Genomic DNA, 60,948 nt, shown 5'->3' on the forward strand with positions numbered 1-60,948 from the left:
ATCAGGATTAGGGCTTTGGACACACAAAGTTGCCAACTAAACATCCAACTAGAGAGTTTGAGTCTATTGTTCATATAAGTCCAGAATTCACAGAGTAAATACTCAGGATTGGTATGTGACTAATGACTTTGAAAGCTGTGGGCCCGAATGGGACCGTCTCAAAAGTGTTAGAGTCCCTGCTCCAGCAACCCGGGGCGGGGGACCAGACGGAAGCTCGTTGGCCAGTGGATGCTATAATGGAGTTATGAACCTCTGTAAGGTGCACAGTTGCCTCAATGGGTAAAGGACCGGGTCTTACACGAAATCGTCAGTCTGGAGGCGGGTCAGGCAGAGGGATCAGCGTTTGCAAAGACATAGGACTCAGGACAAAATACGACGGGTATGGACTCTACCCGACGGGTATGGAAATGGTGAAGGCCACAGCTGAGGTCAACAGGGCCGCGCGCATCTACAGTGTCGGGGCGCCACGAAGCAATTCGCCTCTCCTTAAACTCTTCTTAGCCGGCTCAAGCAGGGACGCGCCAGACCAGGCCAAACGGCGCCCGACAGACTAACTAGTCGATGGAGAACGGCGGAGCCACCCGCAGCCGGCCGAGTCTCGCGAGAGCGCGGCCTCCCTGGCCCAGCATACCCCGCGCCGTCACCGCTGCCGCCGCCGCCGCCGCCGCGACGCGGCTTGAGGGCGGAAGGCTGGGGGAGGGTAGCGGAGCCGGCGCTGCCGCCATGTTGGGTCTGAGGCGGCTGCTGTAGGCACTGACGGAGCGAGCGGGCGTGCGGACCCGGGACCGCGGCGTGGTTCTGCCTCTCTGCGAGCAGCCCAGAGCGGCGGCGGCGCCATGAGTGGGGGCACCCCTTATATCGGCAGCAAGATCAGCCTTATCTCTAAGGCGGAGATCCGCTACGAGGGCATCCTCTACACCATCGACACGGAGAACTCCACCGTAGCCCTCGCCAAAGGTACTCCGGGGTGGGATGTTGGTGTGTGCGCTCTGCTCTCGGCTTGCAGCCTCCTCGCTCCCTCCCTGTTCCCTCCGTCTCCTCTGAGGCCGCTCCTTTCCCTCCCTCCCGGCCCTAGCTTCGTGGGCCGGGCCGCGGCCTCCCCCAGGGCTCTCCCTGGCTTCCACTGCCGAGGTCCGCGCCTTCCATCCGGGAACTACACCACCGAGAGCTGGGCGGGCGGGGCGACCCTGAAGTCCCAGAACCGGCCGGAGAACGCGGAGAGACGTGTCTTCCAACTCTGAAATTCGGTGGTCTGTCGTCTCACCACAAAACAAAGCTTGAGTAGTCAAAGAATTTTTCCGCTTCGGTTGAGTTTAATGCCGATTTCTTGATTCTGCAGCTCCATTTTCTCACGTTCTTAATTTCAGTTTGTTGTGATATTCCTCAGGTGAACTGTAAGTAATGTGCTAAAACTTTGGATTTGCTCTGCGATGCACATTACATCCCTCTTGTCTCCTATGTGGTATTTACCTGTTCAAGCCGAATCTTTCTCAAAGCCTGTTCAACCATCTCTTTAAAAATGCTTGCTGTACTCGCGTCAGCCTTGTTTCTGGAAACCCGGTGGGGAGGAGGGGTCAGGCTTGAACCAGGACCCTTGTTCCAGAGGCAGAACTGAGTGGTCCGTGGGCGCTGACTGGCCCTTGTGAAGGCTCCCTGGGACAGGGAGTTCTAGGTGTTGAGAAGGAAGATGTCGTACTATATAGTGTTTAGCATCGCCATAGTCTGTATATGGGTTTCGTTTCCTTCCCGCACGCGCTGGGCCTTCCTTCCGCCAGGAAACCAAGCGTAAATAAACTTTTTAGCTCCTGCGCTTGAAAGAATTCTCCCAAGTTTGGCGTAATTGTGAGAGGGAAGCACGCTAACTAAGATAATTTTCTCAGCATATCTGGTAGACTTATGGAATAAGTAGCTTGATAGGGACAGAAGTCCAGAGCGAGGAAGGAATTTTCTAATTCTGTTAAAAAAAATTTAACTGGTAAGAGACTCATTTCACAGTATAAAGCAAGTATTTAGTGACATTTTGGGGGTGCTCTGGTAGATCTTTTTCAATAGCACGTCTGTTGAGACAAATTTGACTTAGTTTTCTTTTCTGTTTTGTTTCCAAATGGATATTTAGCCATATAATGTTTTAGTTTTAATAACTATGAAATTATTAAAAAGGTTCTCTGAAGTTCTTGGTGAGAGTCACATACAGATTGAAAACACTTTTCCTTAGTAAAGTGGTTTAATAACTTTCTAAAAACCACTGTTTCACCTAATCTGAATTTTAAGGTATCTTGTTAGTTTAGTGACTTCTCAGTTAATTGCTGTCACCTTCTCTCAAAGAAAAAAATATATACATTTTAAAGATTTCTCATGTATTGACTCCAGTCTATTAAAAATCTAGGAATATACTCTTCTATGCAAGAAACTAAAGCGTCTATATCTTGTTAATGGCCCACATTTTTTAAAAATTTTCTTTTAAACAGCTTCTAGAGTCAATAGACATTTTATTAATCTGTAATAGTTAAATTCATATGCTGCCAAACATAATTTTTATCTTGTTATGACTTAGATTTTAAATATGTGATAGAAGGACAGCAATAAAATATTTTTATTTAATTTATATGGCTTTAATATTTAATCCCAAATACATAACATACACTTTTTGAACATTAGTATGAGTTATTTAATGTGTTTGGGGACTTATGTTTGCAAAAAATTAAAGTTATCAAATCTTGGCATATGTATTGTTCTACTTAGCAGTGTCTAATCTAAAACTGCTTTAAAACTCTCCAGTGAACACTGGACACTTCAGATTTCAAAAATAGAAGTGGGGTGTTTGGTATTTAGATTTTAGAATTTGCATGACTTCTTGAGTAATTTGATTACTGAAATCCCCCCTTTATTTGGATGAAGAATGACATTCTAATACTGAAGCTCAAAGTTTATTTATAGAATTTAGAATACAGTATGTATTTGGATTTAGAGGTCCTGATTAGTTTCTTCAAGTATAGATTGAGTTGATCTTTTGAATAACATTCTTAGAATTCTCTTTAGAATATTACTATTTTTTTAAATCCTCTCTGAGGAGAGTATTTTCCTTTTTTTATTGCAAAATATAACCACAGGTATTGAGAAGATACATAGCCTTGGCCAGGTGGCTGAGTTGATTAGATTGGCATTCCCTACACGAAAAGGTTGTGGGGGTGTGGGTTGCATCTCTGGTAAGGAGATACCTAGGTTGTGGGTTTGAGCCCCATTTGGGGCTAATGGGAGGCAACCAGTTTGTTCGTTTTTTCTCTCTCCCCCACCCCTTCCTCCCTCCTCCTCCCATTGTCTTTTTAAAAATCAATGAAAACATATCTTCAGGTGAGGATTTTTAAAAAAAAGAAGAAACAGATAAAAATGAAATATTTTAAAACAAAGATCCGTCTACATACCACCCAGGGCAAAACAGACAATGCCAGAATCCCAGAAGCCCATCACCTCACCCCCTGCATCTTCCCACATGACTACTACCCTTTTAGGCTAGATGTAAACATCATTCTGACATTTATAGTTTCATCACTGAAGTATACATCCCTAAATAATAGAGTTTAGTTTTGTCTACTTTTTAACTTTATGAAAATGGAATCATCTTGTATATAAAGGGGTGGGCACAAGCAGGTTTACAGTTATTCATATGGAAAATATATAACAAGAATAATGATGCAAGAATAAACTTGTGTTTCACATACAACTGTAAACTACTTTTTCACACCTCTGTATTTCATTCTGGGTTTCATCGTAGCATAGTGTTCCATCATAAATATAACAGGTTTATCTATTCTGCAGTTGTTTTGTATATTCTGCATTTTATGTTTAAATTGCTTACATGCTTTGGCTGTTAAGAACAGTGCTTTTATGAACATTGTATTTAAGTACACTGGTGCACATTTATGTAAATTTTTGAGGATATATACTTTTAATTGCAGGATCATGAAGAATGTATGTCTTTATAAGGTAATGTCAAGTTGTTTTCCAAAGTAGTTGTTTACTAGTTTTTGTTTCAGTTATTAGTACGTGAGAATTCTAATTGTTCCGCATCCTTCACCCACAGTAATGCTTAGTATCAGATATTTTAATTCTAGTCAATCTGGTGGGCAGGTAGTTGCACCTGGTTTTACTATCCCTTATTACTATTGAGGTGCACATCTTCTCATACCTTGGTCATTTAGATTTCATCTTTCATGAAATGCCTTTGAAATCTTTTGCCCCTTTTCCTGTTGAAATGTGTGTCTTTTTCTAGAGTTCGATCTTCTCACTATGAATCTTTTGCTGGATCTATCTGCTGCAAGTAAATTTTCTCATGTAATAGTTTCTTTTGGTGAATAGAGAAGTTCTTCATTTTGATGTAAGGGTGTTTATCACTCTTTATCTTTATGGCTAGTGTTTCTTTTCTTGTCTTCTTTTTTTTTTTTTAGGGATTTTTTTTCTACCCCAAGATCATGGAGTTATTTTGATGGTATTTTCAAAACTGTTTTGCTTTGTCTTTTCACATTTAGGTCTATAATGCATCTGAAATTGATTTTGTGTATGGTGTGAGGTATTTAACTCTTTAAATTAGGAAGGGATTTACTTGGTTTATATGGTCCAGATGAAAACTTAAATCCTATACTTGGATATTACTTATAATTTAAATTCACCTGAAACTCTAAAATACTCTTGAAATTTTGGGCTAGTCACATTTGTGGTGCCTAATAGGATGACCATATGGCCTTGTTTGCCCTAGTAGAAAAGTCCTTGTTTGCGCCTATGATCTGGCATAATTATTAGAACATCCCATTTCTCTCTTGAAAGTATTTTAGTTTGGGCAATAAATTGCATGGTCAAAAACCCTATCCCAAATGTATTGCTAAATAGGTGATGCCCTTTATTTTCTGTTAGAGATTTCACAGATTAGCTCTTAATTCTGTTAAAGTGAAATTGAGTTAAGTTTGATAGGTTTTGATGCTTAGAATCTTCTAAATGAATGTCAAGAAGTCTTACAAGAAAGACTTTGATGTGAGTCTGAATTATACGTTGTCATCACATCTCTGAGTTTCTTTTATTCCTAGATCATGACCTAAACACAATCTTCTTTGCTTATTTGCATGTGTGTATTTTCTGTCTTTGCCTTCCCTCCCACATAGAGTGAGCTCCTGGGATAAACAAATGTTTATTTAATGAATGTGTAAATGGAAATTATTTAGCATTTTAGTTTATTAATCTTGTAGAATTATCTTGGGCGTATCTCCAAATAATGCTTCTTTATATTCACAATTGTATTTCTCTTTAAAATTAAAATACCTAACATGTTTCTCCCTTCCCCCCAAAAAAGTAAGCAGTTTTGGAGGACTGGGATACAAGAGGGTAAAATCTTATGACAAAATTGATATTGTTGGGGACACAGTTTTATTTTATGGCTCAAGCTCAATTGTAATTTTCAAGAATCAGTTCAGGATATTTAAGAGAAAGCTAAAGTTGCGACATGCATGAATAGTTTGTAGAATATTTCCAATTATATATGTGGATATGATGCCCAAGCACATAGTAGATCCTGGATACCGAGAGATCCCCCACAGAGTGGAAGCTCAGTGAAGTCAGGATTTTTATCTCCTTCATTGCTCTATCTTTAGTGCCTAGAACAGTGCCTTGCAAGCACATAGCAGGGTCTTGGTAAATATTTGAATAAATTAAGGATATTTGTAGTTATTAAAGTTTTCTAACTATGGGAATTTCAAAGTTTGGGGAATACACATTTCTTATAAGCAATATATAGATTTTAACACTTTTTGGTTTCATTTCTCAAGTGAAAACCAGATTGCCATGGTATTAGGAAAAGAAATGTTGTGAAGAATGATTATATAAGCTGCTTTTAAAATGGTGTGGTGTGTCCTTAAAATCGAGATTAGTGGGAGAATATAAAAACGGGTAAATTGGTAATAGGGTATTTCCTTAATTATCTTCTAAGTGTTGCCAATTGGCATTGCTTATGCACTTTTTGATTGTTAATTAGCCACATAGTCATAAACTCCGGTGAGAGAGTGGGAAGGCTTTGTATGATGAATGAAATAACTGTAAAGTGCTGTAAGCAGTATTGATTTCTTGCATTCTCACACTAGTTAGGGATCTAAAGTTAGCAATTTACAAAATTACTACCTAGAATGTCAAAGATTTAGTGAAACTTTAAGTTGTAATTTCTTTTGGTTGCCCTATTTAATCAGGTTTTCAGAACTTGGGAGTGTCAGAAATAGTTTATTCTTTCTGTGTAGTCCACATAAATACTTGGTAATTATGGGAGTCTGAAGTCAGGTACCAAAAACTAACTGCATTTTCCAGTAGAGTAAGATGAGCTGTGATTTTCTGAATCAGAGTAGAGAAAACAGCAGAAAGCCTAAAGAAAATAATAGAAGGCTGGAAATAGGAAGAATAAAGAAATCTTAATCTTGGTATGTGCATGACATAACAGCAGTAAGTGCAGATGGTTTAATTTGGATTTATTACTCCATGATAGAAGATGCCCTCTACAGGGGTAATTTACCTTTCATTTTGTCTACGATGCTTTAAAGTAATATTTCAATTAACCATTTTTAAATCTGGATGTGATAGTAAAATTTTTAATGGGTAAAGTGTTAGTCTATAAAGTAATTTATTCTCAAGGTTCTTATTCTAATTTTGTAGGGTGTGTTTTTGTTTCTGGAAGAAAATGTGATCCCAGAGGTCATTTGAATATTTAGTGGTTCTTTGACATTGGACAAATTATTTAACCTTAGCTTTAATTTATGTCTTTTAAATAAATATATAAATAATAAGTAAGTATGTATAAACTGGTTTATTGTAGTTTCTCAGTAGCATAGCTATCTCATTGTTAATCATATCAACATAGGATGCTGACCAGTTTCTCTCTAAATTTATGTTCGCTAACACCATAGTCTCATATTTCCATAGTTTGTTCACTGTGTTTTTCTGCTTGACTCTTCCATTCCTTCTGTTTTCCTCAGACCTCCAACACTTCCTCCCTCAGCTTCACTTTTAGTCTGAGAACTTGCTTCCTATTTGATTGAGAAAAGAATAGCAAACAAAAGAGAATTTTAATCAACTCATCCTGTATGTACCCAGTTACCTGCATCTGTGCCCCAAACCTTAACCTTTTACTCAATATAAATTATTCTTTCTTCTAAGGCCCTTCACTTGTGCAGTAGGTTTTATCCTTTCTTGATAATTCAAGGCCACTGTTCCATCAGTTCCCTATTCTCTCTCCTGTGTATTCAGTTTTTCCTTCTCTACCAAATCTTTTCTGTTTAATTACAGATAGGCTCTTGTTTCACCCATCTTAAAAACAGCAGCAACAGCAAAATACTACTCTTAACTGCATTTCCTCTTTTCTGCCTTTTATTTCTATCTTTCCTGTATACCAAAACTCCTTGAAGGAGTTTTTTGCACCACCTGTTTCTATTTTTTGAACCCACTTTATTTATGTTTTTATTCCCACAGATGAGAAACTGTTCTTATCAAGGTTTAGCAAAGAGTTCTTTGTTACTAAATCCAGTGATTGCTTCTTATCCTCACTCAGAATGATCAACAATATACTGCACAATTGTTCTTTTCACCTTGAAACACTTTCTTCACTTGACATCATCCTGATTTTCGCCCATACCCTCACTGGTTGCATCTCAGCTCCTTTGTTGATTCTTGTGAACCTCTAAATGTTGAAGAGCTCCAAGGCTTAGTTCTCTCTCTCTGTCTTTTGAAAATTTACTTATTTTGTCATCTGTACTTTTCTCTTTATGATCCTATCTGATTCATGGTTTCAAATACTATCGATACATTACTGTTATCTATAACCTGGACCTCTTCTCTTCACTCCTGACTTGCACAGTAAGTCCTCACTTAAGTTTGTTAGTGAGTTCTGGGACTTTAAGTGAAACAACACATAATGAAACCAATTTTACCATAGGCTAGTTGATATAAAAAAGAGTTAAGTGCCTACAGCATCAGTGTTAAAATGAAAAGATGTTATTCTAGAACCCGCTATATATCCAACTGCCTTGCTAACATCACCTGGAGGAATGTCTATTGGGCATGTACCCTTCTATGTGTCTCAAACCTGCTTCTCCATCTCACTGAATGGCAGCTTATTCTTTTAGTTGGTAAGACCTCTGAGTTCTTAATTCCTTTATTTGTCTCACACCTCATGTGTTTCTGAACCTGTCAGCCAGCTCTACTTTCAAAATATATCCAGAATTTGACCTTTTATCACCTCTACAGCTCTACTTTGGTCCATTATCTCTCACCAGTCTATTTATACCCAAGGGTTCCTGTTTCTTGTTTACAGTGTTGACCTCTCACTTGATCCTCTTTTCCCCCCAAAATTGCCTGAGTGCATCTTTGTCATGGCAAAAACAGAAAACATAGAATGTGTGGGTCACAAATTTTCTTAATGAGCCCATAGTTTTCTTGATTACTTGATTGATTGGTTGGCTATATTCTAAATTCAGAACCTTTTTTTCCAGTGTAACTTTGAAGTTATTGATTTGTTATCTTCTAACATTTTAGTGTTGCTGATATGTGATTCACAGTCATTTTTCTCTCCAGAAGTTTTATTCTTAGATTTCAGAAGTTTTGCAACACTGGTGTGTTTGTTTGCTTGTTTGTTTGTTTGTTTGTTTTTAACTGTGAGTGGTTCTCTGGGACGTTGGAAATCTGAAGACTTAGTCTTTTTAACCTAATAAATTCATCCTCTCTATCTTTGTGACTCTCGGATTAGTTTCTTTCCCACTTAACCCCTGTATGTGTTTTGGTTTTTATTTCCTATTGATGCATTTACCTTATTCTCTTACGTCATATTTTCTCTCTGTGTCCCTTGGTTTTAATATAAAACCAACCAGAAGGAAGAATACCTAAATGAAAGCAGTTTAAGAATCAAGTTTAAATTTAGACTGCAGAGTGGGCATGCTTTTACTTTTCCTTCCTATTGATAAATCCTAGTAAAACTATATAAGAGGGACTTCCTTTTAAAAAGTATAACCCCATTAAGGGCACAGTCAGTTTTGAAAGGAGGCAATAGCAACAAAATTGTGGAGGCTGAACAGCAAATGGATGAGTGTAAATGACTTCTTAGCAGAATTGAGAGATATGAAATCTAAATAAGCTGTGGGTGAATCCAATAAATAACTTGATTTGCACCCAGTCTCCTAAAAGGTTTAGGAATTGGCATGACCAGGTGCTACACAAACTAGACGACTGGGAAGTAATTAGGGGTAAAGATGGAACTAAATGCTGGAAAATTAACTCAAATTTGAGTTAATTTTGTTTCCACAGTGGTGATGTTTCCAGTCCCCTTTTGCATTTCATACAGTTGGATACTTATTCTACAATTCTGGTACTCTGGAGAGGATGAGATAAAGGGCCCTCGTGGACTGCATATGGCTCCGGATGGCTCTGAATGTGGCCCAATACAAAATAGTAAATTTACTCAAACATTATATTTTTGTGTGTGTGATTGCATGTCAATGTATTTAATGTGTTAGCCCAAAATAACTTGTCGTCTTCCATTGTGACCCTGAGACACCAAAAGTTTGGACACCCCTGCAAGACAGCATGAAGCAAATGGGACAAATAGAGAAGCTTGTATCTGTCTGGTGCTTATTATTTGATAAGCTATTAATTCAGGAGAAGTATTGAGTGCCTGCTATGACTACATGCTAGACACAATGGTGTCTAGAAACAGAAGAGAGCAACACAGACAAGTTTTTTGATGACACAGCATCTAAGCTAGGGCCTGACAGATAAGTCACAATTAGCCACATGAAGGGGATATCTAGAGAGAACACTAGAGTGTTCAAGTCCCAGGTCACAGGGAGTCTGCAGTCTGTTGGGGAAGCAAACACACAGACAACCGCTAAGTCCAAAATTGTTATCCTGGCTCATGACACCTTTCAATTCATTTAAGGTGGGACTACACTAGCTGTCATTTAGGGAGGACTTCAAGTTAGTCAAATTCCTTCAGATCTGGGACCTTTTCACAAGGTTCCCTTGAATTGGATGTTCTTCCCCTACTCTTTACATGGCTGTGTTAAAGAACTGAACAGTGCAACATGTTGAGATAGGAGTCACAAGGGAAAGAGAAGAACTAACAGCTCTGGAAGGCTCCAGTGCCATTGAAAATATGTCAAATAACAGACTCAGGACCACACCCCTGCCTATTCCCTTTTACTTAACTTCCTTTGCTAAACTGATCTTAATTTACTCAGTTTATTATTTGAATGGCAGGCTAAGAAGTCTTCAGTTTTCTTGGTAGATTGTAGGGAGCCATTGAAAGTCTTAGCCAATAAAGTGGCATTCCACAGTCCAGCTTTAGGAAGTTTATGCTGACAACATTGTAGAAAAATTGACTGGGGGTGAGGGAAGAAACTGACAATAGTGAGGTCATTTGGAATCTTTTAAGAGTTTGGAAAAGATAAAAATACAGACCTGAACTAATCAAAATAGTGAGGAAGGAAAAGATACATGAGAAATTAGGAGAATGGGTTGGACTTGTAAAAATTGCCTGGACAAGGAACAGGGAGGAAATGAGCAATGGTCCATGTAGATTAGTTTCTATCAACCAAAATTGGATGTGGATCAGGAGGGAATGAGGTTTATCCTTTTGGATTTTGTTTGAGCATTAGCACTCCTGCAAAGCATTCCCTGATTATCCTAGATAGGACTTGTTAAGTGCACCTGTGTTCTCACTTTATCTTCTATTTTTTAGGGGTGTGCTTATCAAGCTTTTTTTATTGGTTCACTATTGGACTTCAGCATCTTTTCCTCCCTTGTATCCCTTGTACATAGCAAATTAACTATTTGTTGATCACATGAAGGGTTATTCTTTCTGGAAATTTATCTTGTTCAGAAAGATTCATAGTTGAATAACTATTTTATAGAAAAGGTGGGATAAATGAAGACAGTATTAAGGATGGTGTATTACAGGTTTGTAATAATAAACATAGATCAGTTTTATTTTGCCATCCTGTGACTTCCATGTCAAGACATTTCAAGATGTTACCTACAGTTTCAAAAAGGTTCTTGGAAATGGGTTTTGCATTATTAGTTTTGTTATTGTATTACCATCTAAATTTTTAAGTAGCTTTCTTAGTTTTACAAATTCTTTTCATGCCACACTCCCTAAATTTTTTTTAACTTTTATATATCTTTTAAGATTTTATTTTTTAGAGAGAGGGGAAGGGAGGGGAAGAGAGAGGGAGAGAAATACCAACGTTCAAGAGAAACACTGATTGGTTGCCTTTCACATGCCCCCCAACCAGGGATCTGCCAGGCCATCCAGGCATGTGCCCTGAGTGGAAATAGAACCTGTAGTCTTTGGGTTCACAAGCTGGTGCTCAACCCACTGAGCCACACTAGCCAGAGTGACTCTCCCTAAATTCTTATTCCCACTAATAATTTTCCCCTTGCATTCAGCCTGAAATTCTCATGGTCGAGGAAAGATATGTCTGAGTAAATCTACATATATTAGTAATCCAAGGGGAAGAATCTGGCATGGAGGAAGCAAGTGAAGTTGCAAATGAGAGGAGCTAATTAACTGAGCAAGTTCTCAGTCTGTAATTGTGGGAGATGACTTTGGGTGAAAAGAAATAAGGGTTCTGCTGGCAGCAGCTCGCAGTGGCGCAGGGAAGAGCTAGAGGCACTGACTCATCCCCAAGGCCATTCACCAGAACCTGGTGAGCCAGGAAGGGGGAGCCTTTTAAGCTCCTAGGAATCTTAGATGTCAGGAACATTCCCTGTTCCTGGCATGGAACATGGTATTATATATGGCTAATTAGGATCTGTTGTGGCTGGCCTTGGACATTTTTTGTTAGTAGAATTAGAAGATCATGTGATATTGGAGTAGGAGGATTTATCTTAGTAACTTTAGGATGGTGGTTCCATTGTAGGTATAACAATGCAAAGCTCAGAATCCAGGAAAGAATTGCCAGAGAAGAAATTAAAAATAAGATTTTATATGAAAATACCCACCTTGACCCTAAAAGAAAACAAACCATCAGCAACAGCAGCACTTTAGCATAGTCTCGAGCGTAGAAACCCAAATGCAACTCACTGAACTCAGTGTGAACAAAGTAGAGATCAACTACGTAAAACATTGTATGTACCATAGATGACTTTAAATCAAATAAATAATGTGTAACTTGTAAAAATAAAAAGAAAAGAAGGAAAGAAATGTAAGGGTCTTTCTTGCCCCCCAAGACTGTAAGAAAGCTTGAAGAACATGTTATTTCCACCTGGGAATATCACTTGTAGAGTAATGTGATGGTAAATTTGTGTCAGCTTAGCTGAGTCTCAGTGCCTAGATATTTGATCAGATTCTGGATGTTTCTGTTTTTTGGATGAGATTTAAGCCTGTGGGCTTTGAGTAAGCAGATTACCCTGCATGGTGAGGGTGGGCCTCATCCGGTCAGTTGAAGGCCTTACTAGAACAAAGACTGACTTTCTCAGAGTAAAAAAAATATTCTGCCTGCAGATCACCTTTGGATTCCAACTACAACTCTCTTAGGTCTCCCGCCTGCCAGCCTACTATGCATATTTAGGGGTTTCACTGCCAGTTCCTTAAAATGAATGTGTGTGTGTGTGTGTGTGTGTGTGTGTGTGTGTGTGCATTGCATCATGTTGGTTCTGTTTCTTTGGAGAACCCTGACAAGTACAAGTAGCAAAGTATATCTAAGCTGAAATTTAGGATAGGTTGGATGTGGGGAGGAGTTATATATAGCAGTGGAAAGAAAACCTGCTCTGCATATTGAAAATAATGAGCATGGTTGAAACTTAAGTTAGTATAAATGGGTTTGGACCAGATCTTACAATTAATACTTGACAGGAATTTTAAATTTAAAACTACATCATAGATCTTATTCTAATTTTTTATTTGAATTTAGCCTTAGTCTCCTTACTTTGGGGCATTTCTTCACTAATTCAGTCTTTTGTTTATTGCTGTCACATATTTGGACAAACTAGTTTTTCTTCTTTACCAGTTTATATTAGAGTCTAATTTATAATTTTTAATTTGTGTCAAAAAATGAAGGCCCTGGTGTGGCTTGGTTCATTGGAGTGTCATCCCATGCACCGAAGGGTTGCATGTTTGATTCCTGGTCAGGGCATATGCCTGGGTTGGGAGTTCAGTTGCTGGACAGTGTACATGCAGGAGGTGGCCAATAAATGTTTCTCACATTTATGTTTCTCACATCAATGCCTGTCTATCTGTCTCTCTCCTGCCCCTCTTCCCCCTACCAAAATGTATCTTCAAGCAAGGGTTTAAAAAAATAGGTTTGTGGAAAATATTAATGATGTCATTTGGGGGTACTGTATATACATAATTACATGTATGTTTATCATATTAAACTTAGAAAGTTTGGAGATTTTATGCTATAGATGCTGTATTGGAAAGTTGGTCACTACAGCTCTTCCCTCTAGCCATGCGCTGTGACTTTATATACAGGTGTTAAAACACTGGTAACCAGGTTTGATTACTCTGATGTTTGAACTTGCCTTGATCTGCAAATGAAGGTTTTTTGGATGAATGATTTTGTCAGAAGTTTGGCTCTATGAATTCAAACAAACAAACAAACATTTATCTGATGCATTTCTGTTAATAAAACTTTAGTATTTGTACCCATACCAGGGACTTCATTATATTCTTTAAGTCTAATAAAGAAAATTCTTTTCCCTGTTTCTCACTCCCTTTTATTAAAGTTTGGCCTAAATGTAGCCTTTTCTAGTTTGGGGAATAAGAAAAACTAGAATACCTATTGAAGCAGTATGGCAACTTTATGAAGGTTAGAATGTAGAGAACAACCACCCCTAGTTTCAACATTCTAACCTATTACCATTTTGTGTATTCTCTTCCAGGCTATATTTGTAAGGAGGGGCATACCTGTGTGGTTTGTTGAGGTAAAATTTATATGATGTACAGTAACTATTGTAAAATAAATGATATAAAGTACATGATTCAGGGGCATTTAGTCTAGGTACAGTGTTGTGCAACCATCACCTGTTCTTAGTTTCTATTTTTTTCCTCACTTTAGAATACCCCTACCCATTAAGTAATCCCTCCCCATGACCCCCCAGTAACCACTAATCTGCTTTCTTTCTGTATGACTTTTCCTATTCTGGATATACAGTCTCATAGTTAAGGGATCGTAAAATACGTGACATTTTGTGTCTGGCTTCTTTTACTTAGTATAATGACTTTTTAGCTTCATTCTAATTGTAACAGGTATCAGCATTTCATTCCTTTTTTTAGAATATATTTTATTGATTATGCTATTACAGTTGTCCCATTCTGCCCCCCCCCCTTTATTCCCCTCCACCCTGCACACCCCCTCCTACCCACTGCCCCCCCGCCTTTAGTTCAAGTCCATGGGTCATACATATAAGTTCTTTGGCTTCTACATTTCCTATACTGTTCTTGCCCTCCCCCTGTCCATTTTCTACCTACCATTTATGCTGCTTATTCTCTGTACCTTTTCCCCCTCTCTCCCCCTCTCTCCTCCTCCCTCCTCCTCCCACTCCCCTGCTGATAACCCTCCATGTGGTCTCCATTTCTGTGATTCTGTTCCTGTTCTAGTTGTTTGCTTAGTTTGTTTTTGTTTAGGTGTGGTTTTTAATAACTGTGAGTTTGTTGTCATTTTACTGTTCCTATTTTATATCTTCTTTTTCTTAGATAAAGCCCTGTAACTTTTCATATAATAAGGGCTTGGTGATAATGAACTCCTTTAACTTGACCTTATCTGGGAAGCACTTTATCTGCCCTTCCATTCTAAATGAAAACTTTGCTGGATAGAGCAATCTTGGATGTAGGTCCTTGCCTTTCAGGATTTGGAATACTTCTTTCCAGCCCCTTCTTGCCTGCAAGGTCTCTTTTGAGAAATCAGCTGATAGTCTGATGGGAACTCCTTTGTAGGTAACTGTCTCCTTATCTCTATATGATGTACCTTGGTGTGTTCCTCCTTGGGTCCAAATTCTTTGGGACTCCTGGACTTCCTGAAAGTCTATTTCCTTGGCCAGATTGGGGAAGTTCTCCTTCATCATTCGTTCAAGTAACTTTTCCACTTGTTCTTCCTCTTCTCCTTCTGGTATCCCTATGATTTGGATGTTGGAACGTTTAAAGATGTCTTGGATGTTCCTAAGCCTCTCCTTTTTTTGAATTATTTTTTCTTCATTCTTTTCTGGTTGAATGTTTGTTTCTTCCTTCTGTTCCACACCATTGATCTGAGTCCCAGTTTCCTTCCCATCACTTCCCTGTACATTTTCTTTTATTTCACTCAGTGTAGCCTTCATTTTTTTATCTAATTCGCGACCAAATTCAACCAATTCTGTGAGCATCCTGATTACCAGTATTTTGAACTGTGCATCTGATAGGCTGGCTATCACTTAGTTGTATTTGTTCTGAAACTTTGATTTGTTCTTCCATTTGGGCCATTTTTGTGTGTGTTGGCACACCTGAGCCACGAAAGGTTAAGTGCCTAAGGCAGGTTCTGCTGAAAGGACAGATCGCCTGACTGACTGGGAACATACAGGTAAAAATGCTGGAGTAATTTGTCCTAGTGTAAAAAGTTTACCCGCATCCACACAACATCAGCATGGTTCCTTGGAAGAAAGTACGTTCTCGGTGGAAGGGATGGATCACAGCTCCTTTCTTTCCAAGTTTTCCGCCTGCCGCATTCCTTCCCTCCAGCATGTCAGCCCATTTCATTCCTATTTATAGCTGGTGTGTGTGTGTAAATATTTTAAAAAATAATTTGTGTATCTACTCATTTGTTGATAGGAGTTTGGGTTATTTCCACCTTTTGGATACTATGAGTAATACTGGGGTTTTGGGTTTTTTGTTTATTTTTTTTTTCAAGATTTAATTTATTTATTTTTAGAGAGGGAAGGGAGGGAGAAAGAGAGAGAGAAACATCAATGTGTGGTTGCTGAGGGTCATGACCTGCAACCCAGGCATGTACCCTGACTTGGAATCGAACCTGCGACACTTTGATTCACAGCCCTATAGTTCAGTTCAATTCTGACACTATCCGACATCTTTTTGGTGTATGGGGTGACGCTCCAATCCACTGAGCAACCCAGCCAGGGCTAGATATTTTATCCTTTTGGATAATGTTATAAGTGGAATTGTTTTCTTAATTTCCTTTTTGGCTTTATCATTGTTAGTATGTAGAAACGCAGCTGATTTGTGTGTGTTGGTGTTGTGACTGGTTCTTTTTAATGAATTTTATGGGGGGTTTTTTTCTATATATGAAATCCTATCATCATCAAACACAGTTTCACTTCTTCCTCTGTAATTCAGATACATATTATTTCTCTTGCCTAATTGTGCCGTCTGGTACTTCTAATCCATGGTTGAATAGCACTGGTAAAAGTGGGCATCCTTATCTTGTTTCTGATCTTAGGGGAAAGCTTTCAGTTCTTCACTGTTGAATACATTAGCTGTAGGTTTTTCGTACATGCCCTTCATGTTAGGTTCCCTTCCATTCCAAGTTCACTAGGTATTTTTATCATGAAACGGTGTTAGGTTTTGTCAAAAAAAATTTTTCCTGCATCTTTTAAATGATCGTGTGGGGTTCCCCCTTTCTGTCTATTAATACGATATATTACACTGAATTTTTTTTATGTTGAACCACCCTCGCATACTTAGCATAAAATACTAATTGATCTTGGTATGTAACTTTTTTAATGTATTGTAGGATTCAGTTTGTTAGTATTTTGTTGAGGATTTTTGCATTCATATTCGTAAGAGAGATCAATCTGTAGAATGCATTAGAAAGTGTTTCCTTTTCCCTGTTTTTTGGAGACGTTTTGAGTAATTTTTTTTTTAATGCCCAAGTGGCAAGCGCAAGGCCCAAGGGCCAAATCCAGCCCTCCCCCTTGTTTTGACCTAGCAGCACTAAGCTCCTTGCCCCTAGTTAAGGAGTAGTTACATTTATACAGTCCTAAAATTACATTCGGCCCTTTGAAGACAACTGTGAGGCTGATGTGGCCCCCGGCGAAAATGAGTTTGATACCCCTGTTTTAATGGGAATTCACTAGGGAAACCGTCTGGTCCTAGTCCTTTTCTTTTTTCTCCTTTTTGAGTTGACTTTTTAAAATTAAATTTATTAGGGTGACATTGTTTAATAGGGTCATATAGGTTTCAAGTGTACGTTACTGTGCTACATGTTCTGTATATCCTTTTGTGTACCTACCACCCATAGTCAAATCATCTTCTGTCACCATATGTTTGGCCCCCTTTACCACCTCCCCACCCCCTTCCCACAGGTAACCACCATACTGTTGCCTGTCTGGTCTCTGAGTCTCCGTTTTATATCCCACATATGAGTGAAATTATATGGTTCTTAGCTTTTTCCGACTGACTTATTTAACTTAGCATAATATTCTCAAGGTCCATCCATGTTGTCGCAAATGGCAGTATTTCATCTTTTCTTACAGCTGAGTAGTATTGCACTATTTATATGTACCACATCATCTTTATCCAGTCCTCTATCAAAGGCTATCTTGGTTGTCTTCCTGTCTTGGCCACTGTGAATAATGCTGTAATTAACATAAGATGTATATACCTTTACAAATAAATGTTTTTGAGTTCTTTGGGTAGATACTCAGAAGAGGGGTTTCTGGGTTATATGATAACTCTATTTTTAGTTTTTTTTTTTTGAGGAACTGCCAAATTCTTTTCCATACTGGTTGAACCAGTTTACATTCCCACCAGCAGTGAATGACGGTTCCTTTTTTTCTCACCACAGTGTCTCCAACACTTGTTATTAACTGTTTTGTTGATAGTCATTATAACAGATGTGAGGTGGTATCTGGTAGTTTTGATTTGCATTTCCCTAATAGCTAGTGAAGTTGAACATTTTATATATCTGATGGCCGTTTCTGTGTCTTCTTGGGAGGGGCGTCTGTTCAGATCCTCTGCCCATTTTTTAATTGGATTGTTTCATTTGGTGTTGAGTTTTATGAGTTCTTCATAAATTTTAGATATCAGCCCCTTGTCTGAACTGTTGTTTGTAAATAACATCTCCCATTCAGTTGATTGTCTTTTTGTTTTTGTTGTTGGTTTCTTTTGCTGTGCAGAAGCTTTAAATGGTCCTGGTTTTTGGGAGGTTTTTGATTACTGGTCCAATCTCCTGTTGTAGATCTGTTGAGATTTTCTGTTTCTTCTTGAGTCACTTGTGGTTAGCTAGGAATTTTTCTCTTTCATCTGGATTATCTAGTTTGTTTTGGCATACAAATTATTATATCTTATAAGCCTTTTAATTTCCAGAAGGTTAGTAGTGAGTCCTTTTCTACATTTCTGATTTTAGTGATTTGCATCTGCTTACCTCTGTCCTTAGTTACTCTAGCTAAAAATTTGTCAATTTTGTTGAGCTTTTCAGAGAACCAACTTTTGGTTTTGTTGATTCTGTTTTTCTATTCTTTGTGTTGTTCAATCTCTGTTCTAATCTGTATTATTTCCTTCTGCTGGATTTGAGTTTAATTTCTTTTTCTGGTTTCTTAAAGTGTAAAGATTTATTTTTTTAAAGTGGCATTCACAAAGATGTGACATTCACAACTTTTCCTTCTTGAGTGTAGCATTCTGTGCATCTCATAATTTTGGCATGTTGTATTTTCTTTTTCATTTGCCTCAAAAAAATTTTCTATTTCCCTAGTGATTTCCTCTTTGACTCATTAGTTGTTTAAAAGTGTGTTGTTTAACTTCCATGTACTTGTGAATTTCCCAAAATTCTCTCTACTATTGATTTCTAACTTTATTCCATTTTGGTCAGAGAAGATACTTTGTAAAATTTCTTTTTCAATTTGTTGAGGGCTTTGGTGTAATATGGTCTGTCCTGAAGAATGTTCCATTAGAATAATGTATATTCTGCTGTTGTTGGGGGGGGGAGTATTCTATCTCTCTTAAATGCCTTCACCAAAAACATTCAGCAAAGTGGGAATAGAGGGAGCATTCCTCAACATAATAAAGGCCATCTATGAGAGACCTACAGCCAACATCATACTCAATAGGCAAAAACTAAAATCTTTTCCACTAAGATCAGGAAAAAGACAAGGTTATCCACTTTCACCACTTTTATTCAATATAGTATTGGAAGTTTTAGCCATAGCGATCAGACAAGAAAAGGGAATAAAAGGCATCCAAATTGGAAAGGAGGAAACAAAACTGTAGTGTACGTAGAAAATCCTATAGACTCTACCAAAAAACTGCTTGACCTAATAAACAAATTCGGCAAAACAGTGGGATACAAAGTCAATATCCAGAAATCAAGGGCATTATCAAAATAGCCATACTACCCAAAGCAATTTACAGATTCAATGCAATACCTATTAAAGTACCAATGGCCTATTTCACAGACATAGAACAAATATTTCAAAAATTTATATGGAACCCCAAATAGTTGCTGCAATTTTGAGAAAGAAAAGCAAAGTAGGAGGGATCACAGTATCTGATATCAACTGTATTACAAGGCCACTGTAATCAAAACAGCCTGGTACTGGCATAAGAACAGACATATGGACCAGTGGAACAGAACAGAGAGCCCAGAAATAAACCCAAGTCTCTACAGCCAAATAATATTTGACAAAGGGGACAGCAACATAAAATGGAGTAAAAACAGTCTCTTCAACAAATGGTGTTGGGAGAACTGGATAGCTACGTGCAAAAAAATGAAACTCGAGCACCAACTTACACCATACACAAAAATAAATTCAAGGTGGATAAAAGACTTAAATATAAACCATTACACCATTAAAGTCCTAGAGGAGAACATAGGCAGGAAAATCTCAGATATTTCACTCAGAAACATTTTTACTGATACATCCCCCAGAGCAAGGGACATAAAGAATAAACAAATGGGATCTCATCAAAATAAAAAGCTTCTGCACAGCTAAAGAAAACAGTATTAAAATAAAAAGAGAACCAACTTTATGGGAAAACATATTTGCCAATGATACCTCAGACAAGGGTTTAATCTCCAAAATATATAAAGAACTTACACGACTCCACTCTGAGAAGACAAGCAACCCAGTTAAAAAATGGGCAAAGGACCTGAACAGACACTTCTCCAGGGAGGACATACAGAGGATCCAGAGACACATGAAAAGATGCTCAATATTGCTAGCTATCAGAGAGATGCAAATTAAAACCAGAGAGATGAGATACCACTTCACACCAGTCAGAATGGCCATCATAAACAAAGCAACAAACAACAAGTATTGGAGAGGGTGTGGAGAAAAGGGGACCCTAGTGCACTGTTGGTGGGATTGCAGACTGATACAACCACTATGGAAAACAGTATGGAATTTTCTCAAAAAACTCAAAATGGATCTACCTTTTGACCCAGCAGTTCCACTGCTAGGATTATATCCTAAGAACCCTTGACACACCAATCCAAAAGAACCTGTGCGCTCCAATGTTCATAGCAGCACAATTTACAATAGCTAGATGCTGGAAGCAACCAAGATGCCCATCAGTAAATGAATGGATCAAAAAACTATGGTACATTTACACAATGGAATTCTATGCAGCAGAAAGAAAGAAGGAGCTCCTACCCTTTGCAACAACATGGATGCAACTGGAAAGCATTATGCTAAGTGAAATACGCCAGGCAGCGAGGGACAAATACCATATGATCTCACCTTTAACAGGAACCTAAACAACAAAACAAACAAGCAAGCAAAATACAACCAAAGGCACTGAAATAGAGAACAGTCTGACAGTGTTCAGAAGGGAGAGGAGAGGGAATTTCAGGGGGAAAGGGGAAGGGTTTACAGGAAGAAGTATAAAGGACACATGGATAAAAACTAGGGGTGGGTGGAAATGGGAGGGAGGAGGGGAGGGTTGGGTGGGTGGGTTGGGATGAGATGTGAGTAAAAGATAGAAAATTGTACTGCAACAACAATTAAAATAAAAGTTTTGTTTTTTGGTTTTTGTTTTATTTTAAAAAATGCCTTCACCAACACTAGGGGGGGGACCTGCTTTCGCCCTTGAGGGTTGAAAAAACAGCCATCCTCTGTGCTGGCCCCTTGGTGAATTGCCAAACAGGTCAAATCATGCAGCCCCAATTTTTGGAGGACAAGGTTTCTATTACTCACCTCTCACCAGTAATCTGTACCTAGGAACATGGACTACCATACCCATAACTGCCTGTATTGGGGATAGAAGGTGATGAATGGTAACAGCCATCCACTACGCAAAATGTCATTCTTAACCAAAAGTTAGCAGCCTCTCTCTTTATGAAATACTCCCATAGATTTTACAAGTATTTGACTAGACTCCGTAATTCCAAAATGGTTTACAAACTGTGCTTGTCAGCTCAGTAGTTGTGTTTGATGTTGCATATAATGTATCGGTCTATTATAGGGGTGTGTGTGGCCAGAGTTGTAGGATTTTAAGAAAGAAATTTTGTTCAATAAGTCATGTTATTTTGGTGAGGTTGAGTCTCTTTAAGACTGATTTTCCCCTTTCTTGAAACACCATTACTTGCCCAGTTATTCCCAAACTAGTCTGCTTCCATTTATTTCCCATAGTTACAAGACAAATACTGTTGAATGTGGTCGCCAGAGACTGGAGGGAACAAAGAGTTCAGCAGGTATAAAGTTTCAGTTAAGCAAGGTGATAAAGTTCTAGAGCTCTACTTTTCAATATTTTGCTTAATGTTATGATATTGTACTATACACTTAAAAATTTAAGAGGGTAGATCATGTTATATGTTCTCAGTACAAATTTTTTTTTAAAATAATTGAAATGCAAACATTAACAAAAATGCTGGTGAAATATAAAATATACCCAACAATTAAGTTGTTGGTCAGCTTAAAAGAAAAAAATTGAAGGTAGTCTGATGGAAAAAGGTATAAGAAGAGTTGAGGCCGCTGCTGGAAGAGTGCATCAACATCAGGGATGTTACAGAACACAAGGGGGCCAAAGGCAGGCTGAGGACAATATACTATTGCCAGAAGGAACCCCCCAGGTTCGTTATGCGTGCCACCAGAGGAAAGACGTCTCTCAATGCCAGAGATTTGTGAAAAGAAAAGGAAATGTTTATTTAATGCTGTACAGACTTAAAGTAGTGACCTAATGTCTTCATCAAAATCCCAAAGTCCCTCAAAACACTCACAAAGACATACAGTTCTTCCTTACCCCCTTTGCCCAGTCTGGGGTACTGTATTTCAGGAAAAGAAATAGAAGCCTGTGGCTCAGGCAGCCCCCAGTTCTTCCCAGTAATCCGTCTTGGCTGGTAGGCCTCCCTCAGTTCCCGGCACCATCAGCTGTGTCGCCAGGATCTCTGCTAAAGCCAAGTGGTGGTTCCCCCTTCTAAAGCTGCAGGGGTCCCCACTCTGGAAAAGCCGTGAGATTCTCTCTCCACTGCCCCAGCCGCATGGCCCTCTCTGCAATGGCCGTGGGAGTCTCCACTCTGCCAAAGCCACATGGTTCTCCCTCCACAGTGGCTGCAAGGAGGGGGGTTGCCACTCTCCCAAAGCCGAGTGGCGATTCTCTGCTAAAGCTGCATGGTGATTCTCTCTCGCAGGCCTGCGAGAATCCCCACTCTGCTAAAGACGGAGTGGTTCTCTCTCCACTGGCTGCCGTGTCTGGGTTTATATCCCCACGCCAATCTTCCTGTGCAACCCCATTTCCTACTCCTCCTACAATCAGTTACACCTGCCAGCACTCATATCCTTCCAGCTTTACTGGGCTACCATCGTGAATCTGGGCTGGCGTGGCCCCATGTCATGGAGCCAATCTTCTCCAAGCCCCATGCAGGCACTGTAACTCAGGGGACCTGCCTCCCAGTTACATCTTGGTGGGGAAGTCTGGACACCCCTGAGTTCTGGACCCCATTCCAAATCCCTGTTTGGGGCCCCTCTCCTGGCTGCACCCTGTTACAGGGAGAACCATGCAAGAAATACTTGTAAGACTGAATATGTAGACAGATTGAGCCAAGAAGAAATTTGGTGTGTGGGCATCTTACACTATTCTTAACATGGCTTGCTCTTATTAGCTATTGTTACCTACAAGTGCAAAAAATAAACAATAGGTTAGGGGAAATTGGGTGAAACAATGTGATTTCTGACTGTACTGATGTGATTTTTATCAGTGACTCTCTATGAAAGATGAGAGTATTAGTTTTTGTATTACCTTTTATGTTTTTCTCTTCCACTCATTGTCATCTCACAATTCTTATTAGAATATTATGTGCTACTGTGATGTAGGATTCAGAAGTCTCCTAAGACAGACCTGACTTACCTGGTCACACTTTGTAACTATAGCCTTTTTTCAGCACTATTAAAGTTACAATTTGTTCTAGGACCATAGTAAATTGTCACATATGTTTATGTGCTTAAATGAACTTATTGTTCATTTCTTACTTTTGGTACCACTGTTTCTCTGAGTTGTTTGTCTGGATATAGCAAAGGATGAGTCCCCATATGTCTTATAGTGCACTAAATTTTTTTCTGGAAGTACAGTGAAACCTTGTGATCAAATTTAGGTCTTCATGTCAGGAAATTTCTGCTCTATCTTTCATTATATTTGTTCTTATTTATTTTCTTGTCTTTCTCAGATAGCAATTAACTATTAGGTCTACAAAAAATCATTTTCTAACTATCCGATTGCTGACTTTTTCTTTACATTTTGTTTGCTTCTCTCAACACCGTTAATGCATTGGTTTTACTGCTTTGACTGTTCTGTTGTTGGTATGTACTTAAGAGTTAGTTCTGCTGTTATATATATTTGTGTTATCTTTTTTTCTTTTAACTCTGTATGCTACCTTTTCATTTTAGTGTTATTTTGATCATAAAAGTTTTATTTTTCTTGAGAATATAAAGCAATCTTTTGAATATGTGGTTATAGATTTGATAAGCTGTGGGAAACTAATGGAGCTTCTCTATTATTTTATGGGGGGGGGCGGCCTTTGACTTTACCCCTCCTCAGCTTCGGGATGAGCTAATCAATTACTTTGGAGGGCTGGGACATTATACATTGGTGGTGGTGGTGGTGGTGGTGGTGCTGCTGCTGCTGCTGATGTTAAGAGGGAGATTGATTTATTTGTAATCTTGTTCTGCTTTTTAAAAATATATATATTATTGATTATACTATTAACAGTTATCCCATTTCCCCACCTTCATTCTCCTCTACCCTTCACACCCCCTCCCACCCACATTCCCCCCATTAGTTCATGTCCATATGTGATATAAGTTCTTTAACTTACACATTTCCCATACTGTTCTTACCCTCCTCCTGTCTATTTTCTACCTACCATCTATGCTACTTACTCTCTCTACCTTTTCCCCCACTCTCCTGTTGCTAACCCTCCATGTGATCTCCATTTCTGTGGTTCTGTTCCTGTTCTAGTTGTTTGCTTAGTTTCTTTTTGTTGTTTTAGGTGTGGTTGTTAATAATTGTGTTTGGTGTCATTTTCCTATACATGTTTTTGATCTTTTATTTATTTATTTATTTTTAGAGAGGGAAGGAGGGTGGGGGGGGAGAGGGAGGGAGGGAGGGAGGGAGGGAGGGAGGGAGGGAGGGAGGGAGGGAGGGAGAAACATCAATGTGTGGTTGCTGGGGGCCATGGCCTGCAACCCAGGCATGTGCCCTGACTGGGAATCGAACCTGCAATGCTTTGTATCTTCTTTTTCTTAGATAAGTCCCTTTAACATTTCATAAAATAAGGGCTTGGTGATGATGAACTCCCTTAAATCGACCTTATCTGAGAAGCACTTTATCTGCCCCTCCATTCTAAATGAAAGCTTTGCTGGATAGAGCAATCTTGGATGTAGGTCCTTGCCTTTCATGACTTGGAATACTTCTTTCCAGCCCCTTCTTGCCTGCAAGGTCTCTGTTGAGAAATCAGCTGACAGTCTGATGGGAACTCCTTTGTAGGTTACTGTCCCCTTATCTCTTGCTGCTTCTAGGATTCTCTCCTTCATTTTTACCTTGTCTAATGTAATTATGATACACCTTGGTATGTTCCTCCTTAGGTCCAACTTCTTTGGGACTCTCTGAGCTTCCTGGACTCCCTGAAAGTCTATTTCTTTTGCCAGAGTGGGGAAGTTCTCCCTTATTATTTGTTCAAATAACTTTTCCACTTGTTGCTCTTCCACTTCCCCTTCTGGTACCCCTATAATTTGGATGTTGGAACATTTCAGGGTATCCTGGAGGTTCCTAAGACTCTCCTCCTTTTTTTGAATTCTTGTTCTTCATTCTTTTCTGTTTGGTGGTTTCTTCCTTCTGGTCCACTCCATTGATTGGAATCCCAGTTTCCTTCCCATCACTATTGATTCCCTGTGCATTTTCCTTCATTTCACTTAGCGTAGCCTTCATTTTTCCATCTAATTTGTGACCAAATTCAACCAATTCTGTGAGCATCCTGATCACCAGTGCTTTGAACTATGCATCTGATAGGTTGGATCTCTCTCAGTCGCTTAGTTGTATTTGCTGTGGAGCTTTGATCTGTTCTTCCATTTGGTCCTTTACTGGTCTTGTCGTGCCTGCTACATATGAGGGGCGGAGCCTTAGGTGTTCATAATTTAGGTAACAAAGAACAAAATGACAGGATGAGGCAACCCAGTTGCTGGGTTGTGGCGTTGTATGTGGGGGCACGGTCTGAGAGGGAACAATGGCACTTGCTCCGCTCTCTGTCAAACTTCAATCCCTTCCACCGCTTCCCCCAAGCACACTGGGACTTTCTGTTGCTGATTCCCACATATGTGGGTTTGTGTACATTCTAGGACCCTGTGGGTTTCTCCAACAAACTCTCCTGTGATGCTGGGAGTCTCTCCCTGCACCTCAACCCCCACAGGTGTTTTCAGTCAGTGTTTTGAGGCTTTATTTCCTGATGCTGGGACCCTGGGTTGCTCAGTCTCGCTCCCCAGTTTCACCTGGTTTAAATGTGCGCAAATGTGGGACCTCCCACTCAGCCAGCCTCCTTGCTAGCAGTGTCTCACTTCATAATTGCCGCTTCACTGGGTCTGCCCGTTGTCACCCCACACCCAGGGTCTGCCAGCTGCCACTTGTGTGCCCAGGGTCTTCCCGCTGCCGTTTTGCACTTCTGGGGTGCCTTGCACACCCAGTGTCACTGCTTTTTGTACCTCGACCCCTTTCAGCCCAGCTGTCTGACTCCGCCCCACCTACTGGTCTGGATGAATGTGTCTATTTTAGCTCCTTCTTTGTGGAACTTCCATACAGTTCAATTTTCTCTTAGTTCTGGTTATTTTTTTTCTGAATTGTTGTTGTCTTTATTTTGGTTGTGCAAGGAGGTACAGTGCATCTACCTTCACTTCCATCTTGGCGGGAAGTCTCTGCCTTTTTTCCACTCTTATATTTAGCCCTCCTTTTGGATAAAGGACAAAATGTAGAACCTTGTCACTTACTTACTCCTGCCCCGATAAAGTAGTGTTTGGCAACCGGGGAAGGGGAGTTTCCACTGTTTATCCATGTTTTCTGTCTTATCACATCTGGGTTTCTATCCCCATCCACCAAGTTGGTGGATGCCTGTAAAAATTTTTAAGGGCATGTTACATATGGTTTCTAGGATTCACCTTCCATTGAATCCTAGCATCTGGTGATACCTTGTAACAAAATTTCATGGCATGTGTTTGAGATCATTTCCTAGAGTAGGGGTATTTTTAACTTTGTTGTTTATTTTGTATAGTTTTCAGGAAGAATACTTTTCAGCAAACCTATACTTGTGCCTACAATCTTCCTTGGAAGTCTTGTAAGGACAAGAAAGAATTTTTAGGGTTAAAAAGGGCATTATTTAAACAAATAATATTTACCTTCACTCTAGCTCTGGATCAGTTCTGTGGGAAAATGTATACATTCTAAACTTTCTACAATGTTGAGGGGTTTACTCCTCTAGAACGCTCTTTAAATGGACAATATATGATTTTTCAAACTTTCTTATCTGGAACTACTTCTATGGAAACTTTCAGAAGTTTCCTAAGACAGTGAACATGCAACTTTAATAGTCATAAGAAACTGTTGGGGAACTGTTCAGATTTGTAGACCCTCCATCCAGAAAATCTGATTCAGTATATTTGAATAGGATCCCAGAAGTCTTTTTAGTTTACCCTGATACAGGTGGTCCACTATTTCACTTTGAGTGATGCTATTATCTTAAGTGTTAAAATAATCACATTTAATTTTGAGATACATAATTTAGGTGACAAGAGCATTTCAGGCTGTCCCAAGGGGCTGAATAGCTGATAGCTGCTTGGCTCAGCTCCAGGTGACCTACTACTCACCAAGATAGATGTTCCCTTCGTTGTCTTCTCTTAATCCCAAAGTTTAGTTTCCCAAACTTTGGGATTTAGTGGACTAGGTAAATCTTCACACACTGCCCCTCACCGCTCTGCCCCCCCACACACACACACAGGTTTCCAATTTTTTTTTATTTTGCTGAATGAGGACATTAAAAACAAATCAACAATGAAAGAAAGGACATTATAACACTTCCTCTTACCACGAGTACCAAAGATATAAATGTAGAAAGAACACCACATTGTAATACAGTCTTTTAAACAATACATTTATAGCTCTAGGCAAAACCCACTCATTTTCCTCTTTTTTTAAAAAAATTAGCTACAGATTAATGAATACTTTCTCATGTATGACATTTAAGAACTGCTGCTTAGTACTTGGAACAGTAGACTTATAAGAGGTACTACGTGAATATGATAAGTAGGCACGTCTCATATTTTCTGTTTTCTTACCAGTGCGGTCCTTTGGTACAGAAGACAGACCAACAGATCGTCCAATACCACCTCGAGATGAAGTCTTTGAATATATTATATTCCGTGGAAGTGATATTAAAGACCTCACTGTTTGTGAACCACCAAAACCACAATGTTCCTTGCCTCAAGACCCAGCTATTGTTCAGGTAACTCATAGTAAATTTGTCTTGGAGTTCAAGTAAACTTAATACATACATGGTTAGTCATGGCTTTTGCCCCTCCCTGGGTTTTTAGGTTTTTAAATTTTCTCAGTTGAATGCTCATATAGTTGACCATTTTCCAGTTCCCTAGATATCTAAAATACCTGGATAATGTTTTCATCTATATCATAAAATATTTCCTTTAAAAACAGTTAAAATACCTAACCTTTATTGAGGTCTAATTATATGAGAAGCACTATCAATACCCTCTGAGTTTGGTATTATAATTATTCTCAGTGTTTACAAGTGAGATTGCAATAGAGCCACAATCTGAATGCACCCAGGCAGTCTGGCTCTGGAATCCAAGATCCATGCACTATATTAATTCTCATATGGTTCATAATAGAAAACAAGGGTGGTAATGACTACTCTTTGGTAAGAGTATTAGATTTAAGGGGATGGGGGAAGCTAAATCACTCTATATTGTGTATTTTATGTATATATGTATGTATGTATATATGTATGTATTACTATACATGCATTTTAGAAAATAGCCAAACATAAAAAAAGTTTAACATACAGCCATGTTCAGTTCCCTAAATAAGGCATTAAAAAAGAAGACTAAATGTTCTCAGTAAAAGAACTAAAAGAATTGTGTGTTTTATTAAAAACAGAAGCACATGATGTCTAAAAGATTTTAAATTATGGATTAAACAGGGTGTCCATTATAGTACCTGTTTACATTTTAATTGGAAGCATATAGAAATTGTCTGTCAGGGTTCAGAGAGCCAGCTCTCTCTCTTGGATTCCTGCACAGAAGACACACCCAGGATTCAGGTCTTAAAACAGAATATACACTAGCTGCCTTTTGGCATTGTGTCTTGGGCAGTGTAACCTTTAATTCTGTGCAGTCTTATTTTCTATCAGTGGTCAATTTTTCCAGGTCAAGTGTAAACTTGTTGAAGGCAGAACCACCTATTTATAACAAGACCTAACTTTTTAGCCTAATCTCCTTATTTTGTTTAATCTTTCCAGCATCCAATGAATCACTTAATAAGATTTAAGCTATGAAATTTTATGTTAAAATAGAATAATTAAAGTATTTATGGATGAAAAAAATTGTCAGCTATAACAGCAGAGGAAGCAGATTCACATAAGAGTACCCTTTTTTGGACTATAAGACGCACCTCCCCAAATTTGGGCAGAAATGGGGGTGTGTCTTATAGTCTGAATGTAGCTTACCTGGCTTGCTGTGGGGGTGGGGGTGGTAGAGCAGGGTCACATGTTATTAAATATTTTACCACATTTTTTGCTTCAATTTTTTTTCCTATTTTCCTCTTCTAAAACCTAAATGCGTCTTACGGTCCTAAAAATACAGTATTTTTATTTGAGGGCAAAGCTGATTAAAAGCTTGTGACCTCCTTAGTTTTCCTCTGAATCCATTTCCTTCTCAGCCTTTTTCTTTATTAGAAGTCTTCACACTAAAATATGTTTATTAATTTATTAGTGTAATACATTTAAATCAACTTTCCTGTTTTGTGCTGAGTGATAAAATCTTAGTTTTCCACAAAACAGAATCTTAATATATATACAGGGTAGGGCATGAATAACATCCCTTTTTTAATTATAAAATCATAAGCATGTAATCCTGTAACATAACAAAATCACATTCAAGCACACCATATGGCATTGTAGGTGAAATGTTCAAGTTAAAACTATATATTATTACACCCATATTATTACCCTACCAACCACACTCAAGCATGTGTTACTTCTGCTGGGCCTTGTAATATCTTGCATAGGCTTTGTCTTCTAGTTATTAAAATATCTCATAAACTCTTCTAATATGAAATTAAAGGAGGAAAAAGACCTTTTAACATTTATTTACTATTCATTTTTGCTGAATATAAGATAAGCTTTTTAATAAGAAGTGGTGAATTTGATTGTTGTAACAAACTGGAGAAATTCTTTAATTGCATCTATCCTCCTCTTTTTAAGTCTTACTTTTGAGGATGTAAATGTGAAGGAATCCTGAGAAAACCGAACTTTTTAAATGGAGGTAGTAGAGACACATTCTAATAGAAATAGCAGCCAATACCGACGACTTTCAACCCGTGTGTCACAAGACTTTTTAAAACTTACAATACCTGACTTAGGGACACTGACCTCTTTTTCCTAGTATTGTCAAATTTAAAAATGACAACAGCCAACTTAACAGTAGCCATCCAGTATGAATGGATCAAAATTATACTTCTTTTGGGGGGGTCAGATAGGCAAAAAATAGATAATTTTGATGCACTGCAGAATTTTAGTAATTAGTTTATATGTGCCAGGAGATGAAAAAGGTTTAAAATCTCTGGCTTACACCAAAGAGTGGTGGTACCTGTCAGATGATAGATAGATAGATAGATAGATAGATAGATAGACAGACAGACAGACAGACAGAGTAATTCTCCAGGGAACCAGTTATTTAAGTAATCAGCTTTATGGAATGAGAAAAATCAAGAGCAAAGATCAAAATGGTATTGAGTAACTTCTTAACTGACATATATTTTGACTCATCCTTTTGGTAGTATTTATTGAGCACCTAATACTAGCAGTGAATACAAATACAAGGTCTTGCCATCAGTGAGCTTATGTCCTAGTAGTTATGAGTATATATACTTCATATTTATATTATGAAATATATTAAGATAAGTTTATATGTAAACTTTTTAATATATACATATTAAATTATGTTTCAGGTTCCGTAAGTTAAGATTTTTTAATTTTTAACTTAATGGAACTATATTTAAAAATGTAAACTTTTATGTGGGATAGTTTGTTTTTGCATCTCTTCCTTGTAAACTTAGTAGTATACCTCAAATAATCAAAAATAAGAGTAAAATCAAAAGTGAGATATCTTATTTGTCAGCACCAGACTTAAAACTCATGATAACCAATTATGATTTTTCTTATATATTTTTAAGCAGTTATTTTACTTGATATTCAAATAACATTTCTTCAGTTCTTCCTAAATCTACTATAAAACACTTTACTCAAAGGAAGAGTTTATTGTAGAAAAAAGTTTTTATAAATCATAGTGAGTATAATTGGCACATACAGTAGACCCTTGAACAACAAAGAACTCAGAGACACTAACCCCCACACAGTCAAAAATCCACATGTAAAATTTAAAACGTGGATTTTGACTCCCCCAAAACTTAAGTACAGTTGTCCATCAGATTGCACAAGGGGTTGGTTCTGGGACCACCTGTAGATACTAAAATCCATGGGTGTTCAAGTCCTTTATATAAAATGTCTTAGAACGATGTATACAGTTGGCCCTCCCCATTTGTGGTTTCAACCAACCAGAGATACAGAGCACCAACTATATTTACTGAAAAAAATTTGCATGTAAGTAGACCACAGTTCAAACTCCTGTTGTTCAAGGGTCAACTGTATATATAAATTGTGAAATTAGAAGGTTATTCAACTGTTGTGATGTTAAATGTATCTTTTAAGTTATAATTGCTTTTGTACCTAGTAGTTATAATTTAATAGTTTTCTTAAAAATGTAAATATCTAAATTTCTTTCCATTATATGTATGTTGTTTAGAGCCTGGAAAAATAACCCACAATTTTTCTTCAGTCTTCACTAGGCTCGTCTACTTCTTCATTCCAGTCAGTGGGTTCCTATGGACCTTTTGGCAGGATGTCAACTTACAGTCAGTTCAGTCCAAGTTCATTAGTTGGGCAACAGTTTGGTGCTGTTGGTGTTGGTACGTTTAGCTTTTATCTTTTTCTTTTTTCTTACCACAAATTTTTAGATATTTCATTTGGTGTTCCTTTATGGTAAAGCCTTTTGTATTAAAGGCTTTATTTAATGTCCTTATTGACTAGTGATTCTAAAATGGTCATCTCTCGGTCCTGGTCACGTAGCTCAGTTGGTTGATACACCAAGTTTATGACCAATGAATGCATAAATAAATGGAACAACAAAATTGATGTTTCTCTTTCAACTCATTAAATAAAACAGCCTCTCGGAATATACTTTTTAAAAACTAGATATAACCCATTATCAAATTTCATTGAATTTTTTTCAAGTTTTTTTAAAGAGATTGTTTATTTATTTTTAGACATAGGCGAAGGGAGGGGGAAAGGGAGAGAAATGTCAATGTGTGGTTGCCTCTCTTGCACCCCAGGCATGTGTTCTGACTGGGAATCAAATTCCCAGTTCACAGGGAATTTGATCCTTTGGTTCACAGGCTATCGCCCAATCCACTGAGCTACTCCAACCAGGGCATGGATCTGGATTTTTATAAAATGATGATATAAAGAATGTCATAGGAGTGTCGCAGGTTCAATTCCCAGCCAGGGTACATGCCTGGGTTGCAGGCCATAACCCCCAGCAACGGCACATTGATGTTTCTCTCTCTCTCTCTCTCTCCCTCCCTTTTCTCTCTCTAAAAAAATAAATAAATAAAATCTTTTTTAAAAATGTCATAGGGACTACTGAGAAACACTGAATACAGACTAAATGTTGGATGGTGTTACTGTTAATTTTCTTAGAGGAGAATGTTTTTGTTTTGGACTAATGGTTTGAAGTATTTAAGGGTGATTGTACTCTATCCAGACAAAAGAGAAGTGTGTACTTCATGATATAAAGAAATGAAGAAACAGAATAGTCCTGGCGAGATGTTAGCAGTCGGTGAAGCTAGATAAGGAATACATCAGTATTCAGGTGTACACTTTCAATTTTTGACTTAGGTTTGACATGTTTCAAATTAAAAATTGTAAATATTTAATTCCTTTTAAACTTATTCTTTAATAGGCGAAATAATGTAACCTCCTACACCTATTTAAGTAGTAAGAGCAATGTTAATTATACATGTTAAATCTGTATATATTCTATGTTAGCTGTAACTATTAAAACCCTATTCTTAGGATTCAAATAAGAGACCGTTGCAAATTATATTATTCTTTTGAAATTCCTTTCACTAAATTGAATAGTTGGCTAGTGCTGGGATTATTATTATTGTATTGAGATGGCCAAAAAGCACATTTAGTTTTTTCCATATGATGGCTCTAGTAGTGCTTAGTTGTCCATAACTTCATTTGAAACAATTTTGTTAGATTGTATTATGACAGCTGTCACATCAGTGTGCTTTTTTTTTTTTTTTAACTTAGCAAAATTAGTGAATATTTGTGCGGCCATTTTAATACTGAAGATAGAAGAAAATACACAACATTTTCGGCATATTATGCTTTATTTCAAGAAAGGTAAAAACAGCTGAAACACAAAAATTTGTGCAGTGTGTGAAGAAGGTGCTGTGACTGATGGAACATGTCAAAAGTGGTTTGCCAAGTTTCTTGGTACTGTTGACATTTTGTCCAAATAATTCTTTGCTATGGAGCTGTCTTCTGCATTGGAAGATGTTTAGCAGCACCCCTGGGAGATAGCCAACATACTGAAAATATCCAAATCAATAAAATGTGTCTTTTATTTTATGGAAAAAACTAAACAGACTTTTCGGCTAAGCCAATACTTGACTTCCTACATTACTGTGAAGTTTGCATGACGTAATATATGTATGTATAAAGCATTTGGTCAGGGTCTAGTACATAGTGTCTGTATAGTAAATACTGCTCTGCCATTCTTCAGAGCCTCCCCCTCTAATTAAAGTATTTTGTGGTGGTGAAATATATGTTCCTTGTGAATGATTTTATCCAATTTTAAAACTACTAGGGGTTGCTGGTTAGTATTTTTTAGGTATCACAAAGGTGCAGAGGATTTTAGTTGCCCTTTCTGTGTTAGTTGAGTAATTTTTGCAGTGGCAATTCTTTTTAGATTGTTTGATTTCTGTATTGATGGGATAATTTGTGGAGCAGCTAATTTGAGAATATATATTTAAAAGTTGTTAAGTAAGTAGGAAAACTGTGGTGTTGATTAAGGCAACAGATGTTCTATAGAAAAGGATTTAACGCAGAGTTTGTGTTGGCACAAATTAAGCCAGATTTTAAACCATGTGTCTTGTTTTCATTTTTGGTTCCTAGTATTCTGAATTTTTTAAAATTGATTTGAGGGGAGGAGGTAGAGAGAAACATTGATTTGTTGTTCCGCTTATTTATGCACTCATTGGTTGAATTCTTGTATGTGCCCTAACCAGGGATCAAACCCCCAACCTTGGCCTATCAGAACAATGCTCTAACCAACTGAGCTACCCAGCTGGGCCTAGTATTCTGATTTTAAATCAAAGTTTAAATAATTTAGGATTACACTATTGCTATTTGATTAGGGAGAAAAAATTTCCACTTTAATTTTCATATATTGTTATAGTTTTTCTACAGTTTTATTTGTAATTTATATCATGAAGGGTTAATATCCTTATAGAGTTTTTAAAAATGACTACAACCCAACAGAAAAATGAGCAAGGGTTAAAAACTAACTTTCCCTTTTTCAAAAAAAGAAAGAAAGAAAAGAAAGAAAGAAATACAGATGGCCCTTAAATGGGGGAAGATGTTTAAATCTTGCTTATAATAAGAGATATACAAATTAAATCTACATCAAGACACCATTTTTCACTGTCAGTCTGACAAAACCCAAAAACTTGAGTATATTCTTTTTTGGCAAGATTATGGGGGAAGAGTTACTATCATACATTGAAAGGAATGATGTATCAGATGGCATTAAAGCACTATTTATTTTAAGCTAAAATAATTGTTATATGCAAAGATTAGGTCATTGTTGACTTTGATAATTTATGGATGCTTAGGAAAAATTAATTATCTCATACTGTATCAAGCAGCAAAGCAGCCATGGCATGCTAAGCCTCATAATACTGTTACAGGCTAGATGAAGGAATATTGGCTGAACAAACAGATTGGGTACATTGTAGCTGGTTAAATAATCAAACCATATTGCACAATGATTCTTTTAGGTCTCCAGTATTTTATACAAATTAATTTTTAATCACTGAGTTTGATGAATACTTAGAGGCATGCTTATGAATTTTATAGTTAGCATAAAACCAGGAGGGTATTTCATGCATTATGGGTGACAGACTAAAGGATTTTTAAAGATGTATTTTAATGGCCCTGGCCGGGTATCTCATTTGGTTAGAACATCATCCTGATATGCCAAGGTTGCAGATTCAACTTGCCATCGGGGCACATACAAAAATCAAACAATGCATAAATAAGTGGAACAACAAGTCAATGTATCTCTCTCTTTTTTCTCTCTCTCTCTCTAAAAATTAATAAAATTTTATGAAAGTTTTTTAAAAATGTACTTTGGTAAAGGGTAAAGGAATTAAACATTCTAGTTAAAAGGCAGAGGTTATCAAACTTAATTTTTTAAAAAACAATATCAGGCTGTATGATGCTTATAAGAGATACACTGTTTATAAGAAAGATAGTAAAAGAAATAGGCATGATGTACTACACAAACTCTCATGACAAAACTATGTTAAATAAGTGAATATCAGACAAAATAGCTTAAAGATCAGGAGTAGTATCAGAGATAAAGGGGGATTCTTCATAATGGCACAGGGGGCAGTTCATTAGGAAGCTGTAACAATCCTAAATGTGTGTTTAACTTTTTTTAAAAATTTTATTTATTTATTTTTAAAGAGAGGGAAAGAGAGGGAGAGAAACATCAGTGTGTGGTTGCCTTTCATGTGGCCCCCACTGGGGACCTGGTCTGCAACCCAGGCATGTGCCCTAACTGGGAATTGAACCGGCAACCCTTTGGTTCACAGGCCTGTGCTCAATCCACTAAGCCTCACCAGCAAAGGCCCCATCAGATATTTTTAAAATAATAATTGACACATTGATTCTAAGGATTGTATGGAAATAAAAACATAGAATAACCAAAATAGTCTTAAAGAAGAAGAGAATTGGAGGTTTTTACTCAATTTCAAGATTTATTATATACTTATAGTAATCAGAACAGTGAATTATTGATACAAATACATCAAGAGTAAAGAATAGTGAGTACAGACTTCTGGTCAAGATGGCGGTGTAGGCAGACATGACTCACCTCTTCACACAACCATGTCAAAAGTACAACTAAAATATAAAACAATATCACTCAGGAACAACAGAAATCAGGAAATCTGACAATTACGGAATTAAAGAAACCACATTCATCCAGACTGGTAGGAGGGGTGCAGGCGCAGAACAGGCTGGCCCCACACCCACGTGGATAAAAATTTGGGAGGGATGTCTTGGGAGCAAGGAGTCCCAGACCCACACCAGGTTCACCAACCCAGGATTCCAGTGCCAGGAAACAAGTCCCCACAACTTCTGGCTGTAGAAACAGCAGGGATTGAGTTGGTGGAAGACACTGCTGGAGCCCCAAGCAGTTCTTCATAAAGAATTCACACACGGACTCACCTACTCAGACTCACTCCCTCTTAGCTCCAGCACTGCAGTAACAGCTTGAAGGGCACCAGTGGTATATAGGGAGAGACTGAAGTGTCTGGCTTATAGTGAATAGAGGCCATGGTCCCTTTGCTGAGCCCCACAGAGCCAGTAGGCTGGTGCCATACCTGAGACTCTCATCAGTCTGGCTAACACTGTGACCCACCCTGAACATCCATAGAGGCTCTACCCCACCCAACTTATGGGCTCACCCAAGCTACTTTCGCAGAAGAATGGCTGGTCTTGGCCCCTAAATCCTACCAAACGAGCAATAGCTGGCTTCAGTGATCTCCAGCAGCAGCTAGATTAGAATCACAGCTTGGCTTCACCTGGGAATCTCCATGTCCAGCATGAGTAGCAGCCATCTCAGATTGCTTTCCAGCTCAGGCAAGGTGCCCTTGGCAAAACACAGGTGGGGACTGACCTTGGCCTGCACCACCCAGGAAAATGACCCCAGGGCCATTGCACCCAGTGGACAGCTATAGACCACGTCAGAGCACCACCACTGTGCCCCTGCACAGCTGATCCTCCATGGATGGCAGAGGTTAGTGGTCAGTGGTCACAGCCAGTCCTTGCAGCTGGCTGGCCTGGGTAAATCTCTCCCATTGATTTGGCAACAGCAACCAAGTTTCAACTACGAAAAGGGGTGTATTCAGCCGACATGAAAACCACACCTCAAATACCCTGCTTGGGTGATCGGAAAGGCTGTGCCACTGGACCCTACAGGACACCTACTACTTTAGGCCACGCTGCAAGATATGGAGTCAAAGCAGCTCTACCTAATACATAGAAACAAACACAGGGAGGCTGCCAAAACGAGGAGACAAAGAAACAGGGCCCAAATGAAAGAACAGATCAAAACTCCAGAAAAAGAGCTAAATGGAATGGAGATAAGCAATCTATCAAATGCAGAGTTTAAAGCACTGTTTATAAGGATGCTCAAGGAACTCAGTGAGGACCTCAGCAGCATAAAAAAAGACCCAGTCAGAACTGAAGGATATAATAATTGAAATAAAGAACAATTTACAGGGAAACAACAGTAGAATGTATGAAACTGAGAATCAAATCAATGATTTGAAACATAAGGAACCAAAAAAAAATTACACAGAACAACAAGAAGAAACAAAGAATCCAAAAAAAGCAACCTCTGGGACAACTTTTCAGAGAGCCAACATTCACATCATAGGGGTGCCAAAGCAGAAGAGAAGGAGCAAGAAATTGGAAATCTGTCTGAAAAAATAGTGAAAGAAAACTTCCCTAAGTTGGTGAAGGAAATAAATAGACTTGCAAGTCCATAAAGCAGAGAGTCCCAGTTATTATGGATGCAAAGAGGCCCACTCCTCCAAGAAATGTAATTTTAAGGCCAAAGGTTAAAGATAAAGAAAGGATCTTAAAAGCAGCAAAAGAAGTTAGTTGCAGGATGGGAGGAGGGAGGAGAGATGGGTGAAGAGGCAAGGGGATGGAGAAGTGCAAATAGGTAGGTACAGAGTAGCCATGGGGATGCAAATGGAGTAACCAAAGAAGGACTTGGACAATGGTGGGGGGATTGCCTGAGGGCGTAGAGGGCGCCGGTTGGAGAGGGAGACAGAAGGGAAAGTCAGGACAACTCTAATAGCATAATCAATAAAATATAACTTTTTAAAAAAGAATAGCAAATACAGTAATAGACCCATTTAAATACTGATTTAAAACAAAGATGCCAGTATAGTACAACGGAGAGGGGGGACGTCTTTTTTTCTTTTTCTTTTTTTTTTTAAGACAGCATGTGAGAGAAACATCAATTTGTTCTGCTTATTTATGCATTCATAGGTTGCTTCTTGTATGTGCCCCAATTGGAAATCAAACCCTTAGCTTAGACATATCAGGATGACACTCTAAGCAACTGAGCTTCCCTTCCAGGACCCTAGAGATAGGGATATGTGACTTTTTTCTTTCTTTTTTTCTTTTTTTTTTAAGAGAAAAGATTTTATTCAGTCTCCAATAAAGGAGAAGGGCAGGGTGTGGAGAGATACACCAGCTGGGGATGTTTTTAACAAATGATGTTGCAGCAGCTGGATATCTATTGGGGGGGAATTTTCATTGACCCTCCTTTCACACCATACATATAAAAAAATAATAATTTGAAATAAATTAATAGCAGAACTGGGGAAGGGATGTGGGTGTGATATGACCAGCTTAGAGAAGAGATGAAGGATATAGAAGAGTTTGCTAACTGGGGGGCAAGCAGTGGGAGGTTGAGTCATGTGAGGAAACACAGAACAGCATGGAGAGATATATCATCAGAGTGGCTTACGTCTTGATCATTGCCCAGAAATAGTAGGAATAATGGGATGAATTCCACTTCCTACAGAGTTACTAAGAGCACTATCCCAACATTTCTGGGCATGTTGTGGGAGGTTATATTAGGCCTCTCTTGGGCTAGCTGGGGCTGCATCCTGACTGGATCACACCTGCAAGAGAGTCCCATTAGTTCTTAGATACTGTGCTAGACCCTGATACCCCATTTTAGGATCGCTATTCATTAACTTAGGAGACAAAGGATGGGGAGTAAATACCATGTGAGGGTGAGTCACGGTTGAAGGAACAGGAGTTGCTTAAAAATGAGAAGATTGTGATGGGTATGATTATGGTCTTCAAATATTTTAAAAGCAAATGGATAAATCTGTGGAGTAGACTGGTGAAAATAAGCAAAGTGGTAAGAGAAGTAGGCATATAAGGGGAGATGTGTAGGTAGTTTGAACTTTTTATCTTGAGAGCAGTGGAAAGCTTTGAGCATTGTAGTAATATGCTTATGCAGTATTTGAGTTTCATAAAAGATTACTCTGGCTACCATCTTTAGATTGGATTTTGAGTAGGGAGAAGGGTGAGAGAAATAGTTCCTCTCAGAGAAAACCTACATAGATTAAATAGTAAGTAAGAGGACAGCACAGCATATGAAAAATGAATGATTCGTAAGTACCGTAGAAACTTAAAGAAGATTGTCCTAACCTAGCATAGCAAAAAAATTGAGTCCTTTGTAGGAATTTGTTACTTGCATTGCCAAAACTTTGTAGTTGCTATAGGCCAGGGGTGTCAAATTCATTTTCACTGGGGGCCATATCAGCCTTGTGCTTGCCTTCAAAGGGTTGAATGTAATTTCAGCTGAAGAGATGAAGGATATAGAAGAGTTTGCTAAATGGGTGGCAAGCAAATGTAACTACCTTTGTATAATCCTAAAATTATTTTGGCTCTTTGAAAGCAACCACAAGGCTGATGTCGTCCCCAGTGAAAATGAGTTGGACAGCCCTGTTGTAGGCAGAATGCAGCCCCACAGTGCCATCCTAAGTAGAAGCATTAAAATGGACTGTAGTCCATTGTCTTACCTTGGAAATGCTGGGAAAGCACTTCATAGGCCTGTCTGCTGATTTGGCCATTTGTGTAGATACTTGGTATTAAAATTATTGAACTTTAATGTTTGTATAGAATGTACTATTTCTGCTACTTCTGTCTGATGTGGGTCCCTGCTGTCTTATCCATACAACTGCTTAGAATAGTATGGCATATGTTAGAAAAATTTTTGCATCTGGGATTCTAGAGAATATATTGGCTTGCTTTTCTCCCATACGTTATTGTCAAAGATTTCTCAAATTAATTTTTAATGCACTTTCATTAATTTCTAGGATAATTAACTTGTGTGATACAGGAAGGTGATGAAAATTATTAAGATGGTATGTTACTATATATACTTGAAAGATTTAACGTTTTAAAAAAGTGTTGTTTTTTTTTTGTCATTAAAAAATCTCTTGAAGCTGGAAGCTCCTTGACATCCTTTGGAACAGAAACATCAAACAGCGGTACCTTATCCCAAAGTAGTGCAGTTGGTTCAGCCTTTACACAGGATACAAGATCTGTAAAAACACAGTTATCTCAAGGTAAGCTGTTTTTTCCTTCAAATATTTTCATTCTAAACTTCTATAGTGGTTTTGTCTTTCTCTGAATGTAAGAACTTTTGCAGCTTGCAAATCACATGTATAATTTCTATTTGATTGTTTTAAAACTTTTCTTCTAATTGCTGTTGCAATAAGGATATTACTGAATGATTTCCACTATTTAGACTTTACAATTCTTAGATCATAAAACCAAAAGGGTGAACTTTCTGTAAGTTTGCTATTTTTTTTTTACAAAGAAAGCATAATATAAATTATATAGTAATACTTAAGTATATTAAATTAATCTCAGAGTCATCACTGAAGATGAACTCTCCTTAATGAATTTGAATTAACAGCTGAGAAAACAAACTATTCATTATGCTCTTGCATCTTTCCTACCATCCTCACAGAATTTAAAGCAGTGGTTTTCAGCCAATGTGCTGCAAGAATTTTTAGGCCCTGGCTAGATAGTTCAGTTGGTTTGAGTGTCATCCTGATATACCAAGGTTTCAGGGTTGATCACTGAACAGGGCACATACAAGAATCAACCGACGAATGCATACATAAATGGAACGAAACAACAAATCAATGTCTGTCTCTCCATCTCATGATCTCACTCCATTCCTCTCTGTCACCAAAAATAAAAATAAAAAATAAAAAATAATTTTTTTAGTATGTAATTCCAGACTGTTTATTCAGGGGCACTGACCTCTTTTCCCTTAAATTGTCAAAAAAAATGACAACAACCAACACAGTAGTTGTCCGAGAGTGAATGGATCAAAATTATATGCACTTTTGGTCAGATGGGCAAAAAATACATATTTTTGGTATGCCAGAGTTTTGGTAATTAGTTTATGTGTGCAGTGAGATGAAAAAGGTTGAAAGGTGCTGATCTAGAGCAGTAGTTCTCGTTGTGGACCACCCACAACCAAATAGTCTGGAGTGCTTGAAAAGGTAGATTATGAGAACTGCTACAACAGAATCCCTGGGGCTTGTGAGGTCTGCATTTAAATAAGCTGCTTCTTTTTTTTTTTCTTCTTCTTTTAGATTTAATTTATTTATTTTTAGAGAGGGGAGGGGGGGAGAGAGAGGAGAGAGAGAGAGAGAGACATAGAGACATAGACATCAATGTTGCGGTTGCTGGGGGCTGTGGCCTGACTGGGAATTGAACCTGAGACACTTTGGTTCGCAGCCCGCACTCAATCCACTGAGCTACACCAGCCAGGGCTTAAATAAGCTTCTTAAACTATCTTATTTCTTTTTCTTCCCCCACTCAGTCTTAAGTGGTCCCAAGATTTCATATCTGTTTTTATCTGCTACCAAAGTGGATGTAATTAGGTCATTGCTTTATGTAGACATTTACTTTTTTGTTTTAAATACAGAGAGGAGAAGGGCAGGAGAGAGGGAGAGAAACAGCTGTGTGCAAAACATCAATCCAACTGTGGACCTGGCCCACAACCCAGGCATGTGTCCTGACTGGGAATTGAACCTGCAACCTTTAGGTTCCTAAGCTGGTGCTTAATTCACTGAGCCACACCAGCCAGGGCTGGATGTTTTCTTTTCAATAAAAATAATGTGAAGTCATTTCAGATACTATAATCACAAGACAATTATTTTTTAAAGCCACTGAAGGTAAAATCAGGCTAATGCTAAACATAATTCTGTCTACTTCACTTTTGAAATATCTGTAGTTACTATTATTTATATTGATTTAAAATAACTTTTAAAATATTCTAAAGATTTGTTGTAGAAGATTTAGAAATACAGTAAGCATAAAAAAGAAAATTAAAATACTTAGTCTCCCTACCCAAAAATAATATTTATATTTTCTTGTGCATAAATTTTTAATGTATGCAGTGCCCTTAGCATAGTGCCTACCACATAGAACATGCTCAGATGTTAGCTAACTTAATCAAAAACAGACATTAACCTTAATACGAAAGCACCAGAAGAATTCTTATTAAAACCATAAATAAGGATGCCTATTGTCAGTGCTGTTCAACATTGTTCTGGAGTTTTTAGCTTAATTAGAACACATGAAAAAGGAATCTGGCACAGATACTAAAATTAACATTATTTGTCAATGCCATGACTTTCTACTTTGAATTAAGAATTCGCTGAAAAGTGAATTACTAGAACTAATAAAGGACTTAAATTAGAGGGAAAATGTAAAGTAAATGTACAAAAGTCAGTAGTTGTTCTAATCTAACCTACTAATTAGATAAGGGGATAAAATATGATGTTCCTAATAATGAGAAATAGAAATTATGTATAAAATACATAATGAGAAATAAGACCAATTTCTGTGAAGAAAAATACAAATAGTAATAGAGATACCTAATAAGATAATATATATAATTAGAGAAACATCTTATTCCTAGATACAGAGATAAAGTATTGGGAAGGCTTTACTTGTCATATTAATTAGATTTACTATACTTTTAATAAATCTAAATGGAATGATACGAGAATTTAAACCCATATATGTACTGTCTTACACATAAATGTGGATGCCCTGACCAGTGTGGCTGAGTTGGTTGGATGTCGTCACAGAAAGCAAAACATTGCCAGTTCGATTCCTGATCAAGCACATGCCTAGGTTGAGGGTTTTGTCCCTAGTTGGGATGCATAGGAGAGGCAGCTGCCAATCGATGTTTCTCTCCCTTTCTTTCTCCCTTCCCCTCTTTCTAAAAACAAATAAATAAAATCTTTTAAAAAACAAACATGGAATATAACTAGACATAGTTTAAAAATAAAAAGTAATCCCTGGCTGGCATAGCTCAATGGATTGAGCGCAGGCTGCGAACCAAAGTGTCGCAGGTTTGATTCCCAGTCAGGGTACATGCCTGGGTTGTAGGCCATGACCCCCAGCAACTACACATTGATGTTTCTGTCGCTCTCTTTATCTCCCTCCCTTCCCTCTCTAAAAATAAATAAATAAAATCTTTAAAAAAAAAGTAATGAGGTAGGGCTTACTTATTACCTCATGATAAAGTATACATAAAGCAGTGTAGGAATAAATTGAGATGAATGAACAAAAGTCAGAAACACATCCAAGTGTAATTAAGTAATTACTACATGATAGAGATACTGTTTTTAAATTAGAGAAAAGGTAACTCTGGCTGGTATAGCTCGGTGGATTGAGAGCCAGCCTGCAAATCAAAGGGTCATTGGTTCAATTCCCAGTCTTGGGGCACATGCCCTGGTTGCAGGCTAGGTCCCCAGTAGGGAGAACACGAAAAGCAACCACACATTGATGTTTCTCTCTCCCTCTCTTTCTCCCTCCCATCCCCTCTCTAAAAATAAGTAAATAAAATCTTTAAAAAATAAAATGAAAAAAGAAAAGCTAGCTGTTCAATAAATAATGTTGGGACAGACAAAATTGCCTAATCATTTGGGGAAAATAACTAGATTCCTTCCCTCATAGTTAGAACTAAACTAAATTTTAAAGTTTTTAAATTTTAAATACATATTTCTGTTTATTAGAAGAAAGGGGTATATTTATATAAAGAATGGCAGAGAAAGCCTGTGAATTTGCATTTTAATTTTGCCAACTATAATTTCTGGATTTTACAGAATTAAAATAGCTAGAGTTTTTTAAAATCTGTGTTAAGAATGGGAAGAGAGTGCAAGGGGTGTGTTTTTATTATGCTAAAATAGCTGTTGTGTTTATATTCCTAATAATATGTCTAGTATGGCCTGTATTTCCATATTCATAACAAAATTGCCATCATGACTAATAGACTTTAATTACAGTGGTTTGAAAGTACACAAATAATTGTTCTTTCTTGATGTGATTGCCCTATTGCATGTGGTTGTGCAATACTTGCAGTAGGGTCTTTTCTTAAAGAAAAGCCTGATAAAGTAAGTTTTATAAACTTAGAAGAACATTTAACGTAGAATTATAAAACTTAACAATAGGATTTTTTTAAAACTTAGTACTTATTTTATAAATTAAGCCCCTTTATAAGGTCATCAGTGATTACAAAATGTCTTCTCGTAGGCCAAAATTTACATAAACCACCATGATTCCCCATTATACCCAATGGAAAAGTTACGGTGTTTCTATTAATGCCAGAGTAAACTTTGACATTAATAGCGGGAAATGGTGATACACATTTGCAGTTGCATGCTATAAATACTTTTGAAACCATCAATTTCGACAGTATTACTGATAAGTGGTTCCTGAAGCATCCAGTGCATAACAACCAATGCTTTGTTGCCACTCGCCAGTTCACCAGTTGTTGGGAGCCTGTGCAGACATGCACAGTGGGTAGTGACATTTGCAGCATATTTGGGATTTTTTTTTAATAAAATGAGCATAATTTATTTTAAGCAAAATATTTTGGTGCAGTATCATGGGATATGAGAATACCTTGATCAGAGATTTATCACAAACATTATAGGGACAAATATGATGGGAGCACCTGATGTTGCATTCTTCTGTTCATTTTGTAAGTACAAAACCTATATTGAGCAAAAACTTGACGAGGGATCTTTTAAATGGCAAGGAATGAGTATCACTGCTGTGTAATTATCCAAAGGGCCTTTTTTAATATTGATGCTTACCTAAACCCTAAAGTATTGAAGAACTTCACCTAACTTTCTAGTTCTTTATAGAAGTAATTTATTGGAACTAGTACCTGTAGACAAAGATACCACTTTAAACATATCTCCAGAAAGTACTAAAAATATTAAAGCCTCTGGAAATAATAAAGTATCAATAGAATCTTGTGGTTATTATTACTGGGGGAAACTGGCATCCAACCTACAGCATGATCTTTGGTAATACTCCTAGGGAATCTTGTACTAGGCAGAAATTTTTGAAAAACTATTTAAACCTTATTTCAATGGGTAGAAATACAAATAAAATTCCAGACTTTTTTGTTTTGGGGTTTTTTGTTTTGTTTTTACTTTTTTTTTTAAGTGACCAGCACATCAAAGATAATCAGTTTTAAACTCTGGTCTAGTAAGTAGATGAATTCAAATTTGTGCTAAGGATTTGAACTGGTAGAAGTAAAACTAGACTTTTTTTTCAGGGTCTAGTTTATTCTGAAATCCCCAAAGGATAGGGTAGTTTCTTATCTTTTGGTTACGTTTTAGGTCGTTCAAGTCCTCAGTTAGATCCTTTGAGAAAAAGCCCTACCATGGAACAAGCAGTACAGACCGCCTCGGCCCACTTACCTGCTCCGGCACCTGTTGGGAGAAGGAGCCCTGTATCAACCAGGCCTTTACCATCTACCAGCCAAAAAGCAATAGAGAATCAAGAGCACAGGCGAGGTAGAACTTTAGCTATTTACTAATTCCTTAATTGACTCATCAACATTTTCCATTCACCTTATTTTCATTAAAAAGATACACTTTATATGAATGATCCTAGAAGGTTTAAACTGAACTTGATAGAATGTTCATTCTTTCAAATTTGGCTCAAAGTAGTGATGGTGGTGGGGGTGTAGATTTGAGGGTGGTTGTTTTGGGGTGTTTTTTTTTTCTTCTCATTTCTAACTTGACAGAAATTTTTGATTATGTGTCCTGAGTTAATTTTTTACTCTCTGTTCTTTATAGCTGAAGTACACAAAGTTTCAAGACCAGAAAATGAGCAACTCAGAAATGATAACAAGAGACAAATAGGTAAGTTACTTGGATCTGAAATCCATATTTTATGCTTCTCAATAGAAAGAACATTTGAAATGTGTAGTGAATAATTACAGTAAAAAAATGAATGGCAGGGATTGGTGGCTATAAAGCAGTAGCTCAGTGGAGTTTCATTGTGGTAACAGTTTTTTATCTTATTTTTTGGTGGTAGTTGTGTGGATCCATATGTATGGCGAAATATCAAGGAGCTATACATAAAGATTACCAAAAAATGAGTGCATGCAGTGTTGCTGAAAACCGAATGAGATCTGTAATGTGGTTGATTGTATAGTACCAGTGTCAGTTTCCTGGTTTTGATAATATATAGTAGTTAACTAAAATGTTGGCTTTAGAAGAGAAGCTGGGTGGTGGAGGTGGGTGTAGGACCACTCTATAATTTTTTAGGTTTTTTTCCCCTAATTATTTTAAAATAAAAGTTTCTTTTAAGCATCACTACATTTCTAGAATAAACCCTACTTGATAGTAGGCATTTTGTCTTTTACTATATTCTTGAATGTTAATCTGCTTGTAGGATTTGTACAGTTATTTACGTTGCTGTATGGCTTTCTCTTTTGTCTTCATTTTTTATAGTTTTGTGTTCATTTCATATTAGCATTATAAAATTGTTTTCATTGCTTTCTATGCTTTTAAAAATGAAATTATCTGTACCTTAAAAGTTTGGTGTTTTCTCATTAAAATTATTTAAGCCCTAAGCCTTTTTTGAAGTAATTGTTTAAGAACTTTAACTTTCTTCCATGGTTACTGACTTAATAAAGTTGTATATTTTATCTGCTTTGTAATCTATATTATTTATCCCAATTTATCTATTTTATTAATATTTTCTAATTTATTAGTATAGAATAAATTAGAATTTAAAGCTCTTTCAAATTAAAAAAGGCAACGTGTAATCACCTGACTTAGATAAGAATTGGAAAATGATCTTTCACTTAATTTTAGAAAGCTAGATGTATTTTAAATGTATAAACACCTCATTGGTCCTGTACGTTTTTTGTATGTGTTTTTGTTTGTGCTATGTGCCATAGAATACAAAGTTTAGAAGGTTAATTTATTATATTGCACTTCTTTTTAATTTGGAAAAAGACAGAACCCCTTCTCTCAAAATGAAATAATTAGTATACTTTCATCATTTAAAAATTATATAAAATAGCCCCGGCCAGGTAGCTTAGTTGTTTGGAGCTTTGTCCCATGTACTGAAGGGTTGCAGGTTCAGTCCCCTGTTGGGGCACATGTGGGAGGCAACCAGTCAGTGTTTCTCTCTTGCGTCAGTGCTTTCTTTTCTACTCAACCCCGGTCCCTTCCTCTCTTTAAAAGAAAAAAGATATACGATATGCCCTGTCTGGGGTGGCTCAGTGGATTGAGCACTGGCCTGTGAACCAAAACATCACAGATTGAATTCCGAAGCAGGGCACATGCCTGGGTTGCAGGCCAGGTCCCCAGTTGGGAGTGTGCAAGAGGCAGCCAATTGATGGTATCTCTCGCACATCGATGTTTCTCTCCCTCCCTTCCCATCTCTCTAAAATAAATAAAGACAATCTAAAAAAAATTATATCAAGTACTAAATAAAAGTATCTTCCATTCTTCAAAACTCATCATCCAGAGGCTCATTAACAGAGCAGTAGTTAATCAGTTAGATTTTTCCTTATAAATTTACAGATGAAGACTATATTAAAACTTTGTTTTGAAATTTTAAAGGTTTGATTTATTTTTTAGACAGAGGGGAAGGGAGTGAGAAAGAGAGGGAGAGAAACATCAATGTGTGGTTGCCTCTTTCACACTCGCAACTGGTGACCTGTCCCTCAACCAAGGCATGTGTCCTGACTGGGGATCAAACCAGCGACTCTTTGGTTCACAGGCCAGTGTTCAGTTGGCTGAGTCACACCAGCCAGGGTTAAACTTGTTTTTTGGTTTTTGTTTTGTTTTGGTTTTTTGAGACAGAAAGATCATGCTGTACTTCCTGGCTTCTGGCCCATGGCATTTTTATAGTAAAGTTTAATGTTTTAAATACCCTGTTTAACTAGATTGAAGTGCCTGCATATGCTGCTGGGGGTGGGAGGGGTGTGATTTGTTTTCTCAAACTTGGGCAGTTTTCCAGACTTTAGTGAACACAAATCTGTCACTCTGTAGTCACTTCTGATCTTTGTCAGTATGTATTAAACATTGTACATAACTGTAATCTTTTAATCCATACTGCTTTGTGCTCTGTTAACTCACATCAAGTACTATTCCATGTTCCTGTTTTACATTGTTTCTTTAGCTATTACTCTTACTTTGGATGTTTGGATTCTCAAGTTTTCACTATAATTCATGCTGCTTTGGTGTTGCTTTATCATATCTTATAAATCCTGTTATCATTATATTACAGAAAAAGACTAGGTACAAGAAGACTTGAATAATATGGAGCCACTTAGAGAGAGACAATAAAGATGGAATAGGAAGTGGTTGGAGTGGTTGAGACCTGGTGCTTCTTGTCTTTATGATATCTGTGATGTAGAAATAATACCTCCTACCTTGTAGTCTGTTCTTACTCATGTTCATTTATTTCTCTTAGTGTATATCTTGGTCCCTGTGATCCTTTCCACAAAAGGCCTCCTAAATTTTGAGAACCCACTTCGTGTTTCATACTCTAAGTATTAGGGATATGAGCAAAATATAGCCCCTGCCCTCAAGGAGTATACAGTGATTTTGTACCAAATTGTCTGGCTGTGCATTGTATCTGTTACATATATGAGTGTGGACTTCATAAATATAAATTTCATGTGTGTTATATATTAAATGTTAGTTAAGATTCATTTTTATATAAAAATACAATAATGTATAGAGACTTGTAAGCATTTCTGTTGACCATTTAATATAAAACTATAATAATGACTTCTGTCTTAAACCAGCTTATTTTTTTTCTTTATTAACATAGTTCCAGGTGCTCCTTCAGCTCCAAGGAGAGGGCGTGGAGGTCATCGAGGTGGCAGAGGAAGATTTGGTATTCGGCGAGATGGTCCTATGAAATTTGAGAAAGACTTTGACTTTGAAAGTGCAAATGCACAATTTAACAAGGAAGAAATTGACAGAGAGTTTCATAATAAACTCAAATTGAAAGGTGAATTTTTATTTTCTACTCAGAAAATACTCTCATTTGACTTGTGGATCATCGATGTTTAGTACAAGTCATAACTTTTATGGTATGTGCCCTTTTTTTTTCCCAGTAGAAGATAAACTTGAGAAACAAGAGAAACCTGTAAATGGTGAAGATAAAGGAGACTCAGGAGTTGATACTCAAAACAGTGAAGGAAATGCAGATGAAGAAGATCCACTCGGACCTAACTGCTATTATGACAAAACTAAATCCTTCTTTGATAATATTTCTTGTGATGATAATAGGTACAGTCTTTTAAGCTGCCTCTTAAGTTCTTAGGAGGTTGAAGTGTGAAATAATTTCTTATAAATTCACAAAGTTTAATGACTGCTTAAAAATACCTAATGACTATTATTTTATAATGTTTTGTTAAAAGAAAATAACTGTACTAAAATTAAAATTAGTAATTAAAGCAGAAGTGGTCATCTAACATCTAAGTAAGACCTTTTACTTTACCCCTCTACAATGTAGTTCAAATAAAGCCAGGGCCAAAAGTACCAATGCTACTTTGAAGTTTGCTGATGTAGTAAAACTCTGCCACATTTCAGTCAATGTGGATCCAGAAAATTGCCAGGTTAATTAAAGGACATAGCATAACAAACTGAAGAGTTTCAGGGTTTCTGCTGACCAATCCAAATTGTCCTTCTGCTGGCTACACTTTAGTGCCACCTGATGGCAGTCGTCTACTTCAGTTTAAATGGGATTCTGAGCCCTGTGATTGGGCTGTATAATAGGAGCAACAAGCAGCAATTCAGAGGCTTGCTTCAGGCATCAGGTCCAGGAATTGGACCAGGATCATAGTGGGAATTCAGGGACCCACCCTTCTGCTCCCAGATTCCTGAGACAGTTTCTTTTACTGGCTTTGCCTTCTCTTCCACTAGGGCTGAGTGGAGGGTGGAGTTAATTGCCAATCCCATTATATCAGTGCTGTTACCAGGTTCCTTGTTTTATCAATTGTATTTGCAAGAATCTAAATACTAGTCATATTTTCACATGAAATTTAACATTATATTAGGAGATATTGCCGTGCATAGCTCGTGATAATTTCAATAAGGTGCTTGTTCTTACCTGATCTTTAGAGATTGCTTCAGCTTAATTTAGAAATTAGTGGTACATAGTTTTGCTTGAAAATGTCCTTTAAAACTTGATATACACTAAAGATTATTTGTTCTTATAATAGAGAACGAAGACCAACCTGGGCTGAAGAAAGAAGATTAAATGCTGAAACATTTGGAATCCCACTTCGTCCAAACCGTGGCCGTGGGGGGTACAGAGGCAGAGGAGGTCTTGGTTTCCGTGGTAGCAGAGGGCGTGGTGGTGGCAGAGGTGGTACCTTCACCACCCCTCGAGGATTTCGTGGTGGATTCAGAGGAGGTCGTGGGGGCAGGGAGTTTGCAGATTTTGAATATAGGGTAAATATATGCTTTTCATAAAACTACATCCCAAACAAACAGCATTCATTTTAGTGAAACTCGAAGTGTTTTATCTGTTTTGAGTGAACATTTTTAGGGCATTTGCATAACTTTTATTTTTACCTGATTAGGATATTTATATAATTTTACAGAGCAGTAACTTCTTGGCTAATAAGTGGTTTTTGTCTATTATAAAACTATGGCTTTAGATTTTATGGACTGGTAAAATTTTCTCCAAAAAAAAAAACTATTAGAGACTGACTTAGGATTATTTCTTTTTATTGTTGTTTTTATTTCTTTTAAAAACTATTTTTTGCTAGAGGGTCAGGAGATCATTAAAGGCATTATCCAAAAAAGTATTATACCATCTGTATTTCAGATTACAAAGTATGCTTTAACACCAAAAGAGTCTAGGAAGGGTGTACTTTACGATGGAAGACAAACCTATGCATTTAATAGCAACTAACATTTACATAGTACTTTTCATGTACTAGCCATTGTTCTAAATGTTTTTCATTAACTCACTTAAACCTAATAGCAATTCTGTGGTGTAGGTTTTCTTTTTTAATCCCCATTTTAGAAATGAGGAAATAGGTATAGAGATATTAAATAATTTGCCCAAATTATCTAGTAAGTGATGATGCTAAGTCTTGAACCTAGTAAATTTGTTTCTCAGTCAGTGCACTTAATTTAGTTTTGTGGAAAACTCAATTACATTTTCTTATTTTGTCATGGTCTTGAAAATCTCATGATATACTGACATTTGGGAACCGTTGCTAGAAAATTGTATAGCTCTGTATAGTATATTTATATGTATTATTTATTTAAAGGAGTCTGTAAATCAGTTTCATTATCCTAGTTTATTGATTTGTAGGGATAGTGGAGAGGAAGGTATATAATCACAGAAAGATCAGAATCCCCTTGTAAAGAAGTCTAGGGATTGCCAAGGGCAGCTAGAAACAAAAAGATCTGCTGGCAGGAATTTCACTGTCCAATATTTAAAACTGACAGTTGTTGAGATCCTCCTTAAATGTTCAGTTTTAGTGGCTTTTGGATATGGTGTATTAATTTTGATGCCTGTGGTATGGTATTGTCTCATCACAGCCAGGATGGCCTCTTCATTAGCTCAGTCTATCCAGCCATGGTAGCCTATGGATCCTGCAGCACTTCTAACTTGCAAAACTTTTATTGCACCTGAAAGACAAGAAAATGTCTTTCACTTGTCACTATTACTGCTCTTGCCAGTGACATTTTGCTTACAGAATTCGTAGCCTTTTCACAAATATTTGCCCTTAATTCCCCTGCAATAATTGACACTGGTGACCATCCCTATCTTGAAATCTATTTTTTTAACACTTGATTTTTTTAAACACAGCAGCACGTTTCTCAGCACAGCCTATAAGGTGCTTCTTGATCTTCCTGTTTTTCCAGTTTAAGTCTAGTGCTGTCTGTAGTCCTTTTTGCCAGTGGGTCTCCCCTTCATTTACTCTGCCACAGTTAATGTGGGCCTTCTTGCTCTTGTTTAGTGACAAGCTTATTCCTATCTCAGGAATTTTTTTATCTATTCTTTCTGCCTGGAACATTCAGTTTGCTTCTTATTACAAACATTCATCCTCATGTTTGCACTCTTGCAAGTGCTAAGCCATGCCTGAATGTGTTCGCGCTCTCTCTCTCTCTATCTCTCCCCCTCTTTCTCCCTCTCTCTGCCTTCCCTCCTCCCTCTCTCACTTTTTCCTTTTCCCCTTTCCCTTTGTGAACTTGTGGATGTATACCTTCTAATCAGTTTTTCAGCTTGGACCTGGTATGCTTCTACCTGCATTGCTCCATTTCATCTGCTTTATGTCTGTGATCAACTTAAACTTACCCTCTTACCCTTCCTCAGAATGATCTCATCATCTCCTTGCCTTCCCATCCTCTCAGCTTTGCCTCTTCCCAATGTTTGATTGGCTAGTAATATACTGTTCCTTTTGTGTCCTGGTGGTGGCAGTATGCACAATCATGACCCATTTCCACATCATAAATTTATTCCTTTGACATGTCCCTGCCAGCTGCCACAGTCACCCACTGATTGATCTTCAGACCTTCCATCTCTTTACCTCACTTCAGGCATATCATCTACTTGTTGAAGAAATTACTACAACTCCTTGTTGAAGACTACACTGAGTCAGCTTGGTTTGAGGAGAAAGTACATTTAAATTAGACTTGGGTTGGAATGAGAATTTTAGTAATTATTGCTAGTGTGACCTCAGCTGAGTTGCTAAACCTTTCAGGCTCTCAGTGTTGGCATTTGTGGAAAGAGAATTGCATAGTCTTTATCTCAGATGCACCTTTTAAAGATCATTAAGTCTCAGAGTTGGAAAGTGAGAGGTCTGACCTCCTGGCCAAATTGTCCACCATTTCTGTAGTATCCCTTGTAGGAGCTGTGACCTTACTCTTCCTGAGGGCATCATTCCACTCCAGGGATATGCTAATTGTTTGGGTTTCACAGGCATACACACAATCTGAGTGAAAATTCTTTTCCTGTATCTTCAAACTATTAGTTTAACTCTGTCTTTGTAAACACACAGAGTATATATACTCTTCATAATTTTTTATATATTTGAAAGAATTAGCTGTCATGTTGTCTGTAAGATTTGACTGTTACTTCACTATAACTAAACTTTGAGTAACCACTGTACCGCGTGATAAATGCATGCGTAAATATCAGTGCAAACATGTTTTTGAAGCCATATCTCACTGTGGAGTCATTTTGAGCCTTTAGTTAAAACCCCTATCACATACAGGATGGGGCAAAATAGGTTTATAGTTGTTGAGTACACAAAAGGTTATTCTTATTACTTATTGAATTATTTTCCAAATGAACAGTTATAAACTTAATTTTGCCCAACCCTGTATATGGCAGAATTAGAATGCATCGTAGAGGTAGTCTTTATAAGTCTTTATCTGCACTAGTGTATCCCTGACAAAATAATCTTGGATGTTTCGAGGAGTGGTTAAAAGATTTTAATGTGACATTGCATTGCCTCCTCTTCTTACTATGAGGGTCCCACTTGACATATCCAGCCCCATTTCTCATTACCCTTTAACTTATTCACGCCAAGTTGATTCATCTCTTACTGTGCTTGATTCCAACTCTGACCTCATTCATTGACCACATATATTGAATTCTTCATAGATGCCAAGCCCTGGGCTGCACATTGGTGCAAAGCAGAACAGACTTGGCCCCAGCCTTCTTGGTGTTTATAGTCCACTGGGAAGTCAGACAGCCAAAAGTCAGGGTCTCCCTTTCACTTACCCTTCACATTCTTGCCTAAGGTTTCCTCTATCCCTGGAAACTTCTCTTTCTTCCTCCACTGATTTCTTCTTTTCCTCACATTCTTGCAATATTTGCTTTCATTAGCATACATTTTAAATACATCCATGTTCCTTATTTACTGTGTTTTGTTCTTCATCACCAGCTAGAACAGGGGTGTCAAACTCATTTTCACCAGGGGCCACATCAGCCTCATGGTTGCCTTCAAAGGGCCAAATATAATGTCAACTCTTGTTTTTTTAATGTATTTTATTGATTATGCTATTACAGTTGTGCCATTTCCCCCCTTCTCTCCCCTCCATCCTGTACCCCCTCTCCCACCCATGTTCCCCCCCTTTAGTTCATGTCTATGTGTCATACTTATGAGTTCTTTAGCTTCTACATTTCCCGTACTATTCTTGCCCTCCCCCTATCTATTTTCAACCTACATTCTATGCTATTTATTCTCTATACCTTTTCCCCCCTCTCTGCTCCTCCCACCCCCCTGCTGCTAGCCCTCCATGTGCCCTCCATTTCTGTGGTTCTGTTCCTGTTCTAGTTGTTTACTTAGTTTCTTTTGGTTTTGCTTTAGGTGTGGTTGTTAATAATTGTGAGTTTGCTGTCCTTTTACTATACATGTCTTTTATCTTCTTTTCTTAGATAAGTCCCTTTAGCGTTTCATAAAATAAGGGCTTTGTGATGATGAACTCCTTTAATTTGACCTTATCTGAAAAGCACTTTATCTTCCCTTCCATTCTAAATGAGAGCTTTGCTGGATAGAGCAATCTGGGATGTAGGTCCTGCCTTTCGTGACTTGGAATATTTCTTTCCAGCCCCTTCTTGCCTGCAAGGTCTCTTTGGAGAAATCAGCTGACAATCTGATGGGAACTCCTTTGTAGGTTACTGTTCCCTTATCTCTTGCTGCTTCTAGGATTCTCTCCTTCATTTTTACCTTGGCCAGTGTAATTATGATGTGCCTTGGTGTGTTTCTTCTTGGGTCCAAGTTCTTTGGAGCTCTCTGAGCTTCTTGGATTTCTTGGAAGACTGTTTCCTTTGCCAGATCGGGGAAGTTCTCCTTTATTATTTGTTCAAATACGTGCTCCATCTGTTGCTTTTCTCCTTCCCATTCTGGTACCCCTATAATTCGGATGTTGGAACATTTAAAGGTGTCCTGGATGCTCTTAAGCTTTTCCTCGATTTTTTGAATTCTTATTTCATCATGCTTTCCTGCTTGGTTGATTCTATCTTCCTTCTGGTCCACTGTATTGTTTTGAGACTCAGATTCCTTCTTTCACTATTGGCTCTCCTCCGCGTATCTTCCTGCATCTCTTATGGTAACCTGCATCCTTTCATCTAAATTGCGCCCAAAATCAACCAATTCCGTGAGCTTTCTGATCACCAGTGTTTTGAACTGTGCATCTGATAGATTGGCTATTTCTTGGTTGCTCAAAAGGATGAGTCCTGGGGGACTGATCTGTTCTGTTGGAAACATGTCTTCTGTCTTTCCCTGTCTCTCCTTATTTTTTTTTCCGGTCTGGTCGCTCTTGTTACAGTGGGGGGCGGAGCCTTAGGTGTTCACCGGGGCTGGGCACCCCAGTTGCTAGATTGTGACGTTATACGTCGGGCCGGGGCGGGAGGGAACAATGGTGGTAGTTCCCTTCTCCTGGGCTCAGACCCTTCTCTGAGATCCTGGGCTGCAAGCTCTGCCCTGGTCCACAATCGTTGCTTCACTGGGTCCGCCAACCGCAGCTTGCGTACTCAGGGATCACCGCTGCATTCTTGTGCCCCTGATGGCTGTCGCGCTGATTTCGCACCAAATTTTCCCCGACCTTTGCGCACCTCCGACCCGCGCCAGCCCCACACCGCCTGGCTCATCGTCTCCTACCAGTCTGGATGTACGGGTCTACTTCAACTTCTTGGCTATCCAACTTCCATTCAGATAAATCCTCTATCAGTTCTGAGTGATATTCTGTCTATAAATTATTGTTGTTCTAGTCTTGGTTGTGCGAGGAGGTACAGTACGTCCACCTATTCCTCCATCTTGCCGGAAGTCCCTAATTTCAACTCTTTAACAGTTAAGGAGTAGTTACATTTATACAGACCTAAAATTATTTTAGCCCTTTGAAGGTAACTACAAGCTGATGTGACCCCCAGTGAAAATGAGTTTGACACCCCTGGGCTAGATACAGGCCTCTTGGCATCATTGAATATGTATTCTACATTTTTTACCAAAACACTTTGCTCACCATGGAGCATAATGAGCTCGAAGTAAATGCTTAGCATTTGTTATGTAGGAGTACACTACTTTAGCCTTTAAATGATGCTGAAGTGTGGCTAGTCCTTGACTTTCTATTCCAGTTGAATGACCCTTCTGCCTGCCAGGAAAGCCCCAGCCTTCTCAGCAGCCTATGCCTTCTAAATTATGTCATCTGGCACCTATAAAGGTAGAAATAGTGAGTGATGACTATTAGATAAAGATTTACCTGCAAAGATTAAACTCATTTCTCAAGCATCTGATATCTCTCAGAAGTTGATGTCAGTGGAATTTGCAGCAGCCTTCATGTAATGGTTGGCTTTGTTTTTTGTGGCATGAAGCATTACAGTTTTAATGTGACCATAAGCAAATCTGATTGTTTAATGAGAACATGGGTTTGATAGGATTATCAGATTTTAGAACTCTTTTAAAATGTCAGCAAAACTTGAACCTCTCTCCCACCCCACCCCAATACATGCTTAGGAAAGCAAAGACCCAGAGAGGTTAACTCTCTTGATACAGGTACAAGCTGATATATACAGTAAAGTCAAAACTTACTGTCTTTGATTTCCAGCCTGATTTTCCTTAAGAATAATGTCAGAAACATAAACCTATAATGATTTTGGTCCTATGGTGCTTTCCTTTTATTTCTTTTTTTGGGGTGAAGAAATCAGGCCAAGGGTAATAGGAAGACAGCCAGCTACTATTTTATATGCTGCTGTGAAGAGGTTAAGCCACCAGGGTAGATGAGACAGATTGCCTCGCATTTGAGTGTGTTTTTCTTCAGAGAGTGTCCAGAGACAATGAGGTATCCCAAATAACTCATTGTTGGTTCTCTCCATCCCTTTCACCCTTTTCTCTACCTCTGTCTCCCCTTTTTCCTTCTCTCCTCTTTTTTCTTTTTTTTCTCCTTTTAGAAAACCACAGCTTTTGGACCTTAATATGTCTGGATTAATCGAATAGCTTTCTGAAAGACTTAAAAAAAGAAATTGGGGCATATGAAGGTTGGCTTTGGTAGGGAGTGGCGGGACCATTAGCGGGATCATCTTCAGCTTAATTCTTTCAGCACCAACTTACACCATGCTATATGTATTCCAACTTAATAACATTGTACAAATGGTTTGGTGTTGAATGAGGAGATCAAGTTAAGTCCTTAACAGGGTATGCGTATTTCTAATAATCAGGATGAGAATCCTCAGTAAAAGCAAGGTACTTGGTAGCATCCAGTCCTGAGGAAAATGGAAGCCCCTGGCTCTGATACTGTGTGTGTACAGGCCTTTAGTTTAGGGTTAGTCTCACTGGAAAGCTAGAGGCTCCTTGGGATTTTTACTGTTATTTCCCTAGTTACTTTTTGGAATTTCCCAGTCAACTCTCTGATTTTCAGAACTTACTTCAAATGTAAAAGTTATCCTTTAGAATGCATTTCTGAATCACTGCTTTCTTCTGCTATGATCCTTTGGCAAGAAATGTTATTTTACTGTCTGAATATTTTATTACTTAGTAAAGATATCAAAGACTTAGATTTTATTATTTTATTAGGATTTTATTAACCTTCCAAAATACGTTGTTGGTTGTATTTGATGAATTTGACTAGTATGTTGAAGGTTGAAGTTTTGTCATTGTTCTTAAAGATTATTGGGGTGGCAAACAAAGGTAGTGGGGTACACCTGTATCTTAGAGGGGGGTGCTTCTTACAGGGGCCAGCCTACAACAACACTGCTTTAAACTCTGCTAATGAGAAAATGCAGTTAACAGTGAGATCCTGCTATGTGTGGAAGTTGTTAAAAGTACTTTCTGGAATTCAGTGGTACAGATTTTTGTACAAGTAAAAGGAGGGTATATTTAAAGTTAACATAAAATATACTTAAGCAAATTAGAAAGAAGTAATTATTAATAATGAGTAATTTGAAACATAAGCTGATTTTTTTTTCCTTTTTTAGAAAGACAACAAAGTTGCTGCATAGTCTACAAACAAGTCTTTGAAAATAGGTGAATTTCTAGTTCTTCATGGTCCTGAGAATTGGTTTCAGTCTTTACCAAGAATGAAGAAGTGAATTCGCTGTATATTTGTCACCAGCACTGGGTTTTTGTTGTTCGTTTGTTTGTTTGTTTGTTTGTTTGTTTGTTTTTCTGCTTAATTTCAAAGATACAATACAGTTATATTGGGCAAGGGGGGCAGCTCATCTTTAAAAATGAGCATTAAATATATTTGAAATAGCAGAAGGTTAAGTAATTTCTTATGTATAGTTAAACTAAAGCAGTACTTGGACTTATAAAGTATTTTTTCATCATTGAAAGGATTTTTCTTATCATTAAATTGTATTTGGCAATTATTGCAACTTGCCTGCAGATAGGGCCGTGATACTGTGTTTTGAGCCACAGAAGGTTATGTGTGCGTGTGCGTGTCTTTTTCCCTTCCTTTTTTTTTTTTTTTTTTTTAAACCCTGTAACATCCTTTTTGAGGTAGCTTATTTCGTCAATTAATTAGGTTGCTGGGTGGTAGAGAATTTTGTCAGTCGATGTACACACAGTAAATACTGTTTCTTAGGCAAAGGTAACTTTTTTATATAGTTGTAAAATTCCATTATATTCCATTGCCAAAGAAACATTAAGAACTTTGTATAGCTGTATAAAAAGCAACTAATTTTTTAAAGAATAAACATTTTAAAGTCAGCAAACATACTGTGTCCTTGCAGAAGTTGATGTTCTGAGAAGCAAAGTTATGGGTGGGTCTTTTATTCATAGTTTTCCAGGCTTAAGATTTTTTATTTTCATTTTTAATGTTTGGAACACAAAGATTTGATACATTCTTTCTTTACATAAACAAATAAATTACTCATGCTCATTGGAAGAACTTAATTTTATAGTAAATGGCACATCACAGGATTTGTCCAAATAATAGATATTTTCAGTATATGAATGTAAATAATCATAGATAAGTATGTACTTAGCTGTATTTTCAAATAAGTAATTCCCCTTCCTTTTTAAGACAATAAAACTAGGCATCACTAACCTGTTCTTCTGATAATGCCTGGAATTTTGTTGTAATAAGTTGACTCATTCCATTCCTATTCAAGAGGAGTCAAAGTGTTAGAAATTATTTTGGCAACCTATGAAATATAACACGGGTCTTAGGCCTATAATCCACAAATGACTCAGAATAGAGTTCATTGCTAATACAAAATACTAATAAATCTTTTATGATATTTTAAGCTATAGCAGGGAAAAATCTGGCCACTTCTGTGTTTTTATGGATGCCATGAAATAAAGGGATCTAAAGATTTTGATATTTTTATCTATTTTTATTTTATTAACTTTCTCTTGAAACTATTTAGTAGTGATGAAGATGTGGGAAATGGCACTGTAGAAGAATTGGAATCCTTAAAAGATGGTTGATATTTTTAATTTTATATCTTTTGTATAGCTGTACAAGAAAATGTTTTGTAATTTGGTTTCATTATTAAGCTTTAGTACTTGGCAGCCATAATTTACATAATATTGCTTAATACTGTTTGCTTGCATGTTAACAAAACCTTCTGGAGGACCCACAAATCATGACATTGAACACATTTCTGAGTCATTCTGAACATCAAAGCAAGTGCTATGGCAATACCTGTAGATTGTTTCAGATGTCCTTGGCCGATTTCAAGAAGAAAAACTGTAAATACCAGTTTTACATGCTCCAAAAGTATGAATTCACACATTTTCAAAGCCCTCTGGGTCACTGACTTACGGCACTTGGTGCCCCAGTAATAACTAACAGCATGGCATACCTGCAGTGCACCTTACAATATTAAAGCAAGGTTCTTAATCTGAGACAGAATAAAACTCTTCAATAAAAAATGTTCGTCAAAGTTCTTTCTCTTTGAACAGTAATACTCTCTTATATAGAAAGATAATGAAAGACATCTTTAAAGTGTCAGCAGAATTATGGTCGTGTTTATATTCTCTAACTAAATTAATTTCTCTTATTCTAAGATTTGTTTATTGCTGGAGGAATTTAGATAAAGGCAGAAGTCCAAGCACCCTTTTCTCCCTCCAGAGTGGAGACCACACCTAAGTTCAAATCTGACAGGAGGGGACAACCAAGTGGGAAACCTCAGGATAGAATGCTCCCTCTGTGGGCAGGCAAGTGCAAAAGAGGGAGGAAAGGGCTGGCTCCTCTTAAAATCACCTATTGGACAGACCCTTTCTCCTACCAAAAGTGGAACTTAATGTAAAGTGTAGGGAGATAGAGATATTAATCCAGCATCCAGCTCACTGACTCTATTGGGCTGAACTGACCATCCTGGGAGTATTTAGGACTGTGAGGGAGGTGGTTTTGGTTGTCCCAATCAATGACTAGGAAATACCGTTGTCATAAAAAGTAATGGTCAGGCATGGTAAATGTCCTACACTGCTGGATAGCACCACATAATCATCCAGCCCAAAGTGCAGCCATGGCCTGTCCACCTAGAGAAATACTAGCCGAATTCAGAAGACAATCAGTGGGGAATTAACTCTACTCTGCTCTCTGCCCCAACTTTACATAGGACACAAAAAGACAGGTATAACAGAACCTCACTTCAGTGGCAGTGTCAACATTTTTAAAGTACAAATATCCATGCTGCATACCTGGAGAGTCTGATTCTGAAGTTTAATAGAGCCTGGAAATCAGGTTACCATATTTGGGGGGGACCGTAAGACACACTTAGATTTTAGCGGAGGAAAATAGGGGAAAGATTTTTGAAGCGAAAAATGTGCTAAAATATTTAATAACATAAATAACATTTCACCAATGTAAATGTAAACAACAGCATTAACAACCGTTATTCTTTCCAAGTTTGGGGCGGGGGAAGTGTGTCTTATAGTCTGAAAAATAAGTAAGCCCCACAGGTAGTTATGGTCAGCCAGGTATAGGAAGACAGGGTTTTTTGGGGGGAGGAGGGGAGTGTTTTTTGTTTTTTAAGTTGTTGATCCTGTTACAGATGCCCCCATTTTCCC

At 37.7% G+C, this 60,948-nt stretch overlaps 1 protein-coding gene across 4 annotated transcripts; it reads left to right on the forward strand.

Moving 5' to 3' along the window:
- Window positions 1-642: 642 nt before the first annotated feature.
- Window positions 643-58,977, forward strand: LSM14A (LSM14A mRNA processing body assembly factor). 4 transcript variants are annotated; one of them, XM_045846717.1, is made up of 10 exons: window positions 643-957; window positions 27,754-27,917; window positions 31,543-31,672; window positions 40,103-40,225; window positions 45,326-45,502; window positions 45,788-45,853; window positions 48,789-48,971; window positions 49,078-49,252; window positions 50,188-50,419; window positions 57,906-58,977. In XM_045846717.1, the coding sequence occupies exons 1-10, from the start codon at window positions 837-839 to the stop codon at window positions 57,927-57,929; spliced, it is 1,395 nt and encodes a 464-aa protein (XP_045702673.1). In that variant the 5' UTR covers window positions 643-836; the 3' UTR covers window positions 57,930-58,977. The 4 variants fall into 4 exon arrangements, with proteins under 4 accessions (XP_045702673.1, XP_045702675.1, XP_045702674.1 ...); XM_045846718.1 differs by having other exon boundaries at window positions 644-957; window positions 49,081-49,252; XM_045846719.1 differs by lacking the exon at window positions 45,326-45,502.
- The last annotated feature ends 1,971 nt before the right edge of the window (window positions 58,978-60,948 follow it).

This window comes from Phyllostomus hastatus, unplaced genomic scaffold (assembly GCF_019186645.2).
Source record: "Phyllostomus hastatus isolate PE091 unplaced genomic scaffold, TTU_PhHast_1.1 phas_contig_5, whole genome shotgun sequence".
NCBI classification, from domain to species: Eukaryota; Metazoa; Chordata; class Mammalia; order Chiroptera; family Phyllostomidae; genus Phyllostomus; species Phyllostomus hastatus.

Coding starts and splice junctions, on each gene's coding strand:
- LSM14A (XM_045846717.1), top strand. CDS start 837: ATGAGTGGGGGCACCCCTTATATCGGCAGCAAGATCAGCCTTATCTCT. Junction 31,673..40,102: donor GTTTGGTGCTGTTGGTGTTG/GTACGTTTAGCT, acceptor AATCTCTTGAAG/CTGGAAGCTCCTTGACATCC. Junction 40,226..45,325: donor AAAAACACAGTTATCTCAAG/GTAAGCTGTTTT, acceptor GTTACGTTTTAG/GTCGTTCAAGTCCTCAGTTA.